This window comes from Anguilla rostrata, chromosome 18 (assembly GCF_018555375.3).
Source record: "Anguilla rostrata isolate EN2019 chromosome 18, ASM1855537v3, whole genome shotgun sequence".
Classification (NCBI taxonomy): Eukaryota; Metazoa; Chordata; class Actinopteri; order Anguilliformes; family Anguillidae; genus Anguilla; species Anguilla rostrata.
Window position 1 is genome coordinate 13,228,490 of NC_057950.1, and position 72,089 is coordinate 13,300,578.

Here is a 72,089-nt window from a genome sequence, read left to right on the forward strand (position 1 = left end):
GGTGGTGTTTGTGTGTGAGTGTGTGTGTGTGTGTGGTGTGGTGTGTGTGTGTAGTGGTCTGTGTAGGTGTGTTGTGTAGTGTGTGTGTTGTACATGTTGCTGTGTGTGTGCTTGTGTTGTGTGTGTGTACATGTGCGTGCGTGTGTAGGTGAGTGTGTGCATTCGTGTGCGTGATGTGCTGTGTGTAGTGTGCGTGTGTGTGTACATGTGCGTGCGTGTGTAGGTGAGTGTGTGTGTGTGTGTGTGTGTGTGTAAAATCAAGAACAAACATTGCAGTTTCTCAGCGTCTGGGCACACAGGCTGAACGGAGCCAAGGTGCGCCCTTCTCGTGTTACAGGTCCTCCCACTGCGAGCGCTCACATCCCTGTGCCAGCCCTGTGATGGATGGAAGCCGCTCATTTGTTTTAGGAGGTGCAGACTGCTTGACTCTGCTGTATGAGTGCTGCGCCCGCCTCGGGGCAAACTGCTGAGTTTTTAATCCTCCTCCGGCCCCTGACTGGATTGTACACACTGTTCTGGTCCAGGTAGGCTGGCACCTTCGCCTTTTCATGAACAAAAACTGAGAGAGAAAAAAAACCGAACGAGACAAACAAGCAGATTATCGAATTACCTCAGCATCTGCCTTTAAAACTTTCGCTTGGCATTAAAGGCGCTTGAGGTTCAGAAACGCAGGGGCTTAGTGTTTTAAAGTGCTTTTAGGACGTCGGATTAAACGTGTTGACGCGGTAGGACAGAGAGATGTGTGAGTGAGGGGGTGGGGGGTGGGCAGGGGGCAGGCGGGTGTGTGCTGGGGGGATGGTGGGGGGGGGGGAGGTAATGACTACCTGTGCTAGAGCGCACAGCCCTGGGTTGGAGCCCAGCCCAAGCCTCGTCCGTGACTGTTTGAGTCAGCCTGCAGGACTGCAGGGGCGCCTCGACTGGGGCTGACAGCTCACACCAAAAAACGTAAACAAGAGGTTTAGAGTGTCAGGGCAGGAATGCCGAAAATGCTCTCTAATAATACGGACGTTTTCCGCGGGGCAGGTCACTGGGGGCGGAGATTACGGCGGTGGCAAGTCCTGGCCGAATCTGAGAGCGCAGGGGCGGGAGGCGGGGGTGGGGAGGGGGGGGGGGGGGGGGTGAGTGCTTTTGGGCCGGGACCAACTAAGTGTCACACCTGTACACTGAACGAGCCCAGATGAGAGACAAAGGCAATTTGGCAAGTGGGCACTGATCCGGTCTGAATGAGGCCTGGAGATTCAGTGTGGAAAGTTTGGGGGCGTTTGGGGGCTGGTGAAAGAGGTCATGGGGATGGAAGCGGCAGGGAGGTTATTAGATGGAGACGCGCTGTGTGTGTAACAGGCCCAGTAGAGCTGGGTGTGTGATGGCTGCAGCAGAGCTCTGCGGTGCATAATGACTCCGCCTCCTGCTTCCTTTCCCCCTGCCATAAACGTACACACGCTCACACTCACGCACACTCACACACAAGTTCCAAGTTCTGTATTCTGAGTGATCGTACTGTGACCAATCGATTCTCTCTCTCCCTTGCACTCACTCTCTCCCCTGTCAATCAGATGACAAATAACATATATTCACATTTGAAAAATGTATGGCATGTGATAAATGCATCAGTTACTGTATTGAATATTAAACATTCATGTATATAGTTTTGAAAATATTTCTAAAAACCTGCCAGAGATACATGCTGATTACATTGGACATATGCAACAAATTACATTGGACATATGCAACAAATATTTGCTACCTACCGAGCATGCCTCAGATTATTTCATTTTAGTTTTATATTGTTTATTGTAATATTATATATAGTTTCATTTTATTATGACTTTTATTATATGAGCATGAAGTTGAAATGCAGCCCTACACAGAGCATGGGGGCGTGTAGCCCTCTCTCAGGCGGCCCGGCCCAGAGCAGGTTTGGGATGTCACTCTCCGGCCGGGGTGGACGGGTGTCTGGGCGTGCTGACAGCTGCGGGCCGTAGACAGGGAGCACGGGGCCACGGGAGAGAGAGAGGGGCGAGTCAGGGGAGGTTTCAGTAGCACTCTTGGGGAGCAGCTAGTCCTGGCCTGCGTTGGATCCATGGCAGGGATCCTGGCCTGGAGGTCATGGGCTTTCAACCGTCAAATGAAATTAATTTGTGGGCGTGCTGCTGCGTGAGCACGGGTGAGCGTAAGTGAGCGCGAGTTAGCGTGAGCTAGCATGAGCTAGCTTGAGTGAGCGTGAGTTAGCATGAGCTAGCGTGAACGTGAGTGAGCATGAACGTGCGCGAGTGAGCATTAGCAAGCGTGAGCGAGTGTGTTTGTGCGCGGGTGAGCGCGAGCGAGCAGTGACAGTTGGCTAATGGCTGAGCGTCACGGCCTGCTCCTTCTCCCGCTGCCCGCCAGTGTGCCACACTTGTGTCCGGCTGTCTGCGCTCTGCACTCATAACTAACTCTGCTGTAACTCTGACAGCTGCTGCTTGTTTCTTGACTGCTGTGGTGTTCTTTTTCACCCACATTTTGGACAGGCGCCCCCTCTCCCCCCCCACCGCCCTATTCTACAAACGACCCCCACCACCTCAACTCCACCAGCCTCAGCCACACGTCCTTATTTCTACATGCAGGAGGTGGGTTATGCAGTCTGGCACTTGTCAATCAATCAGTTAGTACAGTTTTATTTTGTATAGTGCAGTAAAAAGAACTGAGCGCTCCAGTTTGCAATCTATGACAGGAATGAAAGACTGCACATGATTTCCTGGACAAAATTCTTTACACAAATAAAGAAATAAAGGTATTTTAAAGTCACTAATAAAATATAAATAATTAAATGTATAGCATAGATAAGTGTATTTTGAGAAGAAAACATTCACCGTTGGGACTCACAACCACCGTGATCTAATCATATCATCTCGATCCCTTGTGTGTAGATTGGCCATGTAAACTAACGAATAAATCCCAGAATTATCGGTTACTGAGATCAGAACATTAGACAACATTAATACTTGGTAGGTCTAGAAGATTCCTCCATCCATATGTCCAAGTAATGTGATAGTAGCTGATCGCTATCTACTGCTGCACATAGAGCATGATAATATGTAATACCTGGTAAAAGTCTCTTATCGTTGCAGCAGGGTCATAATATCGCATGGTTGTTTTGCTTTTGCTAATGTACTATTTGGATAAGTAGCATAGGAGCCCTGGCTTGATGAAGCTGTTAAATGGTGACCCATTTTCATCATGTGTAGGAGCAGATTGTGAAGCCTACCTGTCCTTAAGATTATTAATGGTAGCCTCCTGATCTCAGTGATAGCGCCTGGAGGCACCTGCTCAGGTAAAGAGGGGCGTGGCCTTGCCGTGTGCTTGTGTGGTCCCGCAGCTCGCCTGGCTGAGGTGAGCGATGTGGAGGAGGTGGGAGGCTTCCCCGCTGGACAGGTGGGTGCAGGTGGAGGAAGGCCTCAATGGGAACTGCAAGCCCTGTGAGATCACATGACCCCTCTTCGTGCCCTGTGACCTTTAACCCCGACAGGACATGGTTGGGGTTAACAGGGGTCAGCTGTGGCAGTTTTGAGGCCTGTTTATCAGGCAGGTTTCACTGGCGTGTTGACAGCGCTCTCTCTCTCTCTTACGATTTAAGAGACCATTCTGTGTTCTATGACGCTCTTGTTAAATTTTTATTTATACTGTAGAAAAATATTTGAAAGCACTTTGTTACAGTACAGCTAAAGAATGATTTTAGCTGAGCTAGCCTGGTTAGCTGGTGGATCAGGTATTTTAAAGCATTATTTGGAATTATTAATCATGGTTGTAAAACTTTCTGAGTCTGTGTACAAGCATGTGTGTGTGTATGTATATATGGGCGTATGGGCTTATGTGCGTGTGTGTGCTCTCATGCCTGTGTGTGTGTGTGTAGTGAGAGTGGAGGTGGGGGGGTGAGTGGTGGAAGTTGCTGTTCCTGCCTCTGGGGGCATATGACATCCCAGCAGAGGAACAAAAGCAGCGCAGTATTAGTAACAGGATCCGCCCACAGCACAAACTGCAAACGTGTACCTCCTTATCTCAGGGCAATTGAGTCTCTGTGTATCTCTTTCCCATACATACCTGATCAGCCTGATAAGGGCCTGTTTGTGCGCGAGAGGGCTCAGCTTACCGAAAAAATCCCCCAGAGGAAACAGTCACCGCTGGAGCCCTGCCGCTCCGGGTTAGAGCGAGCGCGGAGGGGGGGAGCTGCCAGGATCATTGCGAAAGTGAACATTATGAGCAGCAGCTAATGCAAATCCACGTGCCCCGCGTGATGAGAGCCTGTAGGTGGGAGAGGATGGGGCTCTCTGGAGCGATTGGGCCACTTTAAGTGAGGAGCAGGTCAGCCGTTTGGAGAGCGCTTTGTCTGGACCGGGGCATTGGCCAGTGTTGCGTAGAAACAGAATAAATTTGGGGGGGTGTATAGGAGTGTGTCTGGCCCCCAACAGTTTGTCGACCTGCGTCGCGGCTACAAGGACGATCAACGTCAAGTCATGATGCAACACCTTTTCTTCCTGTAATAGATCAGTGTTTTGTTCTCATCAAATTACAGATGTCAAAAAAAAAAAAAACATTTATTTCAACCTCCATGACTGACGCTGATTAGACGTCTAACCGACGTCAAAATGTTTGGCGGGTGTTCTGTGACTGTGCCGTGCCCCTCTTAATAACAGCGAATCGTCCCGGTGCAGTCTGAGCCACGGCTACTCTCAGGCCAGGGGGCCGCTGTCTTTTCCTGCCACTCACCTCAGTCTGTGGACTACTGAGCCTGAAGCAGCTTTCCCCCCCTTCAGCCCTGTAGGTATCAGGCCTGACTATGCGTGTCAGTGTGTCTGTCTGTACTGACAGGGTCTGTCTGCTCTGACGGGGGGCAGGGCTGGTGATTTCTCGCTAGCCCTCCAGGTTGTTTCTGAGTCTCAAGCGTCTGTAATCTCCTGCTGCGTTTATTTAATTTTCTGCAGTGCCTTTGGGGCGGATATTGAATTCAGCATCACCGTTAGTGAAACTGCAGAAATGCGTTGATATATAAGGAAATACAATTTGAATGACCAAAGGATCTTTTCACAGTGAACTATTCTTCCTTTCATAGCTTTGTTCGGTGAACATTCACATAATTCAGATTAGACTCACCTAGATGCCCCTTCTCACCTCTATATCACCCATGCATGGCTTACATCCATAGATCATGTGGAGCTGGATAACTATATTATCCTCAGACACAGAACCAGTTGGACAGATAGGGCTGCAGATTTGATTCTTGTTTCCGAAATTCATATTTTGGTATTTTGAAATCTCCTTTGAAAAATTTGTTGTGTGGCAAAATTGTACATCTGAGCCCCACCACTATGAAAGCTCCATTCCTGAGCCCTGTCCTGTACTGTTAAGCTCCAGCCCACCCTGATAGTCAGACATATATTAATAGATACTTTCCCCAACCCTAGCCCTAACCCTACTTTCTCTCTGTCCATTACTTTTCCAGCACAACACGGCTGCTGTCTCCTACGTGACCATTTCCCCTGTCCAAAGAAACTTCCAGACAGCGTTAGGCTGCGTGTTTTTACTCTTACTTTCTTCCTGGAAAGGTAAGATAATACGGCTCCTTCTTCCGGAGGATCATTCCAGAAGGTTGATCCCCATGCAGACCGCCAAGACAGCGATCACGCTCTTGCAGGTTCGCCAGTTTTAAAAAATTAAAAATTAAAAAATATATATATTTGTGTAAAATTTACCTGAATTCTGAGAGAAATCTCTCGTCTGTGAGACGTTAAGACTTTTCTGGCCTGAATGAATTTCCCTTTTTCATTGCCTCAGTGTGTCCCAGAAACATTCTAGTGAGTGACAGGCATGAACATATTTACCTGCCAGCTTTCTCAGAGCCGAGAGTGTGGTGTAAGCTGGCTAGCAAAGTGCTCTTTCCCTCTTTTCCAACAGCATCTGTTTAGAATTCCATGGATGATATTATTGACAATTAAATTATTCTATGTATTATTGGCGTGTACGTTAATCTGATTTTTCATTTGTCATGTTATGTATGTTATGTGCTTCTTGCCTCTGTGTGATAAGGCTCAGCTCAGGGAAACTGTTTTGGACACAGTACAGACCGAGCACGCAAGGACCCCTTTTCCTTTCCCAGCCCCAAAAATGCATTCCAGTAACACCTGGCAAGCGTGAGGGCAATTTCTCTCCAGACGTTTGACAATGTAAATCAAAAAATATCTTTATGATATCTTACTTAGAAAATCACCCTTTGGCTAAAGTTTTAAAAAATCTGAGCCAAGAATGCCAGTCGGGGCACAGTTTCAGCACTCAGACAGAATACACACAGACCTGCCAAATATGCTCTAGTATTTTTTATGTGTTTTTGTAATCACTCCAGTAATCATATCTGAACAAGTTGCGTAATTTATATTAGCATATTCGCTACCTTTTCAGCAAACAACAAAGTTCTTTCTCTGGATGTTATTATTACCATTGTAATGCACTAATATGATTTTATTTGCTTTCCATGGCTCCTTATATGTAACTATTATAAGTAAATATTTTGCCCAAAGCAGTGAAGTGTTAGACGTCATTGAATGTGATAGTTCAATTGTTGTTCATGAAGTGTGATTGAATTCTCCTGGTTGGAGGCATTTCAGGACAGAATGCATTGGGGCCAGGCATTTCAATACCCACAATCCCCTGGATTCTGGTACCGTAGCCTGGCTGCAGTCAGAGCCGACCCAGCTGTGAAAGCACTCAGTACCCCAGCACCGGGCTGGAACCTCCGTCCGCCACCACACACCCCCACCCCCACACCCCCCAGCCTGTGACAGGCAGGGAGCGGGGCCCACGTGCGTAGGAGTGAGGTGTACAATTTGCTCGGGTCCAATTGAAAGCTTGTTCGTGGTTTTGGTACCAGAGGAACAGGGGGCGTCTGGAAGATTGAACTGACAAAATCTGCTCCGAAATCTCTTTCTTCCTTTCACTGTACGAGGAGAATTTTCAATTTTTCTTTTTTCGCTGTCTGATATCACCAGGGTGCTGGTTTGACAAAATTCCATGTCAAATCCAATGCAGTCTCATGAGTCTTTCAATAATCTATTTTAGAACATTAATTTAGCATTCTAAAGTTATCAATTTAAAACAACAGAAATAAAATGCCAGGTTATATTTGGGGTGACTGTCAGTTTCTATTTTTTAGTAAGAAGCTTTCAGGAGATACCTCTTTGCAGTGGAAAGATTAACAGCAACTGGTTGCACAGCCCTTTGAGGATATCCATGCTAGTGGATGCCTTCTGGAATATGAATAAGAATAAAGACCTTGTGATAAAACACAGTGACTTTAACTTCCATCATTTCCATCCCAGAGCACCAGTGTTCTTTCCTGTGTGTTTCTGTGAAGCGGACTGTCCTATGCTAACGTAGCAGCCAGAGGGCGCTGTTCCAGCCATCCTGCCCCACCTTCCCCTGGCCACCAGTGCCCACCCAGGATGGGGGCAGAGACGGTAGGCATCTCAGCATCTGCCACTGGGCCTGGATCTTAGCCCAGTCAGCCCACAGTACTGTGTGGGTGTGAAACCCGACCCGGTCCCTGGGGAGGGGTGGGGGGAGAGGGGTGGGGTGTCCACGTGAGGTGGAGTTGGGTTACAGACTGCGGAGGGGGAGGGGAGGAAGGGGGGGGGGGGCTGCGAAGTGCAGAGGGGGTCAAATTCTGACCCAGAGGATCTGTTAGTTTTTTTTTACAAGACACCATAAAGTATGTTCATGATAACATGACTTTGTGAAATAGCTGAGAAAATGCCCTGTGTAACGTTTAGCATCATAGCAGCTGAACTCTGGAAAAGAACAAAGATGAAGGTCAAATATTCAGACAGAACAGAGAATCTAGATCGTGCCTTTGGGTGTACAGTTGTTCTGTTAAAGAAGGCAGATATTTACTGAGCGATCTTCCTGCTCTTTCTCTCCCGAGCTCTACAACACGCGTACATCTCTGGTTTCCCACAGTAATATTTCAGCTGACACAACGCTTACAGTATTTTTAAAGTAATAACACTGTCGCTGTGCGGCAACGCTTGGACGTTTCAGAATGTGTTTGGGCTGAGAGGGCACCTGTTCAGCGCTGGAGACAGAGGGTGTTTTCTAACAACACTCGTTCTGTGACATTAACGAGCCGCAGGTGCTGCAGGCGTTTACACACATAATGGAAATGTACAAGATTCATTCTTTGACATGCGCTCATAACCGCCAAGTAGCTGAGAGGAAAAGTGTCAGAGGAGAAATGTGTGAGAGCGAGAGAGAGAACGACTAAGTTAGGTTTATTCTACAGAGAGAAGAAATGTCCAGTTCTGTTTTTCTTTTTCCTGGTTTTTTTTTTTTTCCTTCTTCTTTTCTGTGCAGAAGCCATGTCAAGAAATTCCGAGGCTGGAAATTCTGAGTGCAATCTGCAAACACGAAAAGGAAATGACTGTAAATATGAAACCCTAAAAAAATAAGTCTCTATATTTCCATTTATTCGCAGGGCGCAGCCTGCAGTGGCTGGTATGATGCCAGACGTCTCTGGTTTCCTCGGACCAGTGACACATTTGGCCCCCCCGCGCTGGACTAAACCACGCTGAGATGAGGCGGAGGGGGCCTGATGGAGGGGCTTTACAGCTTGAATGGGTAAGAAATTAATCTTGTCCACTTTTTTTTTTATTTTACTCTCCCACCCCCTACCAAACCACAAACCATGTTGTGAAAAACCCCTTAAGAAAAAGCCCTCCCCAACACACCCCTGGGTCACTCTGGCCCCATACCTGATTCTGCCTGGTATCATATGACCCTGTCACATAAACACAGGTGAGAAGTGCAAGTCAGCATCCCTCTCATTCTCCTTTGCCTAAGATTGGCTTTTATGCTTGTTACTTCATCCACTCAATAACGAGGCAACACAAATCATTTCGGCAGATGGAATCATACAGGGACTATTCATGTGTTCCTTCAGAACTGTTAACCCTTTGAACAATCACCAGTAGTGATTGTTACATCAGCATTAGAATGTTCAGTTAAGGACATTGTAATGACATATTTGTGATCTTACCTTGAAGGGTTAAAATTCTATGTAAGGTGTTTTGTGCAGTCATTAGACACCGTGCGCAGAGAGAGGCGTTCAGTATGTCAGGGAAGGCGTTTAGCATGTGACTGCGCTAAATGTCTGTTGCATCATCCAGACCTGGCACGTCCCCCACGAACACAATATCACACCACCAGCGCCGTCCCACCCAAATCACCCCCCACCCCCCCGGCCCTGCCCCCCGCAGCACTGGGAATAGCGCAGGGGTTTCCCTCCCGCTGGCAACAGGGAACCCAATCACCGCACGTTATCGCCTCATAATTACCCTTCTTTCAGACATATTAGCACAGAGCCCGCGCTCCGGTTTCAACATGGAACCTGAACCGCCCCGCCCCGCCCACAACACTCCCGCAGATGGCTTTTCAGCAAACAAGCCCGGCTTAAAAATATCTCTGGGGCCACCACGGCCCCTGCCATTGGCCAGACGCTGACCCATGTGACACGATTCAGCCAACGGCGAGCGAGGTGGGGGCAGGTTACCTGAATAACACTCGTGATTTAATGCCTTGGCGGTATTTATATCTGCAGTGAAAGTGTCACGTCGAAAAGGTCAGAGCACTAAGTAAACACATCATCTCCCCATATTTGAGAAAAGCTGGCCAGTAAAAATGTGCACGCGTAAAATATGTATAAATATATATATCCAGCCTTGCGGTTTGAGCTTATAGCAGAGACCGTCGGCCTAAATGAGATCATTTGTAAAGAAATCGCGGGATACTTTCTCAACCCAGGTTCATAGTGCCACTTATGGCAGTTGAAAACCAAATGGAACAAAATCAAACTGAACCACTCCACTTAAAATGAAAATGAAAATAAAACCGTATATTTTTCAGTGTTGAAAATGGTCTATTTCAGAGTGAAATGTAGTGAAGTGAAGCATATTTGAAAAGCAATGATAAGTACCTTGTATCCAACTTTCCCCTAAACCTAAATCTGGCTGCTATGGGAAAATACTGTCAGGAATACTATGAGAGATAATGAGTGAGTGTACAAAAATGTTAAACCCACATTCATTCACAAGGTCCCTGTATCTGTATCAGATTACGCAAGTTCGGTACCACAATTGCGACTCGGATCATGTGACATTCCTTTATCTTTACGCGGCCATGTGACCGCAATGGCAAAAAAGTCTGTTTATTTTCCACTAACAGCCAGAAAATAATAATCATGTCTGAAAGGAAGCCATAACCGAGAAACACATGGACAAACATGCGTGCAAAATGAGAAAAATAAACAAGCTGGAGTCTCCGACAAAATGTCTGATTTCCCAACGCAAATTTGAACGGCCCGTCATGGTGCGTTTCATGCAAAAATGTGCACCTGCATTCCTGGCCCCAAACTGAGCCCAGCAGAGCCGTGCCAGTGCGTAGGCAATCTCCCTCCTTAAACTAATTGGTACAGTCTGCTGCCAAACCCTGCAGATTTATTGACACTATTACATATATTTTAGGACATAAATCACATAAAAATATTTCCTTTATGGTTTTCCCATTTCGAGTAACCCCCCCCCATAGGTCATTCTTCAGATTGCTCTCATGTTTGTGGAGTTAAACGTGTCGACCTGAATTAGGACACTGGGTCGAGCCGGGCAGCAGTTGTTGTACGGGGGGTAGGGTACATGAGGGAGGTGTCAGCTTGGGGGGGGGGGGGTACTCTTTAACCCCACCCCCTGTTTTTTCCAGCAGTGCCACTTTCAGCCACCACTTTCAAGACAAACTCTCAGTCAGTTAATCAATCACTCAATCAATCCATCATTGCTAAGAACACCAGCTACAACTTCCATCAATGTACCACATTTATTTTTGTGTTCAAAGTAGCTGTTTCTTTGCTGTAGTGTTTACTGTGCTAGAGCTCCTTGTCTGGTGTATCCAGCTAAAGCATTAGCGCTCAGTATAGCGATGCAGCTTATGATCTATTGGTGGGCGATGCGCAATAGCGCCTCCTCTGGTCAGTGAGACACCTGCAGCCTGCCCTGCCTGAGCAGCAGCACTTTCCAGTTTCTCTGCTCCAGAGGTAGAAAATCCAGGTTCAGGAAGTTAAAAAGTCCACCCCAGTATTTTGTTCCAATCACTTGGCTTTGATAATTAGCACAATTCTTCAGCCGGGCAAACTAACCAATTAGTGAAATCAGCCGGCTGAGTTGGTGTGTGTAAGAAACGCATGGCAGGACTCTTAGTTTCTGACCGCTGGACTTTCCGCCTCTGCTCAGCTGCACAGGGGGCAGGAAGCAGCACTGCGTGCATTTAGGAGAGTGCTTCTGCTAGCGAGTAGTTTTCACTAGCTGCAGGAGCATGCTGCTCAAATTAGATGGGACTACAGCTATGATTGGGCATCCTAACCTGGGTAAAACATAACCAGATAACCAGAAGACTTGTGCCGAGAAATGTCCGGGAACTGTCAGGCACAGTGGAACGCTAGCTTTGCGTTTTTAAAATGGCACGTTTCACGACTTTACTGCCCACTCTCTTCATGCTATTATTGCCTGGCCAAATGTCTCAAATGCCCTTGTCTCAGTTCTGAAACGTCGACCTGCCCAGACGTACGCGCTGAAAAACAGCCTCAGTTTTTCCTCCTCTCTGGCCTGACCGTTTGCATTCCACTAGAGGGGGTTCAGTCCAAACGATCATCTTGTTTCCCCGGGCCTGTCAGCTTTTCATTACGCAGTATCGCTTCGTGTTTTCCTCCGTCTCTCCTCTCCCTCAAAACATTTTCCTTTCCCTGGCTGAATTGGAGGGGACGGGCAGACATGCCGTTGGCAGAGTGGAGGAATAACAGTTCGCGGTTGGCTGGGGTCAAGATGGGAAATGAGGTGAGCTTCCCTGCGTCTCTGTCAGTCAGCGTTTTCGATCTGCCAAAATGGGGCGGGGGTGAGGGGGGGGGGGGCGTGGGGAGTGCGTTCTTTAGAGTGGAATTAACCTTCGATTGTGAAAAGACAGAGGTGTTGAGCACACTTGTCTTTACAAATGTCACTGTTGAAGGGGGATTTTGGTGGTTGTTGGTATAAGCTAGTATAGTGCCAATCACTTTTTGAAATGTCTTTGCGGTGATTGCATTAATCACAATGAGCTGCTCATTCCAATCATGTTTTAACTATGGTAACAACAGAAAATGCTCTTAGGAAGAAGCCACTTGTTTATAAGTACTTGTATGTAACAGGAAAAATACTAACGGGAAAGAAGTGCAGATCACTGCGAATTCATGGCAGCAAAAGGCACAGCAGGTTTCCTTTTTTTTAAAATGCTGTTTAATTCCTAAATTGTCTGTCCTGAACACTGTTCTCCGGCCTGAGGAGACTGAGGGAGGATTTTTTCAGGCTGTGAGGGAGACTCGCGGCAGGCAGCGGGAGGACCAGGCGGGAAGCAGAACCCGGACGCGGCTTCAGGTGCTGGCGGGTTTGGCGCTTCCCCTCGCGGATACCCGCCCTGGTGCGGTGGAGGAAAACAAGCATGTGCACGAGACCGGGGAGGGGCTCTTTGAATGCCATCCTGGGATCTGTGAATGGTACACGGGCAGCCATTAGAAGCCCACACTGCTGTCCCATGTTCCAGCTTTTATTAGCCCTGCTTTCCCATGCCCGTGTGATTTGTGCCCCGCTCTGGCTTTGAAGATCTAAGGGCTTCAGGGGGAGTGAGGGAGATAGACAGGCCAGAGGCTGGGGGGGGGGGGGGGAGAGAGAAGGACATCTCCCCCAACGCCGCCCGACATTAATGCGCAGCCGAGGATGAATGTACACAACTCTCAGACGACCGGGGGTCGGAGGTCAGAGGTCAAGTTACTATTTCCCCTCTGTATCTTTAAAGCCGCGGATGACAATTACGGCGGATTTGATTAACAGAGCGGGCCGTGCAGATAGCCGCGCTGCGCTTTTTATTAGGGCGCCGTATCGCCTTTCACTAGCTGTCATTTCTACGGCCGGGCGAAGGCGGAGGGAGTCCCTTTACTGGTGGAGGGTTTCTGAAACCCAGACTTCAAATAACCTTCCAGCGCTACAGTAGACTTTTACAGAAAGGACGCGTACATCACTTTAACGACGCTGGAGCACTCAGAAAAGCACGCTTCCATGTGCGAAAAGCCAAAAGGGTAACAAACGCTTAAACGCGTCGGACGGAGAGGAGGCGTAGCCTTAGCGTGTAGCATTGGTCTGTAGCGTCGCGGTGATCGCGAAACGAGGGCGGATCTTTTCCGGGGGGGCGTGTCTGTTGTTGTTTCGGGGTCCCTTGCGCTCCCGCTTGGGGCGAGCTTTTTCTGTGGCCCGGTCTCTGCCTGCGCAGCCTGGGGCCTCCTTCCCTACTCTCGTTCCCGTCGGCCAAAAAAACGGAACGCGTTTCTCGCTCCCCTCCCCGCGCCGGAAACACGGCGTTTCTCAGAGCTGTCTTTTAATCGGTCTCCCCCGCCCCCGCGACCCCAGAAAAAAAACGTTGCGGGCTTACTTCCCCCGCCTCCCCGCGCCGTTGTGCCAGCCGGCCCGCGCGCGACAAAGGCCTTCTGTAGTCCTTTCTCCGCGTGCCGTCGGCCGCGCTGTTTTCATACGCCGCCTGCGCGAGCCGGCCGGTGTATTGAGACAGCGCTCTCTCCGGCGAGCGCGGCGGACGGGTAACCCGGCGTATAAATAGCCCCTTCATTAAATCGGTTGTTCTTTTAATTGAACTTAAATAAAGAGTGGCTTACGGGCAGCTGGTTCTAATAGAGGAGCCCTCACCGCACATGAAAGAAACATTATTTCCTCCGCAGGCCCCGCCGAACCCGGGGCGTTATCAACAGGGCTCGTTGCCGTCCCACCTAATGCATTCTGAGGTGGCCCCAGTTTATTTTCCTTTCGATGAAATAAATGGTTTTGTAATTAAATTTCTGCACTAGCTCGGCCTAATGGTCACCCTGACAAGTGCTAATGTATGGGTTGGGGGGTTGGGGGTTGGGGGTTTGGGGGTTGGGGGTTTGGGGGGGGGGGGGCGGTGGGCATTTGAGACGAAACACGCCGTCCGCCGCCCCAATCTGTAAGCAATTTCGGCGCGCGCGCGGGGCAATCAAAATCTTCTGCCAGCGAAACGTTTTCATTAATCTGCGAACCTGACGCACGCTGCTCAGTCAGCAGTGTCAAGACGCATTTCGGATAGTTTTTTTTCTTTTTTTCTTTTCCCTGAGACACACACACACATAAAAAAAGGAAAATCATGAAGTGAGTCGTTGTTTGAAACCGTTTTGCGGTCTCTGGCAGTGGGGCGGATGGAAATTCGCTGACTTGGAGCCATGAAAAGTTGCAGCTGTCTCACGTGGGCCCGGCTGCGGACGGCTCCGCGCTCTAGACTTTGGCTCGCGGTCAAGCGTGGGGAACGGACCCCCCCCCTACTCCCCCAAGCCCCCCCCCCAACCCTGAAAGCTGAGAGTGGTTATTACCTTATCCTCAAGACTTCATTTCCATTTGTTTGTAAAAAAAGAAAAAAAGAAAAAAAAAGAAAAGAAAAGAGAAAGAGTGGCGGGCTCTTCCTCCCGGGGCAGAGAGGAGTGAAGCGCATCACTCTGCCGCTCTGTTTACGGGACCTCCTGAGCTGCCGGGTCAAACACACACACATTTGTGGCTGCACTCCGCTCTGGAAAAGCACCCGATAGTTTGGATGAAAAAGGATAAGTGGAGAAATTCTGATGCATGACTCGATAAACAGTGTGAACTCATTTGTTACATCCATTCCTCTAAGTGACAGTGTTTCCCCCCCCTCCCTCTTTCTCCCTCTCTCCCTTCGCCTCTCTCTCTCTCTCTCTCTCTCTCAGGGTGTTCTGTGTAAGTGTGGCTACCACACATCCTCTAGAGAGATGGACTAATGTAGTTCTTTCCATCCCCCAGGATCACAAGTGCATATTTCTCTTAATAGCAGGTTGATTATCAACAAGACTGTCCTTTAGCACCCTGCTTGACATCTGCTTTCTGTCAGTCTGTATAGTGCCATGGATGAATGCACGCATGCAAAAACACATGGGTGCTCACACCACACACACACACACACACACACACACACACACACACACACACACACACACACACACACACACACACACACACAGTCATGCATCTATAATTCCTTGTTCCTGATAGCCAGGATCTCTGAATGAATTTAAATTAATTGAGACTAGTTTGAGGCTCTAAGGCCTTTGTGATCATTGATTGACATTATTGGAGTGTAGCAGTGAGATGAGAACAGATTTCTGCAGCTGGACACCCGCTGGAACAAACACAAACACACTCACAGAGAAAAACACACAGACACGCACACATGAACAAACGCATATGGACGAACATACGAACAGAAGCTCTCTCCCTTACCACTGAGAACTGGTCCCAGTACAGGGCCTCACCCTCACAGGTTAGTCTCTCATTTTCTACAGCTTCCATCTCGTCTAATGTAAGATGTTAATTTATTCACTCACTTTTTCCACAGCAGTGCAATTTTGGCACAGGAGGGATCTTCCACTTGCAGAGCAGTGCTGTGTGCAGTCTTCACTGAAGCACTGAGCCAAAATATTTGTGGGAGTATGCTTTTAATTGAATATAATGTAACGTAATTATAATGAATCATTAATTCCTATTTTAGGTTATGAATCATGTTTTTAGATATTTTACAGTATTTTCTGACTTGGAGTTCATCCCTTCCAGCTGGATATGGGCAAACCCAGTTCCCTATTTAAAGGCGCAGACAACGCGGTGCAACGTGCAGGCCTTAAACCTGCAACCCAGCTCTGCTGTGCCACACTCCACCGCACCGCCATGCTTAACCTCGCATAGGGTGTCCATCGTCATGATTGCCGGGCCCAGGGGTCGGGGGGGTCTCCGGTTTCTGCTCAGAGGCGGGCTGATGAAACGGTAGTCCGGCGCGGTCTGCTGGTCACTTGATTGACAGGCGCCTCCAGCAGAGTAGGCGGAGCTGCTGATTGAGGAGCGGCGTGCGACTCCTCGCCCAATCACGGACCTGCCGTTCGCTCTCAGCTGACCTCCCCGGGAGTCCACTCGGCTCCTCGCGCTCATTCCTCTCTTCTTTTTCTCCTCTCCTCTTTTTTTTCATAGGGCCCACATGCAGGCATCTGTCGGCTTGCAGCGGGAGCAAATGGAACCAATTTATGCCCCCCCGAGCAAAAGTCGGTTTTGATGACATATAAAATGTTCGTAATGTAAACTTTGTATATACACATTTCAGGTCAGGAGAAGTTTAGATATATTTTTTTGTAAACACAAGAAAACCAATTTTTCTGCTTTTGATGGATGGGTTGTCGGGTATTCAAAATATCATTTCATTTGTCATGCGATGTCTGTAAAAAAAAAAAAAAAAAAAGTTTGGGGGAAAAAAGTTCCAGGCTGTCTTTGTGTATACCCTAAATTAGAACTGTCCTTATTTTTCTTAAATAAAAGCCCCTCAAAGGGTAGATTATTCAAAGTGAAATTGGCATCTGTTCATCAGCTCACACATTAAATGTGAAAAAACAAACCCAGCCGATTGTGGTTTTGCACTCCGAGGGAAAGGCAAATACCCGGAAATTTCCAGATCTGTTTGATTGGCCGGTATAGAATACCTGGGAAACCGAAATGGTCTCCAGCATACACATTGAAAATAAACAAAAATAATGGAGGAAAAATATAGGGGTCTGTAGAAAGCTTGGCGAGGCTGCCAGGAGGAGCGATCCTGTCTTTCAGCTCCTCACCGCTGTTATTCAGCGTCAGAAATAAGGGTATAATAGATACTCTATAAACACAGCGAATGGTGTTATGTGTCTGTTCTTCATGGATCAAACAAACCATTGTGTGTTGTCCTCAGAAGTCTGGCCCGCATTACTCTATGGTTACTGGGAAAGGTTAGCACTCCAACTGAGACTACCAGAGCCCTAACGTCATGGCCAATAGATCGTCTCACCCCATAGTCCCAAACTATTGACAGTCATAGCATTATCATACAGAGAGCTGGGATTCTTAGGCAGTTCTGCTGAAGGTTGCACCGTCTTCCAAGAATATTCCTCAAAAATTTTACCTCACCAATGCGGCCCCCCTCTTGCATTTGAAAAGGACTTCAAACACGGTGAAGGCCCTGTTGAAATCATGTCATCACAATAGTGGTTGACACAAACACACACACACACACCCACACACACAAGCACATTTGTTTGTGCAGAGGACAAATTCAGATTATGTGTGTCCTCCAGTACAACAGGGGGCAGTGGTTCACAAATCACCCGAGTATGTACTATACTATTTACCACCTCTCTCTCTTACAGTATGAGGAGGGGAGGTGGGGGGGGTGGGGGGGACTGAAATTAGAGAACAAAAAATCCTGGCTGTTTTACTTTCCCAACCTTGCAGTTTTAAAAGGGCTGAGAATGTTTCCAGCACCGCTGCTGTAAAAGGACCTCTGTGCAGGCTTGCTTCTTAATTGATGCTCCATTAGAGCTTTATAGACACTGTATCCTTCGTCTCACGCCCTTTTATGGGCATCATTAAAAAAATCAAAGTCCCTCTTCAAGTCCTTATCATACTCGGGCGTTTTTGATGCTCTCTCCCTTAAACCCAAAGAGCCGTCCTCCCCCCCTTTACTGTATGTCTGAGGGTCAGGATTCGGTTTCACCATCTCACCATTAATGTGTCGGACTGGCACCATTTTACTATGCGGGGGGGCTGAGGGGGAATTAAAAGGAGAGGGAGACGAAGAGAGAGAAAGCAATTGCACTTTCTAAAACTGCACATACAAAGTAGCATTAATGCAACACAGCACGGGAATATCAGAACTTATTTTTTTATTGTCGGAGCGCACAAATGCACTCCGCAAACCTACAGTGCTCCTGAGGGCATTAGAGGTCATTAACAGGATTTGCAGGGTGACCCTCATCTGCGGTAAACTACACCACCTCTCCATTATTACTCATCAGCTAAAACCTGTATACTGTGCTGTGCCCAATCGTGGATTGAAACCTGCAGCCCTATAGAAATGTCCAACACTGCAGGCCAAGCCTATAGCGTATAGCATAGTAGTGTGGGCCTTTGTGTAAGGACCTCTCATGACAATCAGCTGTGTAAATCTGTGTCCAGATGTTTGTGATCAAGGTGTATTTTTGTGTGAAGGAAGTGGATAACGAGTGTGAATATTTAATGCATTCTGCACACCCATTATCCTCTGTATTTCAGCATTTACAGGTTGCTTTAATGACTGTATTTTTAAATCAACTGAGTAAATTAAGGCTTTTAAAAGGGTTTCACATTGATTGTGTTGTGCTTTGTTCTGTGAAGTCTTATTGTAGAATTCATACTTACTCTCCATGACCTCTAAATGCAAACTCAGGTTCAAAGAAATTTGCTGTTATAACAACAACAACAGATTTCTGTGAAACAATCTCGACATGCTTTTTAGTGAAATTCACTTTTACAATGTTTAATACTCTGACCATATGCTACAAGAAACAATCAGTACTTTTTACAACAAAACACACTTTATGAAAGGATAATGGAATTATTTGTGGTTATCGCAGTGATGTCATCACTGCCATAACTGATGGAGGTCCTGAGGGTTTTGGCCTTCGTATAAACTGTCTCTGACATGGATGACCTTGATTGGCAGGTCAGCCCCGCTGCAGTCGCCGTGTGGAGTTGTCCTGTCACCTTGTGAAAGCAAAGCACTTGTCCCTGCGGTACGCTTCACTTCCTGTATCACTCCGTTTCTATCCTTTCTTTCGCTCCCTTGTCAGACCCCTGCCACTCCCCACATCCGTAAACAATGTGCGGCAGGCGACGACAATTCATATCAAAGAGCTGACATTTATTATTGTAATATTGCTTACACACTTGTAATACAACACGGCACCTACTTACACACCAGATAGCTCATATTGCTGTATGTCAACATGTGAGAATAACACGCAGATTGAAATAACCTAGCACATCATTAAAATGTAATTCAACAAGTGCTGCTGAAAAAACTCCAGCAACGCCAAGAAATCTGCATATTTAATGTCTTTGAGTGCCTGTGCAGTTTTCAGTGTGTGTGTGTGTGTTTGTGCAGTGAGCAGTCTGTATGAGTTTGTGCAGTGTGCAGAGTATGTGTTTGTGCAGTGTACATGAGTTTCTGCAGTGTGTAGTATGCAGTGTGCAGTATGTATGTGCAGGGCACAGTGTGTGTATGTGAGTTTGTGCCGTGTGCCGTGTGTAGTGTGCAGTATGACTGTATGTATGTGCAGGGCACAGTGTGTGTATGTGAGTGTGTGCCGTGTGCAGTGTGTAGTATGCAGTGTGCAGTATGTGTGTGCAGGGCACAGTGTGTGTATGTGAGTTTGTGCAGTGTGCAGTATGTGTGTGCAGGCACATGTGTGTGTGGTGGTGTCAGACAATGATTTGCCAGCTGTACAGAGTTTGTGCAGGCAGTGAATGCAGTGTGCGGCATGGTAGTAGTTGGCAGCAGTGTGTCCACAGTGTAGATTTCATAGTATGCAGTGTGCAGGGTGCACACAGTGTGTGTTGGATGTGTGCCGTGTGCGTGGTAGTGCTGGCGTATGCCACCCCATTTATCAGGCAGTCGCAGGTGCGTGGCTTTGTGTGTGCATAACTCGGCGAGCGGAAGCTAGAGAGTGAGCAGGGTCTGCTGCAGAGCCAGTCCAGAGTAATAAATCAGCCCGGGCGGGACGGCCTTTCCTGCGTCCAATAATCGCGCGCTTTGTTCCCCAGTCGCCTGCCACCTGCCTCCCGTCAGCATCCCACCCGCGTCCCGTCCAGGACCCCCGCTACACAGCCAGACTGCTGCAATTTGGGAAGGTCAGTCCAGACAGCGAGTGCACCCCGCGTTCGGCACAAACACGCACACCGCTCTCTGCTCTTACACCACGGGGGAAAAGTGAGGGCAGACTGACAGAGGCGAACCGCGTTAGAATTCACATTCACAATCTGCTTTTGGTCATTTTCTAGAAATGTACAAAGCCTTGTTAAGAGTGTTTAGATTTCGCTAATTGAAAAAGCATATTAAATATTACAAATGTGATTATTATTATTATTGTTCTGACAAAAGGGAAATAAAAATAAAGCACCAAAAAATGTATTTTCTTTTGAAACAATATTTAACATTGTTAAAAATATTCCTAATTGGTTGTGTATGGACACAATTAAAGGTTTCATCAGAACCTTAAATTAGAAAAGATTTTTTTTTTTAAATGTATATTAGGGTAAAGTAACATTTTATTTTAAGATTTCTTACACAGAATCTTTACTATTTTACGATACGCATTAGTGTACATTTTATGATTAAATAAACTAAATATTTATTTTGTGCAGAAAATAAACTGATCTACTTAAATAGACAAATGGCATGATGTTCATCTGTAGTCTATTTAGATCTTAACTCGTTCATTATGGTGGATAAAATACAAAAAAACATGCATGAAATGCAATATGTTTTGAAGCTATCTTGTTTAATTTAGCTTTAAAAGCTGCAAACAAACTCCACAACCAGACTTAAGTGAATAATTCACCGAAACACCTTAAGCCTCTTTCAAACAAAATTAGAAAATCAAAGTGCCACTTACAAATAATTATGCTCATGTTTTTAAATCAGAATAAGTAGGAAAACAACAATTAAAAGTGAAAGATTTTTCCCCCGTTCACCGGTGTTCCCTGATGAGGGGGGAAGTATCTGTTTTCTTAGTGATTAGGTCAATTTTACTGTCGCGGGGCTGTAAATTCAAACCACTCTCCCCTCCCAAGATTACTGCGGGCAACCTGCTGCAACTCGCACGTCCGTCGAAGGGGCTTTTTTTAGGGCCTTCAAAGTAAAATAAACCTTCGCGTGTAATTACGCAGAATTATGTATATTTTTGTGTCCGCTTTCCTCGGGCAAAAAGATTGAATCTGAAAGCCGAGCGTGTTACAGCGCACTGAATGAGTTGCCTGTGAGAGAAACCCTCACGTTTATAGGCTGTTATTATTTATTCAGAGCAAATTTATTAGGGTGACAGAGGAAACATTTTCTCCCGTTCCCCCTCTGACGTAAAAACCCTCCTATCTGACAAGACGTTTTCACTGCGCTGCGATGCCAGGTGGATTGGCGTTCGGACGCAGTCAGAGCGAAGATGAGTGTGAGAGGGGCATTTCCAACGCGGGGACTGCGGCTCGGAGTCTGGCTCGGCCTCTGGGTCCGGCGAGCTCTCAATGCGGGACGTTGTTCCCCTGGAAACGGAAGGGATGGGCTCGCGCCGCCATCTCCGCGCAACAAATAAACGTTTTCCGCCGCCTATTTCTGACCGCTGTTCTCGTGATCGATCAGTCGGTGCTTCGGGGCGCGGTGCGTGTTTAAACGGTGCCTGGACGGCGGCCATTTTCAGACCCAGAATGCGACGCTCATAAGAACGCGCGTGTGCGCAAGGTGAGGTCTGGATAGTGTCCCCATGGCCAGAGAAGGATGTGAGCAATTACCAATTCTCCAAACACTACTTTGCCGTAGTTAAACGTGTTACACGCCTCCTGCCTGCACCCGCGCCCGCGCCCGCGCCCGCACCCATACCTCCACCCAGCCCCCGTCAAAACCTAGAAATGAGAATCTTTCTGCAATCACAACCTGACTGCAATTAACCAATCATCATCATCATCATCATCATCATCGTACACACGAGACTACCTGAAACACAGGGACTGCTCAGGGTCTAATTTGCACCATACGATCTGTTTCTTTCTTTTTTTTTTTGCAAATCAATTTCACTCTTTCAGTTCACAGAGCGTGCGGTCAGGAGTTATTTTTGCAATGTGTTAGAAAAACACAGAAATGGCAACACGCGGCGTATCTGTTTTATATAAGGAAGAAGCCAGGCATCGTTAAGAAACCCCAAATGAACGAGGACGTCCTCTGTAAATGGACTAATCTCTTTCGTGTGCTTTTGCGCTCGCAGGTACAGCCTGTGATGTAAACACCAGAGAGCAATTGCAGGACTCATGAACGTTGTTGTTCTTGAACGTTGTTTAAAAAATTTTTTTTTAAAACAACAAAACGTGTTTGGGGCTACGACTCTGCGCCCAAGCAAGCTGTCCTTAAGGAGGAGGGGAGGAAAGTGGATACATGTTGGGTCTGACCAATCGCTCGCCTCTGTGTTTGTTAGCTGTGTTCCCCAACAGCGTGAAATGAGGAGGACACGGGCTTGGGAGGAGGGAAGGGGGCATCGCAGATGGATCCTATTTGATGGCGTGCTCTGTCGCAGAATGTCTCCATTATTTGGGGGGGTTCGTAAGGGGGGGCAGGGGGGGTCACTCTGCATACCGCGGATGCCTCCTCCTCCGGAGACGATGGGGAAGCATTTCCTGCGCAGAGTGGGTGTCCCATCTACCTGATACCCCCACGATGATCCGTCTTGGCCTCTAATACAGGAAGTCATTTGCTCCTTAATGCAGGGGAATGTTTGCCATTCTAAACAGAGCAGGGGGGCAGAGACTGGAGAACTATCCCTTCAGCCCTGCTAATAGGGAGGACGGTCACGGATTGGCATTTGGAATGGTCGTATTTTTTGGAAAGGCACGAAGAGGACGTGGAGATAGAAGGAGAGTATAATGTTGTCCGGCTGCTATTTTGCAGTTACAGTACATGGCCACAATCCCTGGAGCTGGACGTGTGGTTTAACTGGCTAACGTGGGCCAAGGAGCTTTGCTAAAACATCAAACAATTACGCTGCTGCTGCACAAATGGTGTGTATATAAAACTACAATTACAGTGTATATAAAACTACAATTACAGTGTATATAAAACTACAATTACAGTGTATATGAGTACTGCATGCTGAGCGAACACATGTTGAGACACAGGCAGCCATACACCCTGCCCTATAAGCTCAGCAATATGCTCGGATTGACACACTTAAACACCAGTAATCAGACATCCAGCCTCCCGTAAACAGGGCAATAGCACACGGGCAGACACGCGCACTGATTGCACACTGGCATAAACACAGGAATGCACACTGATGTGTAACAAAATGAGACACAAGTACAGATCCGCACTGTGATGCCCACAGAGACCCACCAACATCCCAGCAAGCACAACATTTCACGGGTGTTTTTCTGCAGAGTGGAATATTGTTTTGAGCCTGATCTGGCAACCCAGTTTGGAGTTTGGAGTCTTGATTATGAAAATGTACAATATACAAGCCATGTAAATTGCCCTGGATTAGGGCATCTGGACACAAAATAGGAGATAAAGTGTTTTAATAACACTGGTAATCATAACAGCACTGACTCACAGGGACGAAAGCAGAGGTTAAGCAGTGGCTTTCAGGGTCTCTGATCTCCAGTGTTAGCCCCAAACCTCAGACCTGGCTCTGTGCAGCGAGCATCTGCGGTGCCGATCGGCGAGCGGGTCGGGTCGGGGCGACCCGTCCTCACCACGGGGGTCAACCCACAGGAGACGACAGCAATCAGCCGGCCAGAAACCCGAGAGGTCAGAACCCGGAGCCGCCGAACGAGCCCTGTCCAAACTCATCAGGGTGACGACGGCGGCAGTCAGGGAGGGCCTTGAAGCGCACATCAAACGCTCGCTCGCTCGCTCCCGCGCTCCACCCTGCCGCCCGTACCGACAGCGTCGACTCCAGACGAAACACTACCTTCCCCGGATAGGAGAGACGACCGAGTGAAAAGTTCTGTCAGGAAGTAAGAGAAAGAAACCAAACAAGCGTAGCGGCTACGACTGGATGTTCATCTTTCGTCGTGTTCGTATTTTGTTGTGCCGTTCTAGTCCGTCGTTGGGTGTTGGCCGCCTCAGGGGAGCGGTGCTTAAAATATGCAAATATGCATGTGTTAGGACGGTGACGCTCCCGCACGCAATTAAAGATTTACAAGGAGAAGAACAGAAGAAGATTCCATTTAAGCCTCTAGAAACACAGGCGTGTGCGGTCAGAGTCATTAGAGAAGAATTAAATCAATGTCCATGTCATTAATCATCCATGTCTTCTAATAATACAGAGGTATTTGGAACGCTCTGAAATGCGTTTGCGTGGGTGTTGAAGAGAGGGTGTACTGTGTGATGTCAGCTGGGTATATGCAAAACAAAATGTAGATTTTTTGTAGAATATATTTATACTTGTGGCATGTAAGTATATCAACCATATTAAACCTGAAACACCTGCATTATGTTATATCAGACCTTCAGTATGTTACTTCAATCATTTAATTAATATTGCATTAAGAATCAATAATCAAATATATATTATATACGATATTCATTGTGAACAGATGCCATTTAAACATAAATGAAATTAAATAAAAGATGTTGACATAAAATTTGAAATGAAGAAATTAACATAAAATTAGGCCATTAGCCATTAATCTGTCAGTGAATTAAAATACTCTTTAAAGACAGGACATTTTTTTTAAATGATTAAATTCTGTTTAAGAAAGATAATATTGTATTGTCTTTCTGCAGCAACTTAATGTTGGAACGCCTTTTAATAATTAAGTATTTGCCATTCATATTTACACAGATACCACACACTGTTAAACAGTAAAACTAGTACAAAAGCAATAAAGACCCAAGAAGTGATTATGAATTTTACTACAACAGCAATAAAAACTGGGAGATTTAAACACAAATTAACATGTACACTAAAGATAGTAAGTGCATTTTAGTGAGATGTGCTTCTCAAAGTTATAAATAACCAAATTAATTATGTGCCCTTTTAGCTAGTAGCTAGCTTCTCATTACACTATCCTCTTCAATTACGATCACTTTCACTCGGTAAAAGGATACAAATGTCTAAAATAAATAACCTGCAGTAACAAATCACAATGAAATGCAATGCACTCAGAAATCCAAAAGAACATTCGTATTTAAAGGCGTGATCTATATTCCTGTAATATCTATACCACCCGAATCCCTCGGGCCTACACGTATGAAATCGATACGCGCGTGGAGATGAATGGATTTCGGTTTGGGGAAACTGCAAGGGAAGCCTCGCAGGGTTGTGCAGACGGGCGCACCAGGAGAATCGGCAGGAGGAGGTCCTTTTTTTCAGACCAGGATGAACAATGGCCCGTGTAGGGTTGCACTGCGTTCCCATCGGCTCAATAGGAGCCCCAGTAGCAGGGCCACGGGGACCGGCAGCCTTTTTGTTTCCGAGTCTGTGAGCTTGATTGCTTCATTCACAAGTTATTCAGGAGCAGGCCTGAAAGGACTTAACATGTGGCCATTTCATGCGGAGAACAGCGATACGTGTGAACTGGAGACAGTGAAAGTATTTCCTAATGTGTTTATCCAACTGCCAGTTTTAAAAAAGTGTTACATTTATGCCGAAAAGTCTCACTCAGGCTGATACGTATCTGGTTTCACTGTTAGTTAAACTTTGGTGCTGACTTCTAAACATTATCTCATTTAAAAATGAATTTCAGGGTATTGTCCACGATTCTATTACCATAGACATCAGAGGAATTTTAATTAGCACATCCTGTGCGATTTAATCATTTTAGTCCTTTTTATGAAATCAAATCAAATATTTATTTGTCTCATCAGGATGAAAAATATCAGTGAGTGGTGATATCCTAACTCTTGATTTGGCAGCCGAGGCAAGCTCTCTCTCACTCTCTTCCATTTTCACTCACTCCCATTCAGTTGAATTCAAAATGCTTACATTCTCTCTCACTCTCTCCCATTCTCACTCACTCTCACCCATTCTCTCTAACTCTCTCCTATTCTCTCTCACTGTCTCTCATTCTCACTCACTCTTTCCCATTCTCTCTCACTCTTTCCCATTCTCACTCACTCTCTTCTCATCTGAAGTGAATTAAGGGCACAGAGCTCCAAGGCCAGGCCTTCTGTCTATTCTTCCACCTCTCTACCTTTCTTTACTCCATCTCTCTCTCTATCTCGCTCTCTCTTTCACACCCACACACACACACACACACACACACACACGCAGCAGCTCTCACTAATCAGGAGGCACATGTTGCTGTCACTGAACCTCGTTAGGGTTAATCCAGTGAAGACAAGGCCGCACCAGCACTAATTAGACAGGAGATGGGTAGATGTGGAGGGCAAACAACAAGGTGGGAGGCGTGGGGGGGGAGGACATTTGTCCTGGGGAGGGCCTAGCAGAGGGCTTTAATTCAATTTGGGGAACTCTGTTTTGACAGAAGCAAAGACTTACTTGGAGACACTGGGGGGGGGGGGGGGCATTACATTGTCAGGGGCCGAGAGCAGGGACTGAGAGAGTGTGGGGGAAGAGACAGGAGATCAGGATCACCTGGTAAAAAAAACCTACTGCATGGAGAAAAAAAATATATATTGCATATCCTGAGCCAATACCATGTTAAAACTTACTACACAGTAAAAACATGTTGCATGGTTAAAAACATACTACATGGTGAAGTATAAATAAATAAATAAATAAAATTAATTTCATTGTAAGGACCTGTCACAGTGGAAAAGCCTGATGCAAGTGAAAACCTGTTTCACGGTCAATATGACCTTCAAGTATAAACATACATATATTACAGTTAATGTGGTTAATGTGGTAAAAACATTGTAGTATGATTTTAAAAAAAGAATTGATCATCATTGAAATCATTGCATATTAACTTTCTGGGGTTGCTTTTTATATATTATTTCAGTTTGTTGATATTATTTCAGACAGTTTTGTGTGTTATGAAGGGCAATTTAAATTTTTATAAAAGTTTCTGACAATCGGCCATTATAAAGGTTAAAAATCCCATTGCAAGACACATATATCATGTGCTGTGCAATACAATACTGGCGCATTGTTAAAACTTATGCAGTCTAAACCTCTGAACCACTGAAACACAAAATTCAAAGAAAAATACAATCATGGAAAAAATCATTTTATTTGTCTATATAACATTCCTATATTATACCAGAAGAGAGAACTGCCTTCAGTTGTTTTTAAAAGTCGGCATTGTTTTAGCATTTTTGATTTTAAAAAATACAATGTTCAGAAAATGTACAGGATAGCAACTGAAGAATCTCACCACAGCTGACTAGAACTGACTATAACACACTATCAGTAATTAACTTACAATATTCTGCACATTGATATGTTTTATGCATGTATATATAAGCATATAAATATACAAGTGCTATAATCTAAACCTACAGAATCATATTGAAATATTTCTTGAATTTTTACATTCATGTCAATTTTTTTTAATCGAAAGAGCTTGTTAGCAAATAAACAGTTAATAACAAACAAATGCATTTTGTGATCTCATGTCGAGGTTAAAAGGTGTGTTTATTTGTGTGAGTGTTTGCGCACATGCGTGTGTGTGTGTGTGTGTGTGTGTGTCCAGGAGTATCATTCAGAGACACAGAGAGATAGCATGAGTGATCACTGTATGCATTAAACAATCCCCATATTTTTGGAGCGTGCCCTGCTCCTGGCCTCAGGCTGACTGTGTAAACCAGAAGGAAACAAAAACAAGCCCTGCCACAAAATGACACATTGTGCCGTTTAAAAGCTTTCTCAGCGTGCAGGGAGCCCCATTCTCTGGTTTTGCACTGATATGTGTGGGTTGAAAGAATTTGTCTAAGAAAAATCATTAAATGTCACCCAAAATCATTAAGATATATCTCCGTTTATTTTGGCAAACAAATGCTATGAGCTATAGTTACAACTATTAGGTGCAGAACTATTACTTAGAACTACTACAGCTGGAGCAATAATAGAATATAGTTTCAATACTGTTATACTATTATAGTATTACTATTGTACTACTACCACTACTATGCGTAATTATCATCATCATCATCGTGGATATAATAGTTTAATATTTATGAACAATGCTGTCTTCATCATCATGATTAGTGTTTGCAAAACACATTCTTAGCCAGGGTCACTCACAAACCACGGTATGTTCTCCACATCGTGTGACCACTTCACAGTTCGCAGTTGTGTGTGAATAAGACGGACAGATTCTGTAGGGCTGTGTGTTGCTGACTCAAGAGCACTTCAGGAATGGCCAGGAGAAAAATCTAGAACACTGCCGAACAACCCAGAGCCTACTGCACTCTCACCCTTTTTGAGCTATAAGATACTCTTGATTTTTCCACCTCAAATTTCAACCAATTCAGGCCCAAGAAATGTGAAGTTAACTATATGTGACCAATTGCTTTAATTTGTCAATGAAGTGCTAAGTAACAGTGTTGACATCCTGTAGACTCTGTGGCTCTGTAAGCACAGTAGTGAACACCAATGGTATAGTGCCTTATCCACTGATAAACATTAAGTGCTACTATTATAATCCATTTCATGATGATAATATTTACTGATAGTATAATTATATGAATAGTAGTAGGCGCACTGTAGTAGTTCTAGTGGCTAGGCACAGTAATGCTACAAGCATAATAGTTGGTAAATTAATGCTACAAGCATAATAGAGGCAGAGTAAAAAAAAAGTAAAAGATGTATGCTTCTGCTTATGAAAGTTTTGTAGGTATGATGGACATAGTATGTTGTGTAATTCTGTTTGTGCGTTTACAAGCATGACTGTGAGACAAACAGAGTGGGGATTGTTCTGATTGCAGCCTCAGTAACCCACACTTGCCAAGACCGGATTATGTGTGTATGTGTGTGTGTGTGTGTGTGCGTGCGCGTGTACTGGTATGTGGGTATGGGTGTGCTTGTGCGTGCGCGTGGTGCGTGTGCATGGGCATGGTGTGTGCGCGTGGTATGTACGCATAGTGGGTGTGTGTGTGTGTGTGTGTTAGGGGGTATCGTTTTCTGATTTATTAACATTTGATCCTCTGCTTTCCTGCCATTGATCAAGCCTTGACTGCTCAGCTGATGGGCTGAAAGGGAAACCTTATACCCAGTGAGCGAAAGTCAGAGGGAGAGAAGGAGATTGAGGAGAAGAGGAGGGCACCTCTGGAGCTGCCTCTCCTTCATTTCCACCATCACCCCATTTTCTGTACTGCTCTTTTCATTCCACACCTCTTCTGCCACCTCAGTCACGGTACTGCCTGGAACTTGTGAACTTAAAGCTCCTAACATACTGACCGTCAGCACCACAACGGCTGTCAATGTTTAAATTAATACCCAAGTCAAATTAAATCAACCTCTGCAATAGAATATGTCAACAGAATTAAAGACAAATATACTAATTAAATAAACATCAGAATTAAGCTGATGATGGAAAAATTGTCTATTCTTTTCCTCTTCTTTTCTCCTTCTCCTCTTCTCTCTGCTGCTCTCCACTTCTCTCTCTCTCTCTCTCTCTCTCTCCAGCGGCTCGTGTTTATTTTCCATCCCTCACTCTCGCCCTTGCCCTCGCTCTCTCTCTCTTTCTCTTCTGGCCTGAGTAACCCCCCCCCCCCCCGGCTTAAAGCAAAATGTCAGATTTATCACTGAAACAGATGTTTGTGGAGTGTCAGTCATACCCCGTGAATTGTGTATACATTTACACCCCTGTCGCCATAACATGCTCTGTTCTGCTCCCCCCCTGCCTGTACCACTGAGAGCCCGAGTGCCACTCATTCCACTACCTGATATCCCGGCCGGCTGTTTTCACAGCCCCGCTCATCTGGTTCTGATAAATCCAGGCAGCGCAGATAGGCGCTCATCTCGCCAGGCCTTGTCCTCCGCGTGACTCTCCATCAATATGCAGGGCCTGTAAAAATCTGTCTGTTTTTTTTTTTTTTTTTGTAGTCAAACCGCAGTAGTGGCTGGGCTGCTAGGTGCATGTTTCATAATAAATAATTTTTTTAAAAAACAGTGTACGTAGTGTTCGGGAGTGAAAGATGACAAATTTTAGCACCGCCTAGACTTTTATGGGGAAATATTTTCTTTGAACTGATGAAGCAGGGTTTGCGTGCCCAGTCTTTAAATCAGAGCTTTATGGCACAGACAGAACAGGACTGTGAAAAGCAATGTGCCGTGAATTCAGAGGGCTGAATTGATATATTTTCAAGTGTGTTTTTATAAATGCAGTTTTACATATTGTGGTGAGTTTTTAAAAAAAGTAGAAAGGTTTTTTTTTTTTTTGGTATTCACCTGATTTTATTAAATGGTAAAATATTTTTGTTCCTTTTAAATCTTGCCTGTTTCTGAAAAACTATTTCATGAGAGAAATGGAACTTCTAAAAGGGTAAAATGTTCATCAAACTAATTGGAATGGAGCATGCAAGTTTGATTAAGTAGCCTTTTGGAATTCAACAGAATATTGATGAGTAGTATGTATGTCTTATTTAAGTAGTGCCATTATTCTCAGCTCAAAATGACCATTTTATCTTGTCTGAACACTTACAGAATTATAAACACATCACGTTACATTACATTTCAGCATTTAGCAGATGCTCATATCCAGAGCATCTTGCACAAATTAAAATTTGCAGACCATTTATAAAGTTTGATTTCATACTGGTAATTGTCCCAGTTGGAAATGGATCCTAAAACCTTTGAGTCACAAGCCCAGTTCCCAAATAGAGGTCAATCATTTGCTATCCTCAGGCAGGTTCAAATGCCCAGCTTCACTTTGTTTGACTTTAATTCGGTCAATATAATATACTGATGAAACTCTCGGTGAGGATTTGAATTACACATACTGGTAAGCAACTCTCAATTTCCACAGCAAGGTCTGCAATGAAAGGAAGAACATTACCGACATATCAAATTATCTGAGGTAGTTGATTCAAGGTCATTTATAAAAAGACAATATTCATTCTAGAATTTTAAAGAAAGATTAAACTTGTGTGTTAATGTGGGTCTACAATACTGCAAACAGAAGAATGTCCAATGAAAAAAACAACAAAAAAACAATTGTTTTCATTTGCGCAGACAATGATCTAATAATATCTGTAATGTTAGAAAGGATCAATATGGGAAGTACTGTGTATTTTTTCCATTTTTGTTTGTTATCTCACACTCAGACATAGTTAGGCCTGTCTTTAATCAACAGTTGTCCTTTGGCTTACAACTAAACAGAAGCATTTCACTCGCCACCCCGTGTTTGTGACGGATAAAAATAATTTTTGCTTTCAACTGTTTGTCATAGTTAAGGTCAAATGATGGTTGAATCGTAGCCTGTTGATTGAATCTGCTAGTGTCCCATCGTCAAAGTATTTTACACGGAACATTTTGCTGCGTAGACGCACCTTAGTGACATGGTAGATGGAAGAGGAAGAGGAAGGTGTGCGGGGCAGCAGCAGGGTGCTTCTGTCAGGGCCGAAGGGCGGGAGGTGGCAGCCGAAATAAAATAAATACCCGTGTGTGACCGAGGACTGTGGGCGACGCTGTTACCCGGGCGCACCCTCTCTGTGCCGTGACACGGCGAGCCGGTCGGCAGGACCGCCGTGGCCTAGCTGACCCCGCACTGACCCCGCGCTGACCCAGCGACCTCCTCCAGCCCATGAACTTGGCTTGACCGCTGCGGGTGAAACTGAAATGGAGAAGAAGCAGGGAAAAGAGAGAAGGAAGTAAAATGTGCATAAATTTCAGATCATAATCACACTTGTCCTTTGTGCCTTTCCACACACACACACACACACACACACACACACATGCACATTCAAAACATACTTGCAACACATGTAAATGACTGCGGGTTTAAAGTTCATCCCTGTGCAATAAATACGCAGGCTTACTGTTTAAACACATTATACTAGCCAAGAATCATGTAACACAGTCTTGAAAAAAGTAACAGTTAATTAGAAAAGCATGAATTACTTCTTGACAATTTTCACAAAATAAAGTAGGCTTGTATCTTCAATCAAAAATATTTAATTCAAATGAAATGCATTTATGCTAACTTATTTATTCTAATACTTTTACAGGATTTCTCTGACACGGATCGTGTGCTTTTCTCAGGCGCTGAGTTCGCCGGCATGGTTGGAGTAGAAGTCTGGGTACCTGCACTGCTCCCCTCCCCTCTGTGCCAATCTCCGCGGCTGAGACGGGAACGGTCTCGGCGCTGAAACCTGAGAGGGCGCTAGCAGCCAGCAGCCGGTCCCCATGCTCGCAGTCTCGCGCAGCCTTTGTCACGACGACATTGACAAATTATTCATCTCAAATCGCATCGCGCTGCCCCTGTCAATCACGTCGGAACGGAGAATTTTTTTCTTTTGATGATGCTAAATCAACCGTGAAAATGCTGCGCTCCACGGGCGCAGGAGCTCAGTCAAGTAAGTCGCGTTTCCTCAGGAAAACTGCGCACTCAGCGGGTCCGACTACACTGCGCACAAAAGCCATTTACGTTTACCTACATAATTCAAAAAGCAAATCTTTTTTAATTTGATGAGTTACCAATATTTAAATCTGTCTTTTGGAGTAAACACATGCATGCCTACCATCACACTTAGACCTAATGTGTACCTGTAAATGGTTTAATTATTTCAGACTGAAAAAAATGGCATTAGGCCTATATGTAGTATTTTTTTATTTTATATGTATTTGAAAAACATCTTTGTATGACTCCTGCAGATGGACATTTCTTTATACATGTCAGAGTGTAGCAGTGATTATGAAAGCTCTTAAAGGCCCTTTAATAGTATTGATCTGGAGATATGAACTTGAACTTATTGAACAAAATTTGATCTTTCCACTAGTAATTACAAAGTGGGGAACCACTATGGCAACAATGCAATGCGTTTGGCTACTGATAACTGAGGTTTCATCAGCTGGGAGTGCAGCTTATTGCAGTGCGAGTTGCAGGGAGCAGGACGACAGGCTGAACCATTATTACCCGCTGTCCATTAGTTCACACTCCCCTCCTTTTAGCTGGTTCACTCGCTGAGCCCGGATGCTGGGCCCTTCATTTGCCCACTTTTTGTGTTGAGAAATACGGACCAAAAAGCTTTTTCAGGGATTAGTGGCCTTAAGAAACAGCTCAACACAGTCAGAGGGGCAAAAAGAGCCATAGGAGATAAGCAAATGGAGACCGTCAGGTAGTGCCACGGACCAGAAGGACCACGAATCCTGGGTTAGGCGTGGATATGGCGAGCGCTACTTCAGTTAAGCCTTCTGTCCTTAAAGTAAACAGGTGCAGTTTTGATGGATGATTTTTGGGAGGGGGGGAGGAAAGTGGGAGATGCATTCAGGCCATGTCTTTCATAAGACACATCCCGACTCATCGAGCTCTGAGCAGTCACGCAGTCTCCCGCGAGCGTGAAAACAGGCAGAGAAAACAATTCCCAGAATTCAATCAAAATCTTCCCCTTAACTTTCAATCGCAATTAAATGCAACTGTTACTTTTCATCTGTACCGAGACAGCATTGTGAGTTCTGAAATCACCGCGTTTGTATTTAAGTCAGAGTTTTGTTCAAATCCAAGTCAGTGTCTTCTTTGATTAATAAAACAGCTGTACTGAATATACATGCGTTTCATTTTAATATTATGTCTGTGGTAAACAGCACAGTGGTCTGCATGTTCTATTCCTCAGATTTATTCTCCTATTTTAGGACTGGGGTCTATGGGAAAGGATAAACAAATTACTTTTATTTTCCATGATTTAGTTGGGTTTCTAGGCAGCAAATCACACAAATCAAAATATCAGATCAGAGGCTGAAAGCAGTGTCCGTGAAAGGGAATTTATTTTTCATATATGAAGATTGACTGGGCGCTGATGAGCTTCATTATAATAACAGCATAACAATGTTGCGGCGGAAGTACTCTGGGGAGTGCCAAACGTGCGAGAGAGAGGCTGGTAATGAGTTTACACGGCGGCGGGTGCCAGCTCTAATAAAAGTGACATTCAGTCTCATGCTCCACAGCTGACACATATGGTCATGCATTTCTTTCCTCGTGCACAGTAAACACTGACTTTGGGCCCTTCTCCTGCCACCCTATTATCATTAATATTATTATTATTACTGTTGTTATTATTATTATTATTATTATTATTCTTCTTCTTATTATTATTATTATTATTATGAGTGCTATTATTATTGTTATTACTGTTGTTATTATTATTATGAGTGATATTATTATTATTGTTTTTACTGTTGTTATAATTATTATTATTATTATTATATAATAATTAATAATAATTACAGTGCTGGAATCAGAAACAGGGCAGGAGATGGCTGGTTTAAATCGAGCAATGGCAGAACAAACATGAGTGAGAGAATAACACTCCTCATTGCAGTGATTATTCAGTGGTTGTGTTTGTGGTTTTTTTTTTTTTGGGGGGGGGGGCGGTGTAAACCTCTGGATGTTGTCCCCTTGTGTTTTACCCTCTGACCTCTGGTGTGCTCAGTGTCCCGCATTGTTCCTGAATGTTGTGCCCTAGAGTCCGTGTCTCAACTCACTCAGCGAGTGCAGAAGCTGTCAGCCGCCCCCAAACACTTATTTAGAAGTGATTAATAGTTCAGTAGAGGCAGACCAGCACTGACAAGGGGCACACAAATCATCTCAAAACCGTGTAAATGTCCCGCCAGCCTGTCAGTGATGGTAGTGAGATTTGAACATCTCCTCCTCTCGTTTATCTGATTTTACCGTGAATGTGGGCTGAGGGAAAAACAGAGGCAGAATATGCGATCATGATGTCATCTTTCTGTGCCCATTAAAATTATTGCGGCTACACAGCTGGTCATTTATATTGGCCGTTTTTGGATTTTTCCCCTCTCACTGGATGGGATATTTTCTGTTTCTTACATTGGCCACATGCATGATCCATGCAAAAAATATTTGGGGAAATATTCTGGATGTGGTAATGATTTTTCAACATATATTATTTCTTTTTTATTTAATTTGTTTTATTGGTTTTTGTATTTGTAAAATATATAATTGTTTCTTTCTTATTTCTTTAAATTACATTTGTTTTGATGTTTTATTTCAAGAAATTTTAATTTGATTTATTTAAAAATAATCTTTGATTATTTGCAATGCAGCAAATGAAAAACAATATTTCTCATTTGTTTTAAGTTCTACTTTTAGAGCTTAGGGATGTTCAAAAATTCAAAGAGAAGTATTTAAACTTCAGTTAAAAAACCGCTCCTGAGTGCAATATTCTACAACTTACAAAAAAGCTCTTTATGAAATGCATTTTTCTGAACATAAAAATATAAAATATATATTTTCATTGCAGCCCAGCACAAAATATGGTCACATGACACAAAGAGAAGGTGAATGGGGGGATCAGTGCTAGTGGATTAGAATGAAGAAAATGTAAACATATCTCTAATTACTACTGAAGCTCCCATTAACAACACTGATGCCCATGTATCACAAGTCAATCCTATAAGACAAATGCAAACCTAATGCACTGCACGGTCTCTTGTATTTATTACTGCACGTCTGAGTGTTTTTAAGATTCCTCGATGGAGAAAAGCCGTGCTGACAGGTTCCCTCGTTCAGGCAGAGACCCGGAGCATTAATATATGTGCGGTGTACAAACACAAACCGGGCTAATGTAACCAGGAAGGCTTCAGATTGTGTCCATCACTCCCCAAAAAAAATAAAAAAAATGGCAGACAGAAGGCGGTAATTCAAATGGAATGAGTGATAAGTTCACACCATTCTCTGACTCAGGGGTCTAATGTAACGTTGCGGCTGATAGCTATAAACAACCATGGCCATCTTCAGCCCACTGTAAACCAAAGAGCCTCAGTGTGTATCTTGCTCAACGAAAACAGTTTTGATTAATCACGAAACCTCTGACCCGGTGACGACAAATGACGAGAGGGAGAAAAATGCAGGCCCTGAAATATCGCCCGTCCGTGTTTGTGCGCACGAACCCTGGCACTCCCATAATGCACAGATTTCCCACTCAACAAAGGACAGGATGCTTTAATACACTGGGAGGAGCTGGTTTTAGCAGATCCATTTTTTTTGCCTTGCTCACTCCCTCTTTTTTGTCCTAAGCCTGCATTATGCCACGCCATGTAGTCAAAATCCTGCTTATAACCGCCTCACATCGTCACATACTGAAAGGTCGGCGTTGCACATGGTCTGATATTACACACTATATCCCTGTCACACGTTACATTTGAAAGCCACGTGTCCCAACCCTGGTATTGACTGAACACACTTTTTCTCTTGCAAGGGTATATTTATCTTAATATTTGAAAGATGTTATTGCATCAGTGTTTTCTCAAATATTTTCATGCACCAGTCCTGTCTATTCAAACCTGTAATTATTTTTTTCTGAATAATATGTTTATTTCTATAGAGATTAAAATGACACAAGTTTTGGCACACATACTGGTGAAATTATCAGGCACAAGCATGAAGTATTATTATGTCACTGATGAGCTAATTTCAGACGTCAATCCAGGGGTGGAAATGCGTGGACAATATCAGTGGTGGAACAAATAAATTACACTATCTTTGTTAATAAAACAGTTCATTAAAATTATGTAAAAATGTAAAATGATCTCATCTATAACATTGACATAGTGTGCTTTTTACAAATTATTTTATCTGTAGTTTATTTGAGTCATAACAGCACAACTAATGTCAAAAATCCAGTGTTTTATGTGAAATATATATCTGTACTTATTAGATTAGCAAGCCCCAGTCACGATTTCTATAACTTTACAAACAGTGCCTAAAAGCAAACAAACATTGATCCCATTACACCTTCCTAAGAAAACATCCCAGTGAGCTTCATGAAATTTAATAATCTTCTTATGGAGTTTATTTTCATTCTCAGTCTGGTGGTGATGCGTAGTAATGCTTTTGGGTGTTTAAAGTGGGGTGGGACAGGGAGGTGGAAAAGAAATCAACAGAACAATGTAATTTGGGCCAGAGCAGAAATGCAGGCTTACTCTAGCCTTTATGCCCCCCACAGATGAGGTTGTGGACCTGGGGTGGGCAGATTGGGGGTGAGGGTAGGGTGGGGGATCTTGTGTTCTGAGTCAATGAACTGTGCTGCACACACTTACATCTCTGCATAAGTCTGGAGCAGCGCTGGGATATAGCGAATCACTGTTTTCTTCTCAAGTTTATTTAGCCTAGCCCCACTTCATATTTATCTGTGGGTATTTTTTATCACCATTATCAATATTTTTATCATTAATTTTTTTTTCCAAGTCAGAAAGCAATACTAGAAGTGTTTAATGTTTTAACGATTGGTATTCCTTGTTGTTATTTTGTATGACAGTTAAATAAGATAAAAATAAAAAATCCATTAAAAACAGCCTAGCAGCAGGCATAATATCACAGTAGATGCATAATAAATAATAATGTGTTGTAATTCAAACCTGCAAAGGTTTAATGCTTATAACAACTTAATAAGCACTATTCATAAGAACCCTATGAATTATGGTAGACTTGAGGGTCTTGCTGTGTCACCACACCTCATAAAACATGACCATGACATTTGGTTTATGTATGCAATTTATGTTATGGATGGTAACATAGCAGACGCTTTGGTAGTCTATGCATGTTGGCACAAATGTTGCAGTTTCTGTACATCATGTTTCAAAAGGTCAATTCACAAAAGCTGATCATTTCACCTATTCCTTCATCATTTATTCATCAGTCATTTAGTATCACTTTGTACTAGTTTTCAAATAAGGAAACTTTCAACTCTCTGTGATGAGAAAATTTTAGCAATTGCTTCCTTTAAAAGTAGAACAGGTGTCATCCAGCACACACGAAGGGCCACTCACTGCAGAACGTCCCTGGATTTAGCTGTTCACTGCGTTTCACTGCGTTTCACTGCGTTTCACTGCTCTTGCTAAGGGTAGGAGATGAGACGGGCTCCTAACAGACAGCGAAAGTCACCGTCATTGCGTGACTCATGCATAAACAGACGGCTAAAAACTGCATCTTTAAACAAACATGGCAAAATCTACGCCTGCGCAGAAGAGCAAAAAAGCTGCATCTGCAGCCATGTTTGAAAACAAGGGAGCTTACTTTTTCCTATTCTTCCGCTATGCTTTATGGGATTTGTTTGGCGTGACCTGGGGACAATGTGACATTTCGGAAAATTCCAAATATGGCCAACAAGTGTTTGTGTCCTTAGCAGATCACACTGGATGTCAAGGCTTGGTTGGTTTTCCTTTGTTGTGCCGGAGCCATAATGCATAGTACCGATTTGAAGGGAAGGAATTATGTTATTAAATTACCAGGGAAAAGCTCACACTGGGAAATGCTGTGCACTTGGGCCAGTGGAATGAAAAGTCAACAGTAAGAAGTTAAGGCATACTTTTTAACCAGCTGTTCTCCAACCTTCTTTATGCTTCTTCTGTGAAACTTTTAATGCAATTTTCCCTGTCCAGCTCAACCCAGGTCAAATATTATTTATCATCATGTGACCTGTGCACAACTAATTACCCAATCGCCATCAGCCAAATGTGACAGGAAAAGTAAAACAACATACTATCAAAGGTTTTTTGAGAAAGTAAACTGGCTCCAATATAGGCGAATGCTGCAGAACTCCATTGACCATTGTTTGTGTGAAAAAAGACTGTATGGATTTGTATTCAGTCAAAAATAGAAGGGAAACGCTTTGCTTAAATGGCTTGTTTATGTTCTTTGCAGTTTTGCATTCCATATCTTGAGAATGCATTTATTTTTCTGGGTTTGCCAGGGCTGCATGGTTGTTTATTTACTTATCCATTTTCATAACTGGGGAATTGGACGTGGAATGGAAACTGCTTTTTAATGATTTATTTCTACCTTTATTTATTTATTTCATAACTAACCCTTTAACAAAAAATGTAAACTGTTGATTACAAATGATGGTTCAGTCGAACAGACTGAAAACAGACATACACCCCTTGAAACTGAAAATATGACTTCATTTACAGTAAATTACTGATAATTGCAAATACTCAATAGTATTATGAGTCTATGCACTCAACCAGAGTGTGTGTATTACAGGAGCTAGCTAATGTGGCAGCACAGGGGTTTTTAGAAGTTTTGTCTTATCTGATACTCATTGCAGTTGAGGCAGAGAGTACCGAGCCAGTGAACCAAGAGAGAACGAGGGATGCCTTTTGAAGACATGCAGACAGACGTTAAGGTAGGCACCTAAGACCCTATCCATATGCCACTTTTGGTTGCTCTCTCTCTCTCTCTCTCTCTCTCTCTCTCTCTCTCTCTCTCTCTCTCTCTCTCTTCCCCTCTCTCTCTCTCTCTCTCTCTCTCTCTCTCTCTCTCTCTCTCTCTCTCTCTCTCTCTTCTCTCTCTCTCCCTCTCTCTCTGGCACTGAGAGCTTTCACCGGGAGAATCGATTCACTGCTGTTGGGATTCGGCTAACAGCTTCACGTTCTCAGGTGTCCCGTCGATAGCTGATGCATTAGCCTGCCGCTACCCGCTGGTTTTGGGTTTAAACACACATTTTCTTGATACAACACGAGCCCGTTTCCCCCTCTCGTTAATCATGTAACATGATTATATTATGGCCCTTTTTGTGCCCGCATTTCATTTTGCCGTCAGACTCATTTCTGACGCATTGCTCACCGTGTTAACTTTAGAGGCGGTCTTCTTCCCAGGACATTGAGGTCAAGGATGAGTGCGGCAGTATATTCAGGAATGGCATTTCATCTGAGAGATTAAAGGATGTTGTTTGGAAAATTTTAGATTATTTTTTGTTACCTTCTTTTGCGAAGGTGGAAGGTTGAATTCAAGCTTCATTTAGAAGCAACCAAAGGTCATACACTGAAGCATTATTATATAACAGGTACGTCTGAATGCAAACTTGAAATTAACTTAAAGTTTTTAGGGAATAAAATGTCCATAAATATTTGAAAATCTACCCGGGGGAGGTTTGAGCCCACACACTCAAGCAAAAGTGCTCATACCCCGCTAAGTCAACACAAAGGTTGTTAGTCACAAAGGCCTTTTCATAAAACTGCAAAGTAATTTCTTAATTTTTAAAATGTATTCACAATGGCCAAAATACACTGAAATAAGAAAGTGGATTTGAGCTCTGTGCAGACTTTGCTCCACTTCAGCAGCTGACAGATTGACGGGGCGTTTCATGTCTTTGTGTGTGCCATGTCTGTTGCTCCCAGTTGCTGCCATGTGTTGAAACACCGTGAATACTGACATTGCATGAAATTAGCTCCCAGCCCCTGTCTCCGGAGACCACGTTCTCTAAACATTCCTCTCTCTGTTTACTGCTAATAAATCGCTCCACTTTGCTCTCGCCAGCTAATTGGCTTAGCGTTCGCTAGCCACTGTTCATATAATGCCGTGCCCCCTCACTTTTTCCTGCCAGCATTTATCAAAAGTTCCCAACGTGACTAAATAATTGTGTTTTCCCAGCCATCTAATTTGAATGGGTCTTCATTTTTCATTCGGGTATATTGATGAGTGTAAACATACATTCTGTGGACGGTGAGGCTCCTCGATTCTGCCTTTAATTTGAACCTGATGTCACCAGTCTAGTCTGACACTAGGGCCCTGTCTGCTGAGCATGCACAGCTATTTCTAACAGTGAAAATGTCAAAATAAAAAAAGTAAATGCATAAATAATGGCAATGCAGACATGTACCAAAATCAACCTTTGACATTAATCTGATAGGGACACGGATAAGCATGAGAGCTCACGCATATGTATATATAAACACTTACACAGATACACTCACTGTCACATGCATGCCATAATCAGATACACTCATTCTTAATCTCACTCTAACACACAGACACACAAACACAAGCACACACAGTCAGAGAACCACACACACTCACTCCCTCAAATGCGTGCTCACTGCCTCTCTTTCTCACAAACGCACACTCACACACACAGACACTCACACACACAGACACACACACACACACACAGACAAGGCACACACACATCAGTGTAAATGGTGAAGCGTTAGTATCTGTAATGCCGTAGGGCTCCATCTCAGGCAGTTGATGTCGGTAGCAGCATATGAAACCAGAAGCAGGTTCCTGCAGAACTTTTACAGCTTCCTCAGATTGAATGGCAGTGAAGGAGACTGTGTTAAAGAAAACACTGTAACTTCCACATCTCCTCACACACATGATACTACGAAATGACTTTCAATTCCCCAACTATAACTTGATGGTTATAAAAGTAAAGAAACAAAGAAGAAAACCTCCAATCATTTTTATTACTATCGTAAAATGAATCAAATGAATCAAAACATGCATGACAACACTACCAAAATTCTCCTAACGAACGCGTTCTTCCGTAAAAATAATTTGCTTTAAATATTTGAAAACGTGACTCCAAGTTTATTCTGGCAGACTCGCAGACCCCTTCCCCCGTGGGGAAATGACAGGGATGATTACCATGGAGATTGTGACCATTCCAGCCAATCCCACGCCGAGGCTGCTGGGAGCTGGTGGGAGGGAGGTGCAGACGGGACAGGATGGCGAGCGCTCCAGGGAGCATCGCTGGCGTTTCACACGTCCGGGAGGGGTCGGGGCCAGCCCTGTAATCGGCGCTGTCAGCCCAGGGGAACGGCGGAAACTGGAGTCGCGAGAGAGTCTGAGAGGCACGTCTGCGGGGCGGTCACCCGCCACCCCTCCTGTGACACGGGGACCGGAGCGGAGCGGGTCAGCCGGGGAGTGCGGGCCTGTCTGAGTCACCGATACCCCCAGAGCACCACTCACTCAGTACCTGTCCTGACCACAGACCAGTGCTCCGACACGGGCCCCTCCGCCTCTCAGGGTACAGCACACACACACACACACACACACACACACACACACGTGTACACACAAATGCACACACACACACACACACACACACACACACACACACATACACACACACTCACACACACACACTCACACACACACATTTGTAGACACAAATGCACACACACATGCACATACGCACTCTCACTCATGCTCACTCACACCCACACACAGCCGCATGCTGTATATGTACACACGAACACACACATGCACACATACATACACATACACATATGCACTCACACACACACATGCACGCATGCACTCTCACTCATGCTCACAAGAACCCACACACATGCGCATGCTGTATATGTGCACACAAACACACAAACACACACCCACACACACACACACATACATACATACATACACACACACATGCACATACACATTCACACACACACGCTTACACACACAAGATTTACTGCCTCCCTCAGTCTGGAACATTATAAATCCAACAGAGGGACAGAGAGACCCTACAAACTGCATGGGCTCAGAGAAATTCCACAGCAGCAAGAACATTTCACGCAGGGAAACTATGCCCCCCCACCCCCCGGCTCTGACAGACAGCTGTTACTCAAACACTGCAAAGGCCTGCTGCTCTCAGCCAATGAACATCCGCACTCCATATGTGCTCTGCCGTGGAGATACGGAAAAGTCGTTCTTAGTGCAAGCTTCCACAAAGGTAATAATAATAATAATAATAATAATAATAATAATAAAAGTTCTATTATTATTATTGACAAAAATGTGTAGGTAAATAATAAATATAAAAAAATGAATGTTTTTTTCTTCATTATAAAGTAAATGAAAAACTGTATACTTTTAGTTATAATAGAAACAATGACTTTCTCTTGTTGGTGGTTCATTTTAACGGTTCACCCTTCACTGCCATATGATTGGCACTGCACTGCGTGAGTGTGTTTATGATAAAAGTCTTATTCAGGCCCCTGAGGTGTACGTTCCTCTCTGTTAAACAGCCTGTCCACATTACCCTGCACATTGTGTGTAAGCACACAGTTAAATGTGGACACACTTTTAAATTTCACACCTCTTCAGAGGTCAACAAGAGTTAACGTATCTTTTCCAGAGAGAGTCGAGAAAGAGCCATTTGATGAGGAGCCAGAAGATGATAGTTTTGTGTTTCCTTGAGAGCGAGGTCGTCCTGAAGGGAAAAGGCTCGCTGTGGCGGGAGTAGTGGTTTACAAGATGTTGTGGGAGAAACATATATTCAGTTACCTAAAGGTGACACCTTGGACAACGTCTCCGATGGTATTTCGATACACAGCCGGGGGAAGTGAGGACGGTCTTGGTCTGCTGTCTGTGTGGTTTCCTGTGAAAGAGAAGCGGCCGATCTTGACTTTCAGAGCCGCCCTGCGACTGTCACTGGACACCTGTCCGTCAATCCATCGACACGGCAACAAGATAAACACCCACACACCATAACATACGAACGAACACAAAGAATCACATACATTCTATCAAAGACGCATATGTGTGCAAATTCACAACTGTGTAAACTGGATCAGAAATAAACAGACAGGCTACTCAGAGACAGTCAGATACTCTCTCACAAACACATACACAGAAGCAGCTGTGTGATATTCGTAAAAAGTGCTCACGCACTTTATTTCTCTTGCATCCCTGTAATTCTGGAAAAGAAAAACTGAGCAAAATTCACAGTATTTAAGATATTTGGAATTTTCCATTCACAATACATTCATTTAGCAGACACCCTTACCCAGAACCATTTACACTACAAAACACCCCCTTGCCAGCACTACAGGCACCTGAAAGTCATTGGCCATGGGCGAGAGGGAGGAGCCTACTGGTGCCTGACACTCGTATCACATGACTGAGGACGGAACACTTGCTGAAGCACACCATGCCCGTGGCTGCGGAAACCCACCGTTGCTCAGGCCCCTCCCCTCCCCACATGTGGACAAGGTCTGGCGGGATCAATGCTGACCCTTGGCTTCCAATAGCAGACCTGCCTCTTCATTGACGTTAAGAGCACTTGAGATGAAGAGGCACCATCTCGTTAACATGGATTTATCATCAGTCGCTTCCCATAACGGTGAGGTCAGCAGGGTCATACGGTGGGAACCAGTGCCCTGGTCCGTGGCCCTCCATTTTAGCCTTTGGTTCTGCGGGACCTTCTCAGCACCCGTATGGAGAGAGAGAGAGAGAGAGAGAGAGAGAGAGAGAGAGAGAGAGAGATGCAGTGAGATGCAGTATTTTTAGCCGAGCGCCCACAGCCACTGAAATAGCATCCGCGTTCACGTTTCCTTTTTATGACAGTTTGGAGAAGGGGAGGAGAAATTCGAGAGGAGAACTTCGCCTCCCCCAAAATAAATAAATAAACTTTCGTATTGATTAATCTGCCGCTTTAAAAATACTCCCGATTTTGTTCTGCGTTCACGGCGAAACGCAAGGTCGTTTTCCATGGGAAAGGGAGAAAATTGCCTCTGCGTGTGTTTGGCTGTAAATGAAGACAATGTGGGCTCGTGTTGCAGAGAGGCCAGGCCTTTATGTAAAAATATACCGAATCCCTAAATATAAATTCACTTCCCACTGAACAGCGAAACCTTGAGAATGAGACGTGACACAAAATATGCAGAAATCTCAAATGGCCATCATCTGATTTTCTGGCCCTGGGGCCCCCTGTTAGCTCCACACACTGCTTTGATTCATGAGCTAAAGAGAGCGGTTTGCAGCTTAAAGCTTTCAATGTCATTTCGTTGCAGGGTGCAACTGATGCCAGCTGACGTCGGTGCGTGTAGTACTGCAGTCCCTCTCAAGTATATCTGTCTTTAAGCCACTTAACAGATACAAAAGACAGTATATATCAGAAACCAACAATCCCTCAAATTACATAAATCCTGGGGAACTGGGGCACGGAGGAGCTGTATGTACTAACTTTTACACGCGACGTTCGTAAACATGAATATGCCCCCTCCCCTCTTCAGTAGAACTGCAGTGAACGTGATAGGGCCACACCCCTCTCTGCCTTCCGACTCCCCTCCATTTCCCCTCTCCTCGCTGTTGCACCCGTAGCGCCCCGTCTCTCCTCTTTCTCTTTTTTGCGCGGATTCCTCCCCCTCCATCTCTCAGGTCTGTTGCCTCCTCCACTGCCTCACCTTCCTGCCTCCGTCCCTCGTTTTTCCCAACTCCATCTTTTCCCTCCCTTCTTCTGTCTTTCCCCCGTGTTCCTTCCCACCCTGAGGGGCGTGGGGAATTCCCAGCCATTACCCTGGAGACTTTAACCCAGGTACCTGGCCACCTCCCCTTTCAAAACTACCCTTTCTGCACAGGATGGAGAACTAACTACACCCCCCCCCAATCCCCGAGCCCCAAACATCCCTACTCCCCACCCACCCACCCTCCCTCCCTCCTACCGCACTTGGGCAAGCAGCGGATTCCAAAGGGCTATCGGGTTTCCCGTCGCCATGGAAACAAAGCGGGAGGCAGCTTCATTAATCATTTAGAGCGCGTGGAGTGGAGGTCAGTCTGATTGCAGCATATAGGGTATCATCCGCGCACCGCATGGGACCTCCTTGATTTGAATTAGAAAAGATTAAGCTGGCCCACCGACGCCCGGCATTCTCGGTCCGCCTTCTCAGATGGCCGCGCTCTCTGGAGCCGCGCGGATTAAGAGATCGAAGCTACACGTTTATTTTTCAGGGCCCGCTGAAACTTTAGATGTGTGCAGGTGTCTAAGGGGGGAGGGGGGAGGGGGGGGGGAGGAGGGGTTTGGGATGGGGTGAAAAAAGAGGACAAAGATCATGCATAACCCCTTTTTTCACTTCTTCTCCTTTCTTTACTTCTCTTTTTGCGTGCTGCTGTCCTTTTGAAACTGGAAACAATAACTCAGTTTTATTCCTCCTCAGATGCTTCCCACTCTGTAAGCCCATGAAATGGTAAATCTGTTACTTTACCTTTATAACTTAATAGGAATACTTTTTTCTTTTTCTTTTCTTTTTTATTTACAGGCATGCTGTATGGCCGGCCTTGGAGGGGATGCTGGGGGCCTTGGCTCTGGCTGAGGGTACGTGGACATATTTGGTCTGCCAGGCATTGGGGGGCTGGGGGGATGGCGCCGGGTGGCGGGTAAGAAGACAATCGCCAAGAAATGCGAAGAACAGTAAAATGACCAACGACTGCCCCCAAAAAATGTGTCTCCCCAAAACCCTTTAATGGCGACCGTGGGAGAGGAGATTTACGGTACCTAGGAAACCGTGATGCAGACAGCTACAAATCAAGATGACTATGAAATAGTGGTACACGTACACCACAGAACAATCTCCCAAAGGTGCCCGCATTATTTACGGCCTTCTCTTGCACTTCAAAGAATTTCTATAACTTAGGCCAGACTATTTTATTGTTTCATGGAAGCAAGTAGAGCAGAGGGAGATGATGGATGGGCCGGGGGAGGGGAGGGGAGGGAGGGTGGGGGGAGGTGGGGGGAGGAGGGGAATTAAAATCCTTTTTGTCTCAGACAATTAAAATTCCGAGGGCCGCCGCCTCGACCGCGCTGTGCACAGAAAGTTCCGGATTCCTTGCTTTCGTCTCTCAGCAGTACAACTTAAACTAGTACGGATGGGTAATCAATCCAAGCTGCGCTGTCCGGTTTTTGCGGGATGTGGGGGGGTGGGGGGGTGTTCTCATTCCCCCTTCCTTCGCCCCGAACGCAGACGGCATCCCGACGAACACGGCGAGACATCCGTGCGGCGACCGTTCCGCCGCAGCGATTATAGCGGCGCTCATCGTTAAAACTAACGATCCCGACACTTTGCTCTTCCATGTTACAAGACTTTTGCTGTTACCCGGCCTTGTTAATGTTGGATCTAATAACCAGTAGCGCTGACTGTAGTGGGTCACCAGGGGCGAGACTGAACCATACCTGGATCAGGGCCACTTAAGGACTATTGTTGGTTTTTTTTTGGGCGGGGGGGGGTTGATGGAGAGTCAGATTTCAGGTTGGGTGTAGACATGCACAACACTGAGCAGCATGCAGCAGATACAGTTCACAGCCACCAAAGGCCTTGAGTTCCGAGTCTCACAGATGCCATGCTGTAGTTCAGAGAGAGAAAAAAAATCATTGCAATTCTTAATGATGTCAAGAGCACTTTGGGTTCAGTGTGTATGCTGCTGGGGTGTTACAGAGTTGACACTGAGAGATCGGATCTGCCCTCCTCCCCTTGCCTCAGGTGTACAGTGAGCCAGAAATACTCAACTCAGTACTGCGCCCATGGCAACGTGGCCGTGAGGAAGCACAGGCTGAATGGCAGGTGGGCTGCAGAGTGTTATCTCTGCTGATTACTTTAAAAGCACCCAGTGCCTTCATCTCAGAGAGAGTGGGACGGAGAGGGTGGCGGAGAGAGAGAGAGAGAGAGAGAGAGAGAGGGAGAGAGAGAGAGAGAGAGAGAGAGAGGGAGAGAGAGAGAGAGAGAGAGGAGAGAGGAGAGGGGGAGTGAGAGAGAGAGAGAGAGAGAGAGAGAGAGGAGAGAGAGGAGAGAGAGAGAGAGGAGAGAGTGCACAAGAGCCTCTTATCAACACTGATAAGCTGTCCTTTAAGCAGGCCAGGGTTTTCACTTCTGGAAGTGTGTGCATGTGCATGGATGTGTGTATGTGTGTATCCATGAGTGTGTGTGCACACGCGCATGTGCATGGATGTGTGTATGTGTGTATCCATGAGTGTGTGCATGTGCATGGTTAGTGTGTGCATGATTGTGTGTATGCCTGTTCATAGGTAGTTAGGTAGTGTATGCATGAGTGGTTCTTAAGGCCCCCAGTTATCCTGGGTCACAGTTAGAACATTCCAGCAACCTGTGCTGTCTGCACGCAGGCTGGCCGCACACAGGCTGACCGCACACAGGCTGGCCGCACACACTTAGGTACAGAGCGGGCGTCCCATCAGCGCCCAACTGAGAAAGAGGAACTTGAAGAATCACTTTTCTAATCAAAATGGCCACATGGCTTTTCTACCCTCCTTTCCACTTACACCCGCCAGATCTGAGCCACAGTGAAGCTTCTAGAAGGCGGAGGCGGCCACCGGAGCTGGCCTCTCATAGAGCAAATACCCCTGCAATCATGATGAGTTTGCCTGAATGACCTCTCATAGAGCAGATACCCCTGCACACATGATGAGTTTGCCTAAATGACCTCTCATAGAGCAGATACCCCTGCACGCATGATGAGTTTGCCTAAATGACCTCTCGTAGAGCAGATACCCCTGCACACATGATGAGTTTGCCTGAATGACCTCTCATAGAGCAGATACCCCTGCACACATGATGAGTTTGCCTGAATGACCTCTCATAGAGCAGATACCCCTGCCCACATGATGAGTTTGCCTGAATGACCTCTCATAGAGCAGATACCCCTGCACACATGATGAGTTTGCCTAAATGACCTCTCATGAGCAGATACCCCTGCAATCATGATGAGTTTGCCTAAATGCCCTCTCGTAGAGCAGATACCCCTGCCCACATGATGAGTTTGCCTGAATGACCTCTCATAGAGCAGATACCCCTGCACACATGATGAGTTTGCCTAAATGAACACGCAGAGCGAGAGAGTGTGCGTGTGCGTGTGCGTGTGCGTGTGCGTGTGCGTGTGCGTGTGCGTGTGCTTGTGCGCATCCTGACTTCCTCAGCAGCCTGACAGCAGTCCAGGCCTTTGCTCATGGAGGAGACCAAACCACAGAGTGCATAGATGGCGGGCATTCGGGATCCGGGCAGTGTAACTTTAATGAAGAGCACAGGGTGTCAATCAATAGCAAAGAGACGTTTGCTTTAAGGTCTGCGGTCAAACGCGTGGCGAGCGGCGTGTGTGTGTGATCAATCGGCTCTGCTCACAGCACCTCTGTATGGATTTCTTTGGGCCTCACGTAGGTGTTATTGCACTTGTAGACCTATTGAACTGAGACATAATTCAAAAGCTTAAGTTCTCCGATGGCAGAGAGGGGCTCTTTGATTTCCGGATCAGATGCAAGCCCAGGTGGAGAAGGAAAGCTACCGCATGTCAATCATCTCCACAGGGACTGAGGGCAAGAAAATGACACCTGGTTTACTATTTATCATGGCTATAATATTTCTGTTCCCTGATAGTGAACTTGTGGGCAGGTATAGGGGGGGTGGGGGAGTGTACCTTTGCAGAATTGATAAAACAACACAATGCATAAACTCGAAGGCTGTAAAATAGCATGGGGTGGCTCAAAGGGTGTCACTGCATTGATTGATTCCAGGCCTTTATTTTATTATGGCGAACACAATCCGTCCTCTGCTCGTGTCGTATATTCACCAGATGACTGGCTGAAAAAAAAAAGGAGGCAAACATTTGCGCAGACTTTTCTTTTTTATTTCTTGGAGGAAACGCTCTCCTTACTTGGGGGATTTTTGCGCCCGTCCCTCTCGGGCCCGTCGCCGTTATCCTCCAAAGGATCCGTGCGCCTGTGCTGAGAGAGAATTATAAAACGCCGTCTTTGTTGCATAGAGTTTCCTTTTATTACGTGATGGTATCGTCTTACCCATCAATCACTCGCATGTCACAATAATTCACCGAGGCTCTTCCTTTCTGCCTTGGGTTCGAGAGACAATCCCCTGAGCCTGGGATGAAGAGCAGACAGGGGACACAGTGTGTGTGTGTGTGTGTGTGTGTGTGTGTGTGTGTGTGTGTGTGTGTGTGTGTGTGTGTGTGTGTGTGTGTGTGTGTGTGTGTGTTGTGTGTGTTTGTGTGTGTGTGTGTGTGATGTTGTGTTGTGTGTGTGTTGTGTGTGTGTGTATGTGCGTGTATGTGTGTGTCTGTGTGTGTGCATACGTGTGTGTATGAGTGTGTGTGTGCGTGCATGTATGTGTGCATGTGTGTGTGTGTGTGTGTATGTGTGTGTGCATGCATATGATTGTGTTGAGGGGCTGCCTTATTCTGAACTAAGAGAAATATGCCATTAACTACTTCTGTATAAAAAGATCAGTTTTTCCTCTGCAGTATGTTATCTATTCAATTTCAGCATTTCTGCTATTTCCTTCCTTCCCAATATAATCTGTACTAGGGTTGGAATGTCTGTGTGTGTTCGTGTGTTCATGTGTGTGTGTGTGTGTGTGCATGTGCAAGTTTCTTGTGCCTGTGTGTGTGTGTGTTTGTGTTTTTGTGGGTGTGTGGATTTATGTATGTGTGTATACACTGCAAAAAAGTTTCAAAAGATTGAACAGAACATAGTTTAAGACTGTATCTTTGCTTTTCTCATATTTAATATTATTTAAACAGGTAAAGGTCATACATAAATGTTTGTGTTACCAACCGAGATTCAAGCAAAATGCAAATAACATGATAGCAATAAGAATAATGCATTTGAATTGACTACTGATAACTGTTCATTGTTGTAAATCAAGCAGGATACAGGTACACACGAAAACTAACTCACACAGCCTGCTCTGTGTGTAAATGCTGCAAGTTGTGTTCCACACCATTTATAAATTGAACCTGACTTGCCAATAAAAAGTCTTGCCTCCCCCAGCAGGTCGTCCCTCGGTCAGCTCTCTCTCACCGATTGAGGCGGGCTGACGTTATTTCGTGTTTTGCAGAAAGCCTCGGTCAAAATCGCATTCGGGGCCCCGTCAGTTTTCCAAGCCGCCTGTCACTCAGAATAACGCTTTGTGGTCTTCTTGGTGCTCTTGGAAAAAGGGGAAGAAGAAGAGGAGGAGGAGGAAGAACATAAAGTAAGGAAAGATCCTGTATCATTTCCTATTCTACTGTTGCCTCTCTGACCTTGTTTGCAAATCCGCCCGGAGCGTCTCGATTTCCCCCCCGCTTGCTGTCTGTCTCTTCCTCCACTCCGGTGCCCTCTCTGCTCCGTGTGGTGGTCAGATTCCAAAGGCCAGGCTGCACAAACGCTCCAGGCACTGTGCCAACATCACCATACACATTTTTGACCACAGTGAAAAAAGAAAAAAAAGAAATTCTCTCAGAATCGCTCATTCAAAAGGTTTTCCCACTTCCTCTACCCTTTGACTTAACCCCTTTTCCACTGAGGAGCGGGAATCTCGACAAAAAATAATAATAATAATCCTCCGTACACAGATTCCTTTACATGTTCTTGAAAAATAGATAAATTGTGAAAAACAGACTCGACCTGGTCTTTCATAAATGGAGTTTTGAGTGCAAGTATAAACAGGAAAGGTGAGACACAGGTGAAGGCCTGTCCTCATTAAATTAGCATTGACTCGGGGTTGGATGTCTTGCCATAAAAGCATTCGCTGACTGAGTCAATGTCTTTCACCCCACACCGAGCTGGCAGAATTTATCCAATTACCTGCAAGATTACATAAGAAGAAAAGTTAACATCTGCGAATATGCTGAGATGCAGAAGACGATCAGCGATCCGTTTCATAAATTAAGCTAAACTCAGCAATCTGCGGGAGTGTTTTTTTGTTTAAAATGCGGCATCAGAATTATAAACTTTTAGCAATTTCCTTGCTACACGAGGGCTATAAGATTTCATGAGACAAACTGTGATTGATATCAAACTTGATTGTGATTAACTGCAGCCCCATTTTAATGGATATGTAACTTGCTTAAATTTTGGAGGACAGTGAGATCCAAAAAAGCCAGCTAATTCTAATAAGTCTCTACCTGTTCTACCAGTTTATACCTGTTTAAATACAATCATATGAATGGATCACCCCGTGTCTGATCAACCACATCATTTTTATCATATGTATATATAAAATATATACATTTGATAAAATAAAATCAATTTTTGATAATTTTATACAAGTATATTTAATTTTATCTGTCTCAAACTCACCTATGCAACACTCACGATTGTTAATCATTTTCAGTGTGATTGGTATTTATGTAACATTTTCCAACTTCCGAAACAAATTTGTTTAGGTGTTTGAGGGACAATTAATAATTAAATAATAATTAATTTGATTACTAATTAGAATTTATTACCAAAACCAACTTCACACATGCTCATAATTCCTCCTGGTGTCTCATCTTTCATTTCATCCAACTGTAGAGGGGTAGTTCGCTCACAGAATTAGCCAGTGCGTAGGCTGAACAGTAAATGCATATTGCTGCATGGTGAACAACCATCCCTTTTACTCAGCTACTGAATCACATAGATCAGTGATTTACAGAGGACTGAAGCATTCTGTTCACATTTTTATGGTTATATTTTATTTTTTATTTCAAGCACTGCGTTTTCACTGTAAGACAATGTTCAGGTACATTGATTTAGACATTTATTTCTGAATGTATAATTTGAGTATGACATCAAATATTTAATTGGATAACTAACCTTAAATTCCCCACATATTTATAAAATGTGAATATGCTTTAAATATCATTTTTGAGTGTTTTTAGCCAACAGTAATTTGTTCATTGATCTATTTCCCAGTAGTGATCATACGCTTCCAACAGTCCCCTTGTAGGTTCAACAAAATCAAATAGTGTAACTGTAGGTCAATAGCAAGGTGATTATAGGGCAACACCATAAATGACTGCTCCCACACCCAAGCAGAGATGCTCCATGCATAAACTAAACAAAGTACTGCTACTCGGAAAGAACTGTACTTTTTGTGTAAATTATTTCCCACTCATCAGTTAGGATCAGCGTCCCTCTTATTTATTTCATGCCATGTGGACTTTGTTACCTCATGAGTGAGCCCATCAAATCTCTAGATTGCCAAATCATGTCTGTTGTTCTTTTGTCACCAGTACATTGTTTTTATGCAGCCCACTCTTTTGTTGATACAATTTTCTACAAAACTAAGTAATGGATGAAAATTTGAAAATTTATTTTAATAATTTTTTTTTATATCAATGTTGAAATTTCAGCCATCTTTTCCTATCGTTGTTCAAACATGAGGGATAAATAAATGCATTTATTATTATCATCATTGTTTTAAATAGTCAGTCACAAGCATTATGGTCAATTAATGTTCACAGTGATGTGTATTTGTACCTATAGTGTAGAATTTAATATGCGTGTATCTTTTTACCTTAAAATTACACAAATTATATAAACATCTGCTGTACAATGCAATGACATTTATAGGCCGTACAACTTAAAATAACAAAATAATTTCCTCATTGACATACACAATTTCTGCATTTCACATTATATTTCACATGCGTCCTTTGTGTTGCCCTGCAAGAGGGAGGAAGCATCAATGTCTTCACTTTTTGAAAAAACAATGGATTAAATTTCTTTACATTCATCTCTCAGCTAAAAAAGAAGGAAATGAACAAGGGAGCTGTGAAACGGTTTATAGCCACAAACGCAAAGAGCATGAACACAGCCTCTCTCTTCCTTTTCTTTATACTGCACATAGATATTTTACCATTACATCTGAATAACAACCGCCACCCTTTAGCCTCAGAAAGCCACACACAAACACACACACACATAGACATACACACACACACACAGACAAACACACACACATGAACATACACACACACAAACACAAACACACACACACCACACGCACTTATGACCTAAGTTAAATTCTCTAAACCCTGAAAAGAAAAGTGCATTAATAATTTTTTTTAAATAAACAAATAAATGAAACTTCAAACTTGGGCACTTGAAGCTAACTCTCTGTTCCACTAGGGAGTATAGGTTTTTAGCTTTTTTATGCTATCAGCAACCCGTAGATGAATGTCCTTCACAGGGAAAAAGAAACGTTTGGGGCTTCTTAATTTCCATGAAGTCAGTGTATACAGAAAGGCAGCTATCGCCCCGCATAGTGACACCTTTGGATGTATCGTTGCAGGAAGTCGGGGCCTCTAATTTATGTCAGCACTATCGCTGGGCTGAATTTATTGACGGTAACGCTACACTGTGAGATCTTTTTAAAAAAGCCCCAAGGACTCCTATTATACAACTTGTCTGTCTTTCACACTAACCTAAACTGTAACTGTAGAATTTTAGCTGACGTGAAGGACATATGGTTTCCAAAGAAACCATTAGCTGGGACCCCCAACTCCCCCCCTCTACTGCCTTTACCCTAATAAAACTCAACTATTCCTAAAGTTGAAGTGTTACTCTGCGCGTGTTTTATTTAGTTCTTACCTCGTTTGTCCGACAGTTTCAGGGGAAACACTGAACGTTACACACTGGACATGAGTCACAACAACCACAACAAAAAAATAAAAAATAAACAGGAGAAAGTGAGGGAGAGGGTGTGGTGAGGGAAAATATGTGGATAGAAGCTAGCCCATAACAGAGGTCATGAGATGCATCAGAGATGAAGCACAGAACTCAGCCCGTTTTATGTGAAGGTCTGTGTTCTGTCCGGCCGGCTTTAGGTTCCAAAGAGCAATCGGCTTATTAAAGGCATGCAAAGGGGTATTATGTGCAGAGCATGTGCCCCAGATGCTGCTGACCTTCCAGTGAGGTAAAGAAATACACGGTCATTAGCTCTGGTGCGGGGCATTTATTTACCCTTGCTAATTTCGCCCCTTGTTTCCAGGTCCTACGAGAGGCGAACATCCTGGTTCTATAGGCCATTAGAGGGAGCGGGTTAAGGCGGCGCAGCCTGTTTGGTTAAGTGGGGCAATTTTCGTCTTTAAGTATCTTGTGTCACTTCCCCTCAAGCGGGGCGGACAACACCACTCTGAGCTCTGGGACATACGTGGCAAGAGGAATATGAATGTCATTTTTTTTTTTTTCACCCACCAAAGTTTTATAACTGGGACTCTGATGAAGGCCAGTAAAGGGCCTGGTCTAATAAATAAGCTTTTCTTGGAGGAGAGGAGTGTGTGACGTTCTTTTTCTTGGTTTAAAATGCAAACACTGCCATTATGAGTGCTTGGATTGTCCATCTTGTCCACCTTGATTCATGCATTTTTACATTGCAGTACAGGCATTTTAGCAGATGCTCTTATACAGAGCGGCTAACACAACATTCTACATAGCATTTACATTGCATCTATTTATACAGCTGGATATACGCTGAAGCAATGCAGGCTAAGTACCTCAATCAAGGGTACACTGGCATTGTCCTACTCGGGGAACACTAGTTCCTCACCCATTATACTACACTGCCGCCCCATTTAATGCATTTAATCCGCCAATTGCGGTGATGGATAACCGTAACTCTGAGCCCCTGTGGTCCTGGCATGACGGAGAGAATTGGCTCCTATCTCTGAGGGCTGATGAGGTCATCACAAACCTGCGGGCCTCGCCCATCCTGTTCCCCCTGCCCACTGCCGGGCAGAAATTAAAGGAGCGATATTTTATCCCGCTCATCGAACGCAGAGCTCTTCCTGTCACCGTGCCGACGGAGGAGTGTTTGTTAGCTGCTAAGAAAGGTCACGATAAGAAACAGAAGATGAAAAGCTGCTATAAGACCTGAGGACCCTATTATGATATCTGCGTGTGCGGGCGTGTATGCTAGTGTGTATGATAGCATATGCATGCATGTGTATATGCGTGTGTGTGTGTGTGTGTGTGCGAGCATGTGTGCATGTTTTAAAGAGAGATTGGTTGCGTTTATGTGTTTTACACAGTGTGTATTTTACATGTCTTTTAGAGTGTGTGTGTGTTTTAAAGAGAGATTGACTGTGTTTATGTGTTTTACAGTGTGTGTATTTTGCATGTCTTTCAGAGTGTGAGTGTGTGTGTGTGTTGTATGTATGTATGTATGTGTGTGTGTGTGTGTATTTTGCATGTCTTTTAGAGAGAGTGTATGTGTGTGTGTGTGTATTTTGCATGTCTTTTAGAGTGTGTGTATGTATGTATGTGTGTGTGTGTGTGTATTTTGCATGTCTTTTAGAGAGTGTGTGTGTGTGTGTGTGTATGTATGTATGTGTGTGTGTGTGTATTTTACATGTCTTTTAGTGTGTGTGTGTGAGTGTGTGTGTGTGTGTGTGTGTGTGTATTTTGCATGTCTTTTAGAGAGAGTGTGTGTGTGTGTGTGTATTGTGTGCCCCTCAGGCTGCATCAGAGCCTTGGCCTCGCTCAAACACCCACTGGGGGGGACGTGCTGTGAGCGGCTGCTCGGAGTTACACTCAGGTGCCCGGCACTCTGCTTTTATTAATAATATTACACTATTTCATAAATATGACTTCTCCTGCCTTTTCCTTTCCCTTTCCAGAATGCATCACCAGGGGCTTGAAAACCAAATCCTTACACCCCCACCCTTTTTGATGCGTCCCTGCTGCACAGGAAATTGATGAGCTTGCAGGAAATGATAAGTGAGCCAGCTAAGGGTGAGCACTCCAACTTTTGACTAAGTTTTACATATATTCATTTATCTATTGACATATTTTTCCATATTTTTTATGGCATGTCAGAAACTATTATGGAGCGGTAAATAAATGATTCTTTAAAGTGTTTGCACCCTGAGGAAACTGCCTGTAGTACTGCATTAGAGAGAAAGGAGACATCCACTGTGCTGTTCTGCTTGTTATACTGCAGTATGTTCCTATTGCACCAAAGGCTTAATGCCCCCCCCCCCCCCCACCCCAAACGAACCCCCTGAAAGCCCCGCCCCCAAACCCCCACCGCCACGCTGTGCCCCCACCCCTGTGTGCAGACAGACTGCGGCTCCCGGCTTCCTCGCGGCTGTTGGGGCCTTTAACGCTCTCTGACCCCGGACCCCGTGGTGTAAAGTCTCTTTTAATGCGGGGGCGCTGGTTTGCTCACTACTGTGCCACGGCTGCTCACTCAGCCGTGAGCAGATGCAGCATCTCCTGCTCCGAGCGGCACAGCTGCTCTGGCCTTCGTCCCAAACTCTCCCTGCTTACCGAGGCGCTGGAGGGGAAAGGGCGAATCGACCCGAAACACACACGGCGAGAACGGGGGGGACGGCCTCTGCGGCGGCACTTCCTGTTACCGTGACGATAAAAAACCCAGGGAAAGCGTTCGGTTGGACACGACGTGCGTTTCACCCATTGTGGAGACTGTAAAAAATGGGGTTCGCACTCAAACACCGAGTCCTTTCTCCGCTGAATACAAGTACATTTCAGTTTTAAAAACATGACTGTGTGCTGTATGGTAACTGACCAGTCTGTTTTTCAAATAAGAGCCGTAGGTGGTCTTAAAAAGGAGGAGGTGGGGATGATATCTGCCACACATTTGATGAATTTTATTTTCCGCAGTACTTCTTGATTCTCTGCCAGCGTTCTGGGAAAAAGAATGGGAATTATTTCACTCATGGGGTCTTATTAGGTCCACTTACTCAATTAGCCATCTGCTTGTCGCCACAGAGAGGATGAAAAAATGAGAATTAGACTCCTACTGTGTCCATATTTCAGCAATAAAGATGACCATAAGACCTGTAATATAAAGACTTATAATAATATTTATTATTATATTATTATGACACGTACTATGTGTACACGTGTGCATGTTTGCGTGTTTTAAAACACCAAAACCAGCATGCTTTCAGGTCAGCAACAATGTTAGAATGTCACATTCCTGAAATTATTATTCTTTTGCACCGTGAATAATTGTTTCAGACAGTGCCCTTACACAGAGTAATATACTCCCTACACATATTTCTTAGTATATATACTGTATGTATGCTCATACATGTGTAAAACATAAATTGATGTACAGTTTCTAAACCTGGACTAGTGCACGAGTAATGGAGTCACATTAATGAAGAAGAATGCAAAAATAAAAAAGCTACAGTGGAAACAGTGATGAGCTCCTGCACCACATTTAGCATCGCATGTCGCCACTGTGGAATGGACATGTGTACCAATTTATCATCTGTCTATCAGCAGGGAGAGTGGGTGGTCAGGGTCCTGGGTATTATTACAATTTGTACGCAATTGACAGTAATCCCCCCCCCCCACCCCCACCCCCCCAAACTAATGCTTTCGCATGCAGACGAGCACAGAGCCGCCCCTCGTCTATCGAGTCCCCATAAAATAAACACAATATGTCTAGTCAGAATGAGCTCTGTGTGCATATTATCTGACCCACGTATTGTCTGAAGTGTGTATTCCTTCTGCTCAAGTTAACCGTTTTATTTTAAACATACTTTTTTAAAACTGTGGAGCCAAATGACGTTGGCACCGCTCGTGGTAACTAAAATGAAAGCCACACAGCTACACACAGTGGTACAGCTCAGTTATTTTGTTTTGATGTGATTTCTCAGATCATCTTGTAATTTTTTATTTATTTTAATTGGTTCAGTTTCATGATGATCTTGATCCTCCCCGCTCCTCCCTTTTGAACACCTGTGCCCTCAAAAAAACAAAGGAGTAAAAAAATCAAAGACAACTAATGTCTCTATGTTACTGCTCATTGTGATATATCCCATACATACAGTTCATAATGGTGGTCTCTGGCGCAGTATATTTAATTACGAACAATATCAATTCATCTTTCGCGTATGTAATGTTCTCAATGCAATCCAATCTACAAGTACAAAGGTTTCCTACTGGTCTTTATAAAATAAATTAATGATACATTAGGAATATATACTTCATACTTGTCACGTTACATGGTGTGCTTAATACATCATTTCACTATTATTTAGTCTAAAGTGCATTCGCAGCAGGGGCAGTGTAAAATCCGCCTGGATCAGAGCCACCTAACACCGACTATTGATGGAAACTTTGGCTTACCAGGCAACACGAGAAATAAGGAAGCGCAGACTGCAGCCTGACGAGAGTAACAGAAACATGTGTTATTACTTTGGAGAAACAACAGGGCCACATTTTTTGTGCAGTAATATTGCATTTATTAAGTCTTGAAAGCTACCAGTGTGTAACTTGCTTGTGGTTAGGGGGTCCGGGCGCAGTGACACACAGAGAGCCCCCTCTATTCACATTGAATTCCTAGGGCTGTCCTACTTTGTGAAATATTTTTAAAAAGACAGAAGTGTTGCATTTTTAAAATATGACAGGGCTCATCCAGCATATGTCTTGGAAATCCATAATCTTGCAAACTTGGTGGTTTAAATGTTTTTTTTAATAGTTCAATAATTTGCATATTTGTTTTTTAATTGTGAAATTGAAATTGCAGAACATTTTGGATATATATGTGTGTGTGTGTGTGTGTGTGTGTGTGTGTGTGTGTGTGTGTGTGCGTGTGTGCGTGTGTGTGTGTGTGTGTGTGTGTGTGTGTGTGTGTGTGTGTGTGTGTGTGTGTGTGTGTGTGTGTGTGTGTGTGTGTGTGTGTGTATATATATATACTCTTTGGCTACATTCAGCTTGAAACACAAGTAGCTTTAAAACGCCAACAATATGCATTTGTTTCACCAACATCTGTTCAGTGCTCGCATTCATTTCCACAGCTTTACCCTTCTTCCCTTTATAGTACATTAATGTGTTCATGTATCCAAGTTGATCATAATCTGGGCTTTCTGGTTTTTGCAAGCACTTTATTAGGCTGAATTAAAATCAATTATGCAATAGAATCCAGAAATATAAACTGGCACAGGCACACATGTATTTACAAAGTGAAAGTCTCCTGGTTGGCTTTTCGCAATAAGCGGTTTCATATCCGCACGTAACATTTTTTGTAAATGTTAAAATATGTGATGGACTAGCAGATAGTATAAATCTGCACAACTCGTTATTATCCAGTAAGACTATTGCAGTGTTCAGTTTCTTGTAAAAAAAAAAAAGAAAAGAAGAGAAGAAGAAGCCATGCAGTTCAGAATGTACAGAGATCATCTTCCAAGGTCAAGGGTTCAGGCTTCAGAATGTTCGCATGAAACTCTTTGCAGCTAGATTTCCCTCCCAAATCATAAGACAGACGGCATGTTGGTGAGTTTTTTTAAATTTGTTTCTTTTGTTTGGGTTTGATTGCCCTGCGAACAAATAACTCCGGTTAGATTTGCACATACATTTGCACTGTTGTAAGCTCAGTGTCACTGTTTGGACACCTGATAGTCAATTTTGTTTACTTGCTAATGCGGCGATTTATCAAGTTATTGCTAAACGTGCCAGCATCAATCAAGGTTTTTTTTTATTTTTTATTTCAGGTTTCTGGCCAGATGACTACGAACCCAGGCCGAGGTTTGCTGGCATGAATACATTCGTTTTCACATAATGTACCATGAGGCTTGTGCTACTTAAACATGTGTACAGTACAAATTTTGCATGTGTGTAGCCCACAAAGCTCATTAAAACAACTGCATTATGAAGCAGTTATAAAACAAAATGCATCGCTCCCCGAGTTCATCGTAAGCAGTCATCGTAGGTTGCAAAGCTGTTTGGGTTACTGCAGCAATGCAGTGTTAACTCACATGGCCCTTGCACTGTACGGTACCATTACTGACTTTATCTGAGAAGAATTTACAGCCCATATGGCTGGTGACACAACGTGAACTCCTTGTTTCAAGTAAAACCGCAAGATGCAGTAAAAGTCCAGCCACATGAATGCATACAAATTCAGCATTAGCACATTGCTAATTATTTCAGAGCAATTTTATAAAACCTTACCTTGACATATAAAGTCAGAAGCTGTAAAGAGAGGTCTTGCAAATGCATTAAGCGGTGTGCTTCATTTCTGTAATTAGGGACCCTAACCCTAACCCTGACATACATAAGGAGATACCCTCAGAGACTGAAATAGGCCACTGAACTCAGATGATAGGAAAGTGCTGGATGGAGCCCTGTCTTTTCGGTTTGGAAAGTGAACACAGACGCTAGGCTGGACGGCCAGCCCCAGACGGGCTCGCGGGTTTGTTTTGCAGTGAAATCGGCGCAGCTGCTCTGCCCGGGTCTGCTCTGCTCTGATCGGGTCTGCTCTGCTCTGCTCTGCCCGGGTCGGCTCTGCTCTGCTCTGCCCGGGTCTGCTCTGCTCTGCTCTGCTCTGCCCGGGTCTGCTCTGCTCTGCTCTGCTCTGCTCTGCCCGGGTCTGCTCTGCTCTGCTCTGCTCTGCCCGGGTCGGCTCTGCTCTGCTCTGCTCTGCCCGGGTCTGCTCTGCTCTGCTCTGCTCTGCTATGCTCTGCCCGGGTCTGCTCTGCTCTGCTCTGCTCTGCTCTGCCCGGGTCTGCTCTGCTCTGCTCTGCTCTGCCCGGGTCTGCTCTGCTCTGCTCTGCTCTGCTCTGCCCGGGTCTGCTCTGCTCTGCTCTGCTCTGCCCGGGTCTGCTCTGCTCTGCTCTGCTCTGCTCTGCTCTGCCCGGGTCGGCTCTGCTCTGCTCTGATCGGGGGAGGCCTCGGGATGCAGGCCTCTGTGCGCCCAGAACCTTCCAGAACCTTCCGCCTGAGCCGAACCGGCCGCTCCGTGAAACGCAGTGTGGAGACGCGCCGCAGGAAGGGCCTGTCGCTGCGGCAGAGAGACCAGCAGCTGGCCAGGAAAGCCCCTCACGTGCTGCCACCTCAGCATGGGGTACAACGGAAGAGCTGGGGGGGGGGGGGGGGGATTGAAAAGTTCTTCCTGCATGACGTATGTCAGTGAGTAACTGCCATGGACAAACAAACACAGAAATGACCCCTACCCCCCCATATACGTCCCACACAATTAAACTTCCCCTCCTTCCCCTCCCAGTAGTAATATTGCTACATAGTATACATGTCTTCCTCCAACATTTATGACTGTTCCCACCGGGACTTCCATACGTGAGGGTAGTGGGTAGCGCCCTGCTGGACTGGGTATGGATGGTCGTCTGGGGTTCATGGCCACCTCTGGCTGTTAGGTGAATGGTTTGATTCTCTTTGAATTGCTTTCTACTCCGGTGAAGAAAACAGGCTTTAATTTTGGGAACACATTAGGTAGTGGCTTTGGCTTAGTTTGAGATAAAAAAAAAAGACTCCAACAAAAAAGAGAACGTTTTTTTTTTTCTTTTTTTTTTTTTACCCTCAAATCTTTTTATTTGAAGGTATTGCTTAAGGTCATGGCCTAGGAGGACAATGGAGGTTTCAATCTCACACTTTTTGACAGAATTCCAACGGAACTACAAACTGCCGAACTAGCCTTAACTTACCCACTCAAGATTAGACAGTGCATGCCAGTCCATGAAGCATACCAGAAAAGCAGTCTTGCCATGATAAATTCAAGAGCAATATTTGTAGTGCTGTACCCACACCATGTTCCCTAAGATAGAAATTCCAGAACAAATAGGCAATGTTTAAAACCAGAGTACAACAAGATAATGGAATCTTTTTTTCATTATAAGGCATGAAATTTCCTCTGACAATTCCCCAGTCCCAGTCCAATCCTTGGAAAAGGCTGGTGTGATATGTCACAGGGAGGAAAGATCTGTGTGCCATATTGAGTCTGGAAGAGGTGTGGTACCTCTGTGATCGTGCTCGCTGAACAGTGCCTCTGTATTTGCAGCTACTGTTCAGAGGTTTTTCAGACTCAACCCCATTAGTTGCTAATCCAAGCTCATAACATCATAAAAGGAACAGAATTTGGAAGGAAAAAATCTCAACTAAATGTGGGTTTTGAATGAGGAATGGTGATATGCAATCTGCCTAATAAAGATTTCATTTCTTGTGGCAAAGAAAAGTCAGAAACATTTTTGACAGTATTCGTTTAGTGAAGAGGCTGAATGGACCAAGTACAATAAAATGTACAATAAAAGCTGCATAGTCAAGTGATTCTAGAAGATATTTATAGATTTTTCCATATTACTTCAGGATTTTGCATCTTAATCTGTGTGCAATATATAAGAAGGAGTCTGTGTGACAAGTCCAGAGTATGTTAACGCAGTGTGAAAAGGAGTAAATAAACTCTATGGCTGCGTTAAAACCCCACAACTGTATGGATCTGAAGTGTGTCCAGACAAACTGTAACAATTTCCAAATATGTCGCTGTACACAAATAATTTTTCCACACGCTATTTGGCGCTTGAATTTTATTGAGAATGACTGACTCGCTGAACAATTCCGTCTTGATAAAACAAAGTGACATTAGTTACCTCTTTCAAATTCTTTAATAATCCGTTTACGTATGCAACGTATCTTGCAGCCTCGCACAGACCCTGGAAATTAGAGCATCCTGCGTGTTATGCATCTATCTGGGACAAGAGTTAGTTAAGTTGTTTATCTCGATTAATTTTGTGCTAAAGCGTGGCTATTGTTGAGGATGATTAGATAGAACTATAATAAACAAATTTAAGCAATAGGGACAATTGCTACAACGTGAGAATGATTTATGTTTTATAAAGTGAACAAAATCTATATTAATAGGCTCTGCGACAAAGCCACGAATCTATTATCTCTGACATAGATACCATTATTTAATTACTTCACGATATATAATAAAATATACATTTCAAAAAGAATATTAAGAGTATATATACACGTCAGTGTGTGCTTCTGTGCTTGTGTGTATGTCTGAGTGATTTTAAGGCAGTTCGTGCAAATTATAATAACCAGATGACTTTCGTCGGATAGCAATTGGATTGCAAATGGCTTGTGTGTAGCTATCACGTGGACTTGAGGCACTGAAACACAAACACACTAAACAACTGCTCCTCCAGCACATCGTATAAATATGGTGGCGGCATTATGATTTGTTTACATCTACTAATTATGGTCTCTAGACGTGCGCACGATGGCGTTAAACATTTTATAAACCTTTGAATAAACGATGCGGAAGAGATGACAAGTAACAGACGAGCTGCAAAAGAAACATGCATTCAAACAACATAAATTTCAGAGCCATAAAACGGCTCCTTAAAGCGTACGCCTGCACGCTTATAAATCTTCATTTACAAAACCCTAGAGACCACGTCTGTAAAATACCCATTCAGTGGGCATTCTATTTTAACCGTTTCGTGTTTACTTTTACTTTCGAGGTCCATCCGATCTGTCATTGCAAAATTACATTGGTCCCTGGGCAATATTTGAGGCAGCAGTGCAGCGTGTTAACGAGAAGTAAGTTTGCTCGGATCTGTCCGGTGAAAACAGATTTTTTTCCACATCAACAGAACTGCGCGCTCTGAAGAACAGGTCCCCCTACTCGCGACAAGCGCGTGCCGATAAGAATTGTCCTACACAGATATAGTCTACACTTAATATAATGGCCTTAGCAAAAAAAAAAAAAAAAAATCTGCTTGTGAATACTACCAAGAGCGTGGTGCCCTGCAACTGTATATTTATGGTAACCGACAACAGCTCAGGTAACTGGCATTTAAGTTAATTAATCGGGCGGGTTACTTTGTAGGCTGATAATAATTTTGCGATTTATGTTGTGACAAGACTCAGTGTTTGTAATCGGGAGTTCATGGGTGTAATTAAAATCATGTGCCATGCTGTTTACACGTTTCAATTGCCATATATTAACTAGAACTAGACATTTTCCCAGTTTCTGTGCGCCTGCACGTAATGACGCGCCTGTGTATCAGTTCGTATGATTAAAATGAGCAATTACAATAGATCCAGTTACAACAGATCAAAGTACATTGCATTTGGATGCAATTACATTTTTATCTACCCTTTAAAATTTAACTATATCACCATCAAGTAGGCTGTGTGGGAAATATAAAATGATTCATTTCCCAAAAGTATTTGTTATTGATTTTTTTAAAACAATAATACTAAGCCTACTGCTACTGGATAATAATAATAATAATAATAATAATAATAATAATAATAATAATAATAATAATAATAATAATCGTTATCGATACAATGCTTAATTTGTAAGCGTCATCTGTCATCCATACATATATAAAGAGTAATTCTACCTGAATTGCAAGTAATTTCCTGCATTTTTGCATTTGACTTCTGGGTATTGAAATTTGGTTTCTTCTTAAAATAAATGAAAACTAAACCTTAAAAATGTATATTAAACCTGCATGCCAGAATCAAAAATACAAACTTCTACATTGGACAGCATCTGCCTGTTTGTGGAAACGTGCGGCTTTCAACTATAATTAATACGCGGATGGAATAGAATAAGGGACGGACGTGTCAATGCACTGTAAAATCTGATAGGCCTACTCTCGTTTGGACACATTTGTAGAACGTTAATTCATGAAGTTTTATTAGGCTACTGTAATTTTGAAAGAAAGTAATCTATACAGATTTATCCGCAGCAAATCGGAATGTAACAGCGTGAGGCTGGTACCACAGAGTTAAACCCCTGATGGAACTGGATGAGTCTCAATTAGAATATTTTCGTAGTGCGGGAGACAAATCGAAACCATGTTCTGTAACACGCGCCGTGGACAGAATGTTGTTTGGTGTTTTATGATAACACCCCCCACAAGTCGTTCAACAGAATTTAATATATAACCATTTAGGAATCGAGTGAATTAATGCAACAGTTGGAAATACAGCATCATCGTGTCATGTACAGGGCACACTCGAAGGTTCACATTATTATTACAGGCATTTAGCAGACGCTCTTATCCAGAGCGACATGTACCATAAAGTTATTTTCTATTTAATTAGAAGGGTTTAAGTGTGAAGTTCTTAAATGTGGGCAAACTGTATGTGTATCAATTTCAGTTTTGTGCATGTTCACGTCGCTGTTCAATGCTTAGTACTTTTATAATAATAATAATAATAATAATAATAATAATAATAATAATAATAATAATAATAATGCTGTTGTTGGTGTTGGTGTTGATATTGTAATTACTACTCCTACTCCTACTAAAACAATAAATGGCCTTTGTGTTATTTAATTGTAAAGGCACAGGTTGAATAGTGATTCAATTCAATTTCAATTAAATCAGTTCGGAAAATGAACTGAAATTCAGTTCATTAATCCTCACAGAATGTCATGGCCAGTTTTCAGCCCATTGATTTTATTAAATTTTTGTGGAGTTGGCTAAACTGAAAAGAATTGAATATTACTTTCCATCACTTCCTCAGTCCAGTCGCATGTTTGCTTTTTTCGTCACACGTAAAATGTTTCCACATAACTGTTCTACACACGACTTCACGAAATAACCTACAATTTCGAAAAATGTTAAGATTGTAAGAATATGTTTCCTGAAGTGGACAAGTGTGGAAGTGTTAAGATATTACAAAAAAGGGACAAGACATTTGACATGGTCAACGTTAGGCTACCGGACGGTGTGCTGTCAATTTCTTACGCCGTCGTTTTGACGAGAGGCAGGTAGGCCTTACGCTCCACAGGCAGACCTGGCTTCGAAGGGCAATGAGAGTTACCAAACCGACAAAGTCTGAGAGGGTGAAGAAACATAAACTGTCAATTTGGCTTCTTGTTAGAATAAATAAACCAATTAACCAAAATAGAAATAAAATAGAAATAGAATAAAATGATTGACGATGATTGATTAGTTTGGAAAGTGCACTTGCAACTTTAAGGTTGTGGGTTCTATTCTCGGCAGGGGCACTACCGCAGTCCCCCGGTAAGGCACTTAAACTTGACTGCTTCAGGGAAAACTATCTATCTATATAAATGTATTGTATCTAAATGTTTAGACGCTCTGGTAAATGCCAAAATGTACTGTTATATAATGAATCACCGTGGTTCGTCATAACCCCAAAGCATACCAATACCATTAAATTCCTCCAGTGTTATTTAGGCAAATTAGTGTTTTTCCAAACAGACTTGAAAATATATTTCTTAATTTATTGACGATGAAATAAATGATTAATATCACATTGAACAATAACTGTAGTCTATGGAATAACTGAATTTTTAGGATTTACCATTTACCTACTCTTAATTAGCCATTTTTTGTAATACGTTTAGTTTTGTTTAGTACATATACTTCTTTTCTATTGCTTTCTTCCAGCACCCCCAAAACTAGAACGGAAATATTTAATTTCTCGATGGACTGTTTGTCTGGTGAACTTGATAATGATCGTATAGTGCAGGCAGCATTGCAGTTTTGCTGATCCAAAAATGTAGGCCTGTAGAACTAGTGATATATACATACAATAAGTAGGCTACACACTAAAACATGGTTGTATTTCGTAATAAAATCAAGAGAGCCAACGCTCCTGTATGTGCTCCCATCGTTATTCCAATCATGTATCGATGAATGCAGCCGATCAATACAAGCCGGTTAGCTTGTCGTTGGCGCAGGCTAAGGAAGAACGCCGAGCCGCCACCACCCTGCGTTCCCAAACATCTTGCAGTAATCAGCCCAATTAGTGGAGGTCGTGGCAGCAGGCTCTCGGGTGAGCAGTGGGAGGTTGTGAAAATAGGGGGCAGCTATTAGGGGAAACGTGATCCCCATTCATCAGTATTGTAATAATCACGGCTCAGACGAACCACGCGGGCCTGCTGAAGCTCTGATCAAAATGATCCATGGAAACAAGAAGTTTACAAACAATGTCAAGGCGAAACGGGTACGTTGATTCGGTCTGTCGTTGTCGGACTCCAGTCTTCTTTGGAGCTCAATTGAGTTTGATAGACCACTGTGTTGTGACTCGCTGCGCGAGTCTATTCTGCGGGGGATAATTTAACTGTAGCCTAGTTCCAACCCCACAAAGCTCTAGTCGGTGTCCAGTCTAATTCAGGATGCTTCCCTTAAAGATTGACATGCCTCCAAAAAGACTACAACACGGGCAACATCTAATCCAGTTACCCTCAGTCCTGGTCCTGGAGAACCACTGAGTCTGTTAGTTTTTGTTTTCGCCTTAAGACCAGCAATCGATTCAGACCCAAGAACCAGGTGACCTGAATTAGATGTGTAATCAAATGCTTTAACTGATCAATTGCTGTGCTACTTAAGTTCCGATCAACAACACAAATCAGCAAACCCTGCGGCTCTCCAGGATTGAGGACCACTGATCGTTTATAGATACAAGCGGCAAATGAGGTGGTTAGTGTTGCAAGTAAAAGGTCTGCTTCGCTCGTTCATTGAGGAGCACAACGTCGGCCTATTTAAGACCCACAGGGGTAAGTCACCTTGTCCCCCATTTGTTTCCCACTAGAGAAATCGGTACAGTTTATGATTATGGCCGCAGCTATGCATCAGCGCGAGACAAAACGTGACTAGGAAGAATGTACCATGTTATTGACCTAGTAAAACCTAGCATTGGCATCACCGCGAATTAGTCGAGTCAATTTAATTACGTCAAAAAGTTTACAACTTGGCAGAATATATCCATAAGTCTCAAAACTCTTCAAAAATACACAAACGGGTCCTCCTTAAAACGGCTCTGTTATGTCATGCTGTCGGTCCTGTTACAATACACAATACAGGAGCTCGGGGTATTCATTCAATTAAGACACATTTCGTTGTTTCTTTAAGATTGCAGAAGAAGATAAGCGAATTTAAAAGCTATCCGAAGTGCCTGGTCTGTCAAACAGCATTCAAGTGCTCATTTTAAACATGTGTGCTTACTGCTTTCGTATTCTGAGAAATTATGTAAAACCAAAATCCAGTGAAATGTTAGGTCAACAATATTATCCTGTCCTTCTTGACAATAGTTATGATGTGGTAGCGGCAATGTCCGTAATAATAATAATAATAATAATAATAATAATAATAATAATGTTGTTGTTGTTGTTGTTGTTATTATTATTGTTGTTTTTATTATTAATGATAAGAATCATCATCATGAATGATTCATTCTTAATCTTTTTCATGTGATAACTTTCAGATGATTACAACAATATTTAATGAAATCTGCTGACCATTTATTAAGCTATAATTCACTAACTCTCAGTTTAATAGGCTATTGTTGAGCTGTGAATTTCTCTCATATATTCAAATACGTTAATAAGATTAAATCGAATTGGCCAGTTGTTTCTGTGAATATCAATTTCGTCTTCCTTGTCCCCTGAGGAATAGCATCACTGAATATAATGCCCTTAGCATTCATAGAACTTTGCTTAAGGCGAAACCCAAGTCATTTTATTAAATTGTAAACACCCTCTTTCCTCTCTTAGTGAAAACACAACATGGAAATGGATTAGGGTCTCCTTCCTTACAGGATTATTTGTCTCACTCTCCAAAGGGAAACCATGAGTCGTAACTACAAGGCCTTATTGCTCAAGCTATTAGCTTGTGTGTGTGTGACTGTGTGTGTGCGTGCGCGCGCGCGCGTGCATGAGAATTACAGGGTTCTAAGAGACATTTTAGAAAATTAGTTATATACAAATAATTAATGTATATTTATTTGTGTGTGTGTGTATGTATGTGTGTATGTATATATATATATATATATATATATCCAACAGGCAACAGGTTCAGCATTTACGAGAAAATCAAGACATACAGCATACTGATGAAATACATATTCAAAAATGTATTCATAAATATATGAATTAAGCGTACATTCGTACATGCGCACCTCTGCCGATGATGCTAACTGAAACACTTTCTTAACCTGAATATTGAAAGATCCGGTGATGAATTGCATGTATGCAAAACTTTCTTTGACAGCCTGGGAGGAAAGCTGAAAAATGCAATGTTCTTGCATCTCCCTCGCGGCAAAGCTGAATGAAGCAGCTGCTCTGCGATCCCCCGGCGACAGATTAGAGCAACTACGGCTCGAGAGAAATAAGAGTAAACTGTTTAACATTTAAAGTGGAAAAAGCAGACACACACAAAACCAATTCATTTTCATCTCATGAAATCACGTACATTCCCTTCCGTAAATCTTTATTTGTGTATACAACATAAAACAAAGATTTAAGGAACCTTATTGTGGTTTGAAGTAGGATAGGCCTATCTACAAATTAATAGAATGTCTTAAGCCCCGGAAAAATTGACGTAGGCTATTTAACAGGTTCAACACTGTTTTATTGACAGAACACAGATTAAGTACATGCGATGAAAGACGAGATCAGTTAAGAAATCTGATGAAAAAAAATCAATTACACGTTATAGAATCAATCGTGTGGTCCATTCTGCATCAATAACGTCTTCGACCGACGGACCCACACGCGTAAAACCAAAAGACTGGATGAAAGGTCAGCACACCTCAGTCAAAAAACAAGTAATGAAAAATATTATTAACGCTAGCCGAGTTTAGCGACGCGTCACACTTAAACAGATACAGGCACACGTAGCCTAATTCAGTAAATATTTACTTAATGTGAAGGGAGCCATTTAAAGATCACGGATAATAATAAGGTATATATAAAAGCATCAGTTTTAAATCAACGTGGTATTTTTGTCTTACCGAGATCACGGGTTAATTCCTCGCAGAAATGGGGGAATAATTCTTCCGTCTTCACTCTCTGGGATAGGGAGCCGCTAGCTGTGCCCACGCCTCGCTGTAAAAAGGGGAGAATCATCCTCTCAACCTTTCTGGCTCTGTTTTACACGACTTTCAGAGTTCGGCTGTCTAAACCCATTGCTTGTGATACAGTAGCAAGTCCTTTGCGCCTGGAAACCGTGCTATCCAAGATATTTCGCACACATTGTGTGTGCGCGCAGTAAGGCACGGTGTAGGCATATCGGCTCCAATGCTATCGATGTGCTTTCATGTCCCTACGAATTAATTTATTGCTTATAATTAGTCTGTTTTTATGTAATTAATCGGTGCATGAGATAATTTTGCATGCGTTCATTGCTACTGAACACACTTAAATTAATGCTGCATTTAGTTATTAGATTAGAAAAATAAAACACGCTATAAGAACTCATCAAATCTAGTGCGGAAATTTGTTCGTGCACTTGTGGAGTCTCGTGTAGAGGTGTTTTATATAAACAAAAGCAACCAGAGACTTTTTTCCAGTCAAAAATGTCTTGAAAAGCGACCACAGTGGCCAAGAATTCCCTCTACATATAGCTAATGAACGTAAAAATGTCCATATTTGGTACATATAATTATGGACTTGAGTATTTTTTGAAAATTGTTCAAGCCGACATGTACTTCATTTATTCCATAGTAGCTGGGTTTTTAACACATTTGGAGTCTTAGTTAGCTGCGCCGTCAAAATGCGCACGCAATGGAGGAGCGCATTGCTCACTGGCGCCATCCTCCCCCGAATGGAAGGATCACAACACAACAACTCGGCACTCTATGGCTGGTTCGACTGTCTGTCACGGTATGTGCAAAAAAAATTTAATATACAGAGAAAAAATCTAAGCAATATTTCAATCGGTAGGCGGGCTAGGAATGGAGAGAACAATCTGTCAGTGGAGCCAGGGAGCCACCTCAAAGCATATCGGGTTACTTTGAATGACAGCGTAACCATGGCAAATAATTTGACTAAAACTATTGTCTTATCCTCACCATCCCCGGGTCAGATAACCAACCAATCACAGTTCACATAATCGCTTTTCTTGCCAGCTTAGAATAATATTATTAAAACAAGCGAACGAGGCTAGTCTTTAGGAGTACGTTATGTTGAAACGGTATAGAAAAGGTGGCGATCGACTCGGGGAGAAGAAAAACTTGGTTTCCTGGTAGTTTAATTCGAATGTCGTACATAATGTATCTGTGAACAGGACTAAAAAAGTTTTCCAGTCGGATTGGATTTATCATCGTCCTTTTCAAACTCTTGCAACTCTGAAGTCTTGCCGTCTACGGACTTACAACGTTCGGCTTTTTGATGTCTTAGTTTGAAATACAACGTAAAACAAGACGAAAAACATACCTGCTCATTAAATAGCAACCATGTCTATGCTTCCAACATTTGGCTTTACGCAAGAGCAAGTCGCGTGCGTCTGTGAGGTTCTTCAACAAGGGGGCAACATCGAACGTCTTGGTCGCTTTTTGTGGTCCTTACCAGCATGCGAACACCTCCACAAGAACGAAAGCGTCCTGAAAGCAAAAGCAGTAGTTGCTTTTCACAGGGGTAATTTCAGAGAGCTATATAAAATTCTAGAGAGCCACCAATTCTCTCCGCATAATCATCCAAAGCTGCAGCAACTTTGGCTTAAGGCACACTACATCGAGGCTGAAAAACTGCGGGGCCGCCCTCTCGGGGCTGTGGGAAAGTACCGCGTTCGCCGAAAGTTTCCCTTGCCCCGGTCAATATGGGACGGAGAGGAGACCAGTTACTGCTTCAAGGAAAAGAGCCGGAGCGTACTGAGGGAGTGGTACACTCACAATCCGTACCCTTCCCCTCGAGAGAAGAGGGAGTTGGCCGAGGCCACTGGACTGACAACCACCCAAGTCAGTAACTGGTTCAAGAACAGACGGCAAAGGGACCGCGCGGCGGAGGCGAAGGAAAGGTACGAGTAAGTGTAATACGTGTTCTCACAATGACACAGTCATATAATTGTTTTTCTCGATATTTAATGAAGCCCCCTTTAAAGGAGTTCACTTCACAGTATACACTGGATGGAACACTGAAAAAATTTTCTTGAAACAGAAAAATGTCACAAGAAGAAAAGAATCTGTCAGGACATGCGAGCAACTGGTTTCCTTACTGAAATACAGTACAAAAGTGATATGATACAACATAGATACAGTTGTCAAAATAAATCCGGCAAAATGTGAATTCTTTGTTTAAATAGCCTCAAGTCAAAAACTTGTTTAGATTTTTGTTAATTCAATAATAATGAATATTTAGTACACGAGAATCCTTATACATCACCCCTTACAACACACGATCTCCGGATTATATTGTTGTTGTCCTCGTGAAATCTTTAAATTTAATAACGCAGTTAGATTATAGATAC

The 72,089-nt window shown here is 43.7% G+C and overlaps 1 protein-coding gene and 1 long non-coding RNA gene across 3 annotated transcripts in view; both read left to right on the top strand.

Moving 5' to 3' along the window:
- The first annotated feature begins 271 nt into the window (after positions 1–271).
- Positions 272–60,362, top strand: LOC135244989 (uncharacterized). Its single transcript, XR_010327115.1, has 7 exons — positions 272–524; positions 8,498–8,640; positions 19,779–19,865; positions 38,911–38,988; positions 45,635–45,690; positions 55,755–55,869; positions 59,604–60,362. It is a non-coding gene; the product is annotated as an uncharacterized LOC135244989 (long non-coding RNA).
- An 8,331-nt stretch (positions 60,363–68,693) lies between these two features.
- The window catches only part of six2a (SIX homeobox 2a), a 5,739-nt gene continuing 2,343 nt past the window's right edge, over positions 68,694–72,089 (top strand). Inside the window, exon 1 of one of the 2 annotated variants that reach the window (XM_064317576.1) lies at positions 68,694–71,645. In XM_064317576.1, coding sequence (XP_064173646.1) covers positions 71,080–71,645 — 566 coding nt within the window. In that variant the 5' untranslated portion in view covers positions 68,694–71,079. The remainder of the gene's footprint in view (positions 71,646–72,089) is intronic. The other variant, XM_064317577.1, reaches the window with a different exon arrangement.